The sequence below is a fragment of the Aotus nancymaae genome, unplaced genomic scaffold (genome assembly GCF_030222135.1).
Source record: "Aotus nancymaae isolate 86718 unplaced genomic scaffold, 86718_ANA_hifiasm-v0.15.2.pri h1tg000058l, whole genome shotgun sequence".
Taxonomy (NCBI): domain Eukaryota; kingdom Metazoa; phylum Chordata; class Mammalia; order Primates; family Aotidae; genus Aotus; species Aotus nancymaae.
Window position 1 is genome coordinate 24,208,511 of NW_026988472.1, and position 60,948 is coordinate 24,269,458.

The 60,948-nt window shown below is 36.5% G+C and overlaps 1 protein-coding gene across 1 annotated transcript; it reads left to right on the forward strand.

Annotated features, from left to right (window-relative positions):
• The first annotated feature begins 26,183 nt into the window (after positions 1-26,183).
• Positions 26,184-57,760, forward strand: TMEM47 (transmembrane protein 47). Its single transcript, XM_012438342.2, has 3 exons — positions 26,184-26,664; positions 45,820-45,960; positions 54,345-57,760. The coding sequence occupies exons 1-3, from the start codon at positions 26,439-26,441 to the stop codon at positions 54,521-54,523; spliced, it is 546 nt and encodes a 181-aa protein (XP_012293765.1). The 5' UTR covers positions 26,184-26,438; the 3' UTR covers positions 54,524-57,760.
• The last annotated feature ends 3,188 nt before the right edge of the window (positions 57,761-60,948 follow it).

Consider the following 60,948-nt stretch of genomic DNA (forward strand, 5'->3'; position numbering starts at 1 on the left):
ACCAACAGTAATATGCAAGTTCATTTTCCATACAGTTTCAGCTATCTTTAGAGAAGACATTTTTGAAGCATGACACATCTTTGTCTTTAAGAAAAAATTCTTTTAAATTTAAATCTATGTGAAATAACCTCTAGTAACCTCTAGTAAGGCTACTAGTCTCATTCATGGTTAAGTCTGCTTTTTACAATCTAACAAAAATAAGCACCTCCTGCATAGAGGGATGTTTATTCCTTGGTCAGAAAACCCTATCTATCTGCCAAATTGCTAGTAAACAAAATGCTATACTCCCTGCAAATGAGGTATTTAATATTTTTGCTCTTGGGCCACAAATAAATGTACCAGTTTCTTGGAAGAAATTAGTGCAGTTCGGGGTTCATTTCTTTTATTATAACTGTAGGGATAAAATAAACTTTAGAAGCTTTTTTGTTGTTGCTAGAATACATGCATTTTAGCAGCATTTTATGCAATCAAAAATTTTCTTTTAAAAAGATTGTTTATATATGTACCTTATCTTTTACCCATGGTAAAAGATAATGTTATGAAATCAATTCTTTTTGATCAGTCAGTGTTGTAACATTAAGGGTGTAGACTCTAACTACACATCCTGGGATGTGTCCAAGCTCATCCATCTCATTCAGTTCAGTTTGCTGAACTGATTTTCAGCAATGTACTTCAAATTACTGTGCGACATATTCCCAAAAATGGATATAAAAGTAATTGCTATTAATACAATTGTTATAGTGACTATTATGTAAGAAGCTAAAAATGGGTTTAGCACAAACATACTGCTAAATAATTTAGCTATTATCAATATTGTCTGTATTATCATTATTGTAGTTTCAAGTTCTGTGAGCTCATCACTGAAGCTCTACAACAGTCTTTGAGTTGGTCCACTCTGATTCCATCTCCAAATACCCTCTAGAGTGACCAATCTGGAGTGCAAATCTGACCACATCACTTCCACACTTGTAATCCATTCATAGTTTTCTGCCACTGACAAGACAAAAAACAAAATGTCCTGATATGGCAAACAAGTACCTCCATGACTGGATGGCATATTGTCTATTCAGCCCTATTTCATGCCATCCAGCCACTCACATTACATTTCAGCAGCAGTCAAGTATTTACGGTTCCCAGAATATGTCATGTATCATGCCTTTATATAAATGACACCATGCTGTGCCCACCTGCATTTCTCTGAATGTTTTCTCTAGCCAGTAAGGCCCATTCTTTCATCTACATGGTAAGCTAAATTGCTGGGGAATTAACACTTCCCGGGAGAAACTCTCAATCACCGACTAACAAGAGCTGGTGTATAAAACTCCAGCTCCCTCACCCCTAGCAATCACTTAAGAATAACTCAAAAGTGCATATTCTACATGATTCCGCAGAACTCCCTAGCAGGATCAAACTTAAGTTACCTATAATAAATGCTTGAAAACAAATTTTCCATTGGCTACTATCTGTTCATCATCTTGCTTCCTATCTGGTATGTCCTGCTGTCACTTCCCAAATAAACTACTTGTTTTTGAATCCTAGTGCTGGCATCTATTCCTGGGGGGTCCCAAACCTAAAACCTACTGCATGAATCTAAGTAATTTACAATACCCGCCAGTAAAGTCAGGGTTCAAAAATCTCATCACTAAACACAAAATTTGTTTCTCACTTTTATAAAGTCAAATAAAGACAGGTCAATCCTTCTCCATAGTAAACACCATCACATGCATGGTTTCCTAGGGCATGTCCGCAGGCAGAATGAGATGGAAGAGGCTGATGACATTTGGCTCTGTATCCCCACCCAAATCTCATCTCGAGTTGTAATCCCCACATGTCAAGGGAGGGATCAGGTGGGAGGTGATTGGATCTGGGGGCAGTTTCCTCCATGCCATCCTCAAGATAGTGAGGGAGTTCTCATGAGATCTGGTGTTTTAAAAGTGGAAATTCCCCTGCACTCTCTCTCTCCTGACACCTTGTGAAGAAGCTGTTTGCTTCTCCTTTGCCTTCCACCATGATTGTAAGTTTCCTGAGGCCTCCCCAGCCATGTGAAACTGAGTCAACTAAACCTCTTTTATTTATAAATTACCCAGTATCAGGTAGTATCTTTATAGCAGTGTGAAAATGGACTAATACAGAGGCATTCCCCATTCTTAACTGCCTTAGTTGAGAAGTGAATTATGCTACTCTCACACATTGTCTATTGGCCAGAACGAGTCACAGAGTCAAACCTAATTGCAAAGCAGGTTGTAAAATATAGATGGGATAACTGGAGAGCACCAACTGTTTCTCACCTATGTAACCTCCAGTTTTTCTGAAAAAGTCCATTGTGGCTCAACCCCTTTGTTTCATCATACTGGATCAAGTGTCTTCCTTATGTGATTCCATGATGCTTTTTATAAATCTATTCACTTTACCCATATAATTTATGTCTTTGTCAGTCAGGATAAACTACCACCCAGTGATCTCCTTGAATATAGAGATAATTTTTATTTTTATTTTTATTTTTATTTCAACTCTTTTAATTTTAATTTTTAATAAAAATTACATATATTTAAGGTATACAATGTGATATTTTGATGCAGATACTCATAGTGAACTGATTACTACAGTCAAGCTAATTATCCTAGTCATCTCCACACAGTTAGCATTTGTGTGTATGTTATTTGATATAGTCCCACTTGTTTATTTTTGCCTGTGCTTTTGGTGCTATATCCAAAAATCTTTGCCAAGGCCAATATCAGGGAGCTTGTCCTCTGTTTTCTTATAGGAGTTTTGTTCTTTCAATGTATTGTATTCTGAAAAATTGCTAAGATAACAGATATTGTTTTCACCACAAAAAAGTGAGGTAATACATATGCTAATTAGCTCAATTGAGCCTTTCTACAATACATATATATTTCAAAATATGCTGTAAACAAAAAATATATATAATTTTTATTTTTCAATTAAAATTTTCAATAAATACATAAATGCATAAAAATGCAAGCATTCAGTTTCATTTTTTTGCATGTGGATTTCTCATTTTCCCAAAACCATTTATTGAGGAAATTATTATTTCCTCATTGTGTCTTCTTTGTGGCTTTGCCAAAAACTGATTGACCATATATGCTTGGGTTTATTTCTGGGCTCTCTACTCTGGTCTCATTGGTCTCTACTCATTGGTCTATATTTCTATTTTGGTGCCAATACCATACATTTCTCACTATTATTGCTTTGTAATATAATTTGAAATCAGGAAGTGTGATGCCTTCAACTCTGTTTTTCTTTATCAAGTTTGTTTTGGCTACTCAGGGTCTTTTGTGTTTCCATACAAATTTTAGAAGAATTTTTTCTATTTCTGTTAAAAATGCCTTTGTAATTTTGATAGAAATTGTATGGGATCTGTGTATCATTTTAGATAATATGACATTTTAACAATATTAATAGATTTTTCCTATTGAGGAGCTTATTATTTTATAAAACATTATTAATTTTACTAAACTTTAGGCATATATCCCCTGGTTGTCAGAATGGAATCAGTAACTTGATAGAAATGAGAAAGAAGTTCAGGGATTGTATTTTATCCATCTCTCTTTCATGGCACCTGTCCAATTACCTAGCATTGCTGGTGAAAGTTAGAAGAAATATAACCTTAAAATAGAGATTCTAATGAGGGGTTTTTGCTTATAGCTTTCAGATTCCCAACTTGGAAAATGGTTGTCCACATTTTATACTAATAACTGTGGTTTACATTTGGCTGGTTTCTAGTAGACTTTGGTGATAATATAATTGAATATCTTTCTGTGACATACTAAAATCTTGTTTGTTTCCAATTTTACCAACAGTCATCAAATTATCAGGATTAATTCTTATCACAGTTATCTCTTTTCAAAGTAATCTTCTGGGAGAAGGCAAAGGTGAAACAATATATTTCATATTTACATGGGCCTTATATATAAAAGAGGAAAATAGTGTACATGAAGAGAAAGAGTTTGTAAAGTAGCTCTGTTTTAAGCCATGTGGCTGATTTCAAACCCTGAACATCCCTTCTAAGAAAAACAACAAAAAGTTGCGTAAAATATGAACATTTTTTAAAATGTCATCACTGATTTGGCAATAAATAAACAATGAAATCATGACAAAATATAAAATGAAAGCATAAATATCAGAATGTAATAGATAAATAAGAAATCCTTTGTCTACAGGGCATCTTGCAACCTTTGCAACCTTGAGCAGAACATTCTCTGCTGCTACAGAAGGCACAGAGACAAGAGAAGAGTCTAAGACTTGCTCAAGGCTGGAGTCTAATACAACTCTGAGGATAAGGCTAAGACTCAAGAGAGAAAGACCTTCCATGTAACAGTAATAAGAAAGAAACCTGACACACCAAGAAGACAGCAAGCACACTTACCTGTCTTGACACTCACCTTGTACGAAGGGAGGAAACAACCTCCCCTGAGAATTTTTATACACAAACCATTCTTATGCAAGGTTGCAGCCTAAATTCACATAACCAGAAACCTTGAGAGGTGTATTTAAGATAACTGTTGTGAACTCCCAAATGACTGAAATAATCAAACAAATCCTCTTTGGGGAAAACAATTGCAACCCAATTCTCAAATAATTTCCAGAGGTAATAATCTAAGGAACACGAGTTCACAGAAACAAAAATTCAAAAGCCACAAGAAGCCAGTTACTATAACTGAGAGGAAGAATATGATGTACAATGAATTCCAGTGTTCGAATCATCAAACCCATAATACAAAATAACTATGTTTATATACTTCAAAACATAAAATAGAAGTTTGAAAATTTAAACAAGGAATAAGAAATGATAGAAAATACAAAAGCATATTTGGAATAGAATCAACAGCATTTGTAGAAATGAAAACCATAATAATTAAAATAAAAAATTTTATAATGAATTAAACAGCAAATTGGTCAGTTAAGAAGAAAAGAGGTAAATAAAAGATAGATCTATAAAAGCTCTCAAGAATGCACCTTAGAAAGACAGAGTCGGAAAATGTGAAAGAGACTAAATAAATTATGCATATATAAAGAATGTGTACAAAGTAAACTGAAACTCAGTAGAATTTTAAAGAGTTTATTTCCACAAACAATTCATGAATTGGGCAGCTTCAAACCAGAAGCAGTTCAGGAGCTTCATGGAGGAAATACAAAAGGGAGGCTTTTATAGCACAGACACAGAAGTAAAGCAAAGAAAATATTTGATTGATTAGTTATATGGTTGCCTTATTTAATCTATTCCATTGGACAGTCCTCAGTTATAGAATTAGAAGTTTCTTGGCTGCTTCTAATTGGTTGAGCTTAAGTTCTGTTTTTCTTTAATATCAGCATTTATAAGAAATAGCTCAACTTAAATTTCACTTATGCTTGCAATTCATCAGGTTCAGGTCATCTATGAGACCTAACTGGTTTTGTCTACTCAGGGATTCTTCAGACATGGTCTCCATCTTAATTTATTTTAACAAGAGTTTTACAGGGTGAGAAAAACATTTAATCTGCAAGAAGATAATGATTCTTAATTCATATGTGCCTAATAATATAGCCTCAAACTGTATAGAGCACACATTGACAAAATTATATGAAAATTTTCAACACTAATATATTGAGACTTTAACATATATCTGTATTAACAGATGAATCAAATATATTTAAAAATTTAGCAAAATACAGAAGATTTGAACTCCACAATTAATTAAGTTTGATCTAATGAATGTATATGTAACATTGCATTCAGTGATTGAGGGATATATATTTTCTGCAAAAACTTGGAGAACATTGTAAATATTGACCGTGCTCTAGGCCACAAAGCAAATGGATATATTGTCTTTTTGCTTCCTTTTTTCCCCATATTGTTTATTCTCAACTCTACAACTATAGTGATCCTGTGAAAATCTTAGCTGGATGAGTTCTACCTCTCTTCATATTCCCTCGGTGGCTTCCAGTTTTGTCCCTCCTACCTCATAATGTCTCCTCCCCTGTCCCTTATTCAGTCTGCTTCAGGCACCCTGGCCTCTGTTGTTCCATTACCACATTAAACCTGATTCCACCTCAGAACTTTTCACTTGCTATTTCTTCCATCAGGATCCTTTCTAAAAATATCTGAACACTTGCTCCCTCGTATCCTTTACGTCTTTTTAAAAATATTATTATTACTTTTTTCTCCTGAGGCCTTAACCAAACAGCTTCTCGATAACTCAATCTCTTTCCCTCCTCCGTAGTTTATTTTTCTCCAAGTCATTTCACACCATATAAAATATTACGTATCTTATCATCTGTCTCCCCTCTCTAGAATGTAAACTCCCAAATCCTATAGTTTTCATTCTGGCATATTTACTATTATATCACTAGTAACTAGAATAGTTTCTGGTACTTTCTATGTATGTGACAAATGCTGGTTGAATAAATAATAAATGAATGAATTTTGCAATTTAATATAACCTTCGAGTTTGAAAAAAACATAAATGAAAAAATAATGAAATAAACTATTTCAAACTAAACAAAAATTATACACGTCAAAATTGTAGGATATAGTACTTAGAGAAATTTTTAAAGTCTTCAGTTTGTATATTAGAAAACAACAATCATTTAAAAATAACTAACCAGGTATCCAACCTAGGAATAAAAACAATAACATAGTAAACCTCACCCACATAATAGGGAATAAATAATAAAGATTATAAATAAAATAAAAACAAAAGAGGCCAAGAAAGCCCATCAAAAACAATTCTTTGAAAAGACTTATAAATCTTTAGTCATAATAATAATCAACCAAAATAGAGATGACAAAATAGACTATTAGAAGTGAAAGAGATAACTACAGATATTAAAGTGATTCAAAAGATAAAATAATGCTATAAATAATTTTGTCAATAAATTAAAAATATTAGATGAAATAGGGAAAATTTCCAGAAAAGTATAACCCATCTTAACTGGTTCAATGTAAAAAATTAAAAATCATTAAAATACAGGATCAATATTCTACCAAAAACACAGACACACACACACACACACACACACACACACACGATTCCATAAAAGCCTTAATAGCAAAAATTTTTAAAGAATAGTGTATTAAAAATGTATAGGACTGGACTCCCCTGAGAAATGGTTGATTCTAGGACTTTGGCTAGAAATGTACAAGATGAGCCTGGAGCATCTTGTAGTGCTAGAAAGTCAAGATGTGTTTCAAAAAGCAAAACAAAGTACAATGATTGTGACATGTAAAAGGATCACAGGAACCAACATTTGAGCAACAAAATAATGTAGCATTGGATCGTAACCCAAACTATAAAATAAATATCTATGAGTCCATAGATACATAAATAAATGATTGAATACATATTTGGAAGAAAATAAATAACTCTCTTGTGCAGAAGATTTACAGATAACTTATGTAAATACTCATCCTTCAAGGAGGTAGATCGTAACTCTCCACTCCTAAGTGTTAACCGTGTATTGTGACTTCCTCCCAAAGTTACAAGAACATTTCATGAATATAGATGTTTGCTCATAAACTAACAACAATATGAATATAGTCTTGTTTATTTAAAATAATCATCATCAAATTGGTATCCCAGGAATTATTTAAATAGTACTAAAGTATTAGTGCAACTCACTACTTTAAGAGACTATAAGAGCAAAAAATCCAGATGAGCATATCAAGAAATTAATAAAACACATTTGATATAATTCAACATCCTTTCCTGATATGAATTTTTTTAAAAGCAGAAATGAAAGGGAATCATTAACCACTATTATTAACTATGGAAGGCAGATCAGCCATTGTCAGAAGGTTATTGACTGCAAGGGAAAATGTGGAAACTTATAGGGTTAATGAAAATATTTTATATCATGATGAGGGTGGAGGTCACATGACTGTGTTAGTAAAAGCTCATTGAATTGTACTCTTAAAGTTAATTTTACTCATGCATATTTCAATAAAGCTAATAAAAATCAAAAGAGAATCTGGATATTAGCGCTTTGTCAGATGGGTAGATTGCAAAAATTTTATCCCATTCTGTTGGTTGCCGGTTTGCTCTATTGATTGTTTCCTTTGCTGTGCAGAAGCTCTTTAGTTTAATTAGATCCCATTTGTCTACTTTGGCTTTTGTTGCCAATGCTTTTGGTGTTTTAGTCATGAAGTCCTTGCCTATGCCTATGTCCTGAATGGTTTTGCCTAGGTTTTCTTCTAGGGTTTTTATGGTGTTAGGTCTTATGTTTAAGTCTTTAATCCATGTGGAGTTAATTTTAGTGTAAGGTGTCAGGAAGGGGTCCAGTTTCTGCTTTCCACACATGGCTAGCCACTTTTTTCAACACCATTTATTAAACAGGGAATCCTTTCCCCATTAATTGTTTTTATCAGGTTTGTCAAAGATCAGATGGTTGTAGATGTGTGGCATTGCCTCCAAGGCCTCTGTTCTGTTCCATTGGCCATTCAAAAGTGGGCAAAGGATATAAACAGACACTTTTCAAAAGAAGACATATATGAGGCCAACAAACATGAAAAAATGCTCATCATCACTGCTTATTAGAGAAATGCAAATAAAAACCACATTGAGATACCATCTCACTCCAGTTAGAACAGCGATCATTAAAAAGTCTGGAGACAACAGATGCTGGAGAGGTTGTGGAGAAATAGGAACACTTTTACACTGTTGGTGGGAGTGTAAATTAGTTCAACCATTGAGGAAGACAGTGTGGCAATTCCTCAAGGACCTAGAAATAGAAATTCCATTTGACCCAGCAATCCCATTACTGGGTATATATCCAAAGTATTATAAATCATTCTGTTATAAAGACACATGCGCACACATGTTCATTGTGGTACTGTTTGCAACAGCAAAGACCTGGAACCAACCCAAATGCCCATCAATGATAGACTGGACAAGGAAAATGTGGCACATATACACCATGGAATACTATTCAGCCTTAAAAAAAAAAGATGAGTTTCATATCCTTTGTAGGGACATGGATGAATCTGGAAACCATCATTCTCAGCAAACTGACTTAAGAACAGAAAATCAAACACCACATGTTCTCACTCATAGGTGCATGTTGAACAGTGAGATTTACATGGACACAGGGAGGGGAGCATCACACACTGGGGTTGTTGGGGGGGCTAGGGGAGGGACAGCAGGGGGTGGGGAGGTTGAGAAGGGATAACATGGGGAGAAATGCCAGGTATAGGTGAAGGGGGCAGCAAACCACCTTGCCATGTGTATACCTATGCAACAATCCTGCATGATCTGCACGTGTACCCCAGAACCTAAAGTACAATTTTAAAAAATCAAAAGAGAACTAATAACCTAATAAAGGATGCTTACAAACAAATGCAACACAAGAAATATAAAAAAAATTTATACACTCTTATATATCAACTCTTATTTCATCCCCTGCTTTACCAACTTCTTCCATACTATCTTTAATGAGTTTTAAAGAGCTGTCTGTCTTCACCAGCAGGGTAAAAGAGCCCATGGAACAATCACTACTTCCTTCCTTCCTCCCCCAAGTGGAAAATTCTGAGATGTTTCTGCAAAAGCTTCTCAGATAACTCAATGTTCATGAAAACATAGATCAACATAAACTTTATTTCATGCAGTGCTGGTAGAAGTATAAATTGGAAAACAGTTCACTATTGCCCAATAAAAGTAAATAAGATCATACTTAATAACCTATAATTCCACTCTTGAGTACATAATACCTGCCATATACCCTAAGCAATGCTTACAAGAATATTCTTAGCAGCATTGTTCTTAAAAGCAATAAATGGAACTAGCTCAAATGGCCTTTCCCAGAAGAGTGGACACATATTTACTCATTGTATGAATATACACTGGAATATTATACAACAGAAGAAATGAATGGATAGAAACTGCTTGTATCATTATGGAAGAAGCTCAGAAAAGGGTCACAGAAAAATACATGCTGTAGAATTACATTCGTATAGCACTAAATGAAGTAAAGCTAAATAGCACATTGTTCTTGCAGGAAAGATACAAAGTAGAAGCAAGAGAAAATTAATATAAAATGTTGTAGTGTGGAACCTCTAAGCTGAATAGAGAGGGGAAGATGAAGAAGAACATGTAGGGTCTTTCAGTTGCTGATAATAATTCTATTCCAAATGTGGGTTGGGCACATGAATGTTCAGTTAATTGTTGTTGCTTATATTTATATACCCTTTGTTATAACTATGCTGTATTTCATATTAAGAATTAATTGGGAAGCAAAATGGTTTTAGAGTTAGCAATTTGCTCAGAGGCAGAAGCTGCCCGATGTGAACTTGCCTTTCTGTGTGGAGGAACTCATTTGCCATCTATACGGTGATTTGGTATAACAACCTCTGAGGACCTACCCACACCAGGTTGCAATACCCATCCCAACCCCATCCCATGCCCACTGGTATTTCCATAAAGTTAGAATACTATGCATGAACCCAGTGGAAACTGAAAAAAATTGTCTTCAGCTGAGAAATTACCTACCACTGTCTAAGCCATGTGAGAGCTGGTGACAGCTCCCTCCCGAACAAGTGTGAGACCTTGTACATCTTGTAAAAATCCATGGCAGCTCCTGCTGCTTCTCAGAGGTTTTTCAGCATTCTACCTCTCCACTTTTCCTTGTGAACCCTCTAGATACCATCTCATTCCCTCAGTGCCATCCAGCTGCCGTAGGCCTGGATTTTACTTCCTGGTCTGCACCTTGGGGTTGAAAATCTGTTGATGTGGTTTGTCAAGTTTCTCCCCAGGTTGCAATCCCTTACATTTCTTCAATTAGCTGCATTCACTGCACTGCCCATGAAGAAGTAATGCACTGGCCCAGTGCCAGAGCTCTCTCAGCCTTCCTTTCCTCCTTTTTCATGAGGGAGAAAGGGGTATAAGCACCTGCTTTAGCTTAGGTCTTTTATCTACATATTTAAATGATATTTATAATACAAAAAACAAATAACCTGGATGGAACTAAGTACAAACATTGGCTCACTGCAGTAGCCAAAACAAGAAAGTCTATATTTTAACTGTAAAGAATATTTCTAGGGTATGTATCTATAAGTGGAATTATTGGATAAACCAAAAGCAAGAAAATAATGTTAAATGCAAGACATGCCACAGGTTGAATATCCTTTATCCGAAATGCTTGGGACTAAAAATGTTTCAGATTTCAGATTGGCGGGGGCAGTTAGAATAGTTGCATTTTACTTTAGTGATTACCCCAAATCCAAAAATACAAAATCTGAAATGTTCCAGTGAGCATTTTCTTTGAGCACCTTCTTGGGGCTGTTTAAAAGTTGTGGATTTTGATGCATTGCAGATTACAGATTTTCAGATTTGAGATGCTCAGTCTGTAATTTTTTTTTATAAAATCATTGTTTCTCTAAATCTGTAGCTTTTTCCATTTGCAAATAAAGTGATACTAAATACTCTTTTGTAAAGATTACTAGATGATTTATATTTGACCTAATAATATGTCCTAAAATTGGGTTTAATGTGTATGACCTTTTTCAGTAGGTTGAGATGTAAATACGATCACATCTCTTGTTATTTTTCTAACGTTCTGCGTAAAACCTCATGCATCTTTATTAGCAGAACATCCAGTTTCTCCTTTTTAAGCTCTTTACCTTAATTAAGCAAAAAGATAATTTACTTGATCCAAAGAAATCAGTTTTTCTCACAAAAGTTATCCACATAGAGGGCTAGGAAGTCCTGTTCTAAAGCCATTGTGTTGTTACCATAGGGATTCTAGTTTAACTCTGGTTCTCTAAAGTATGATGGTTGCCTGACCCAGGCCTTTGGTGGTTTGGACCCTTCATGGGACACAGGGGTACCCAGTCAAGGGTTCCAACTTTATCATTGGTGTGCGTATGTGTATGTGTGTGTGTTTAATGTCACATTCAAACATTCTCAACCCTTGTTCTTCAACATAAAATGAGACTTTCTCAGACTATGAGCATCAATTGACCAATCATGTGATACAGGCTCGAGAGACTTCCTTTGAATAAAGTCCACAAATAGAAGTTCCCTAATACCTTTCATGAATAAATTATTATCCTCTTTGTTCATTTGCTTGATTTTTAAGAAGAAAGAAAAACTTAGATCATTTGGAGTTATTCTGGATTTGGACTACATCTAGAATTTTCTCCAATTATTTTCCAAGTTCTACCATTTCTTCTTCCACAGTTAATTTAACAATTACTAGAACATGTGCAAATATTACAACAAGGGGTCACAACAAACACAAACCCTTATTGAGAAATATCTCCATATATGAGTGGGCCAACAATAATATGGCCTACTAGCTGTGAGTCTTGCATTAGTATGTCCTGGCTTGCTTTATAGACACAGTGCAGAATGTTAAGTTGGTGAGTTGGATAAGTAGAAATATATTCCTTACATGAGAACATAATACATCAAAATGATATATAAAGTATTAAAGTACAAAAGAAATCTGAACTAGGAAACATGAGTGTACTGAGATCTGTTATCTCTCACTTGAGACTCATCCATTCATCTCTGGATAATATACAGATTAAGCATCCTTAATCTGAAAATCTTAAATTGAAAATAATTGAAATCTGAGTCTTTTTGAGCAGCAATATGTCACCAGAAGTAGAAAATTCTACTCCTGATATCATGTGACAGGTGACAGTCAAAATGTAGTCAAAACTTTGTTTCATGCACAAAATTATTTAAAAATAATGTACAAAATTACCTTCAGGCTGCACACACACACACACACACACACACACACACACATATATATAAAATGAATGAATTTCATGTTTAGACTTGGGTCTCATCCTCAAGATATCTTATTATGTATATATGAATATTCCAAAACCTAAAATATAATCCTAAATCCCAAACACTTCTGGTCCTAAGTATTTTGGATAAGGGATATTAAAACTGTAGTAGTTTTACAAGTTTTTTCTTTGTATTTGTATTCAGATCCTGCTTTACATAAATTAACTTGGTGTGTGTCTTTTGTAAATACTGCTTAGTTTAAAAGACTGTCTCAAGGTGGAGAGAAAGGCAATTAGCAATACCAAGGGGGAAAGGGGGAGTGAATTGGAATCAGTCCTGAGCTGCTTTACTGTAGTTTTAGGAATAAAACAAAAGGCAATTAGCAGTGCTTGTCAATTTTTGTTCCCTCTGCATAACATAGCTTTTATGTTTTATCAATCTCAGATGACATAAGATTAAAATTTCAGCTTTACTACTTAATTACGTAGCCTTAGGGAAGTAACTGAAACTTTGTGTTTCCTAACCTGAAAAGATGAGCTAGTATCTAGTGTATTTGTGTTCATTTAACAAATATAAAAGCATGTGTAGAACACCTAGAGAATGATGGCACATAGTAGGCATTCAATAAGTTATGAAAAAAGATATTAGTAAAATAATGTGTAGTGAAATCTTATTAGGAGCTATTTAGATCTCACACGATGTTATTAATACACAACTGTAATAAGATTTAAGTCTCTGACAGTTCTTGATCAGCCATCTAAGTGATGTTCACATTTATCCCCTCTCTTTTTCAACCTCCCGGCCAAGCTTGGAAGCAAATTGAAACTGAGTGACATAATGGAACTACTCTTTCCTCAAATTTAAGTGAGGTGCCAAAGAGAACAGATATCAAGACACCAGAGTGTCTTGATAAGGTGAAACAGACCCCCTTTTCCAACTGCTGAATTTACAATGAAAACAACGTGGGACCAATTTCATATTTATTGAACCCCTCAGCCTGATCAAAGACATAAAAATATCCCTAGAAGAAAGCATCCCTTAAAGAAAGACTTGAATAAAGTCTTTCTTTTAAGCAGCATCCCTTAAAGAAAGACTCACCTGGATCTGACTGACCTGGATCAGGCCTGAGCTACAAAGATTTAATGCTAAATCAAGTTTGAAGTTTTAATTAATATATTGCAGCTGGCCATTCTAATCACTGAATTGAGATTGTATTTGCAAACTAAAGTAATCCTGGGACTCTATTACCTGAAAGTGAGCAGATCCCATGAGCTCTGTAAAAGATTTCAACTAAGAGTAAAGGAAGATTAGCCCATACTAAAAATGTTTAAAATTACCTTGAGAGAGAGCAAAAAATAAAGTTGCCTTTTGAATCATGTTTTTTTTTTCAAACAGACTTATTACCTACAAATTGTGGAGTCGTTTTCAAGTCTTCACTCTTTAGCATTCACATATCTTGATTGTTTCCAAACAGGCTTTGCATTTTTTCCTATCCAATGCTTTTCCTAGTGTCTCATTCTTATAAAATCACTATCATATCAATTATTCAGTGTTCAGTGAACTCTGCTCCATTTAGACTAACTTTTCTACTTCTGACCTCTTTGCATTTACAGCATCATTCATGATCAACACCAAAAGTATCCTCTTTTATGCACATATTCTGCGTCTGTCTTAAATTATCCTTATTCTTCCCAGAAGGGATGATGATAAGACAAAAACACCTTACAGGACTAAATAGTGCAGCATTAATGCATTTGATGAGGAACTTGGGCATGGTCAGAAAAACATTTGGAAGTGTGAAGGAAAAATGGAGTGAGGACAAAGCCATTAAAATGCTTGGCTTCAACGGTAAAAAAGTTTGAGAGCAGAGATCAAGGACAGAGTGGACATTTTGCACTACAGATTTAGCAGTCCTACTTTGCAAATTTGGCAAGACATGCCTGATTTTTAATATTTTGTCTAGTTGCTCCTTCGTAACCCCTTGTCTGGTTTGTCACACTTTGTGTCCCAAATTTGCCTTTTATAAACATACTGGTTGGCATGGATCTGTCTTGCTAATGGCAAAACAAGCACCATATTCAGTAAAATGGCAGTAGAAACAGTACCCCCAAATATGCAGATAGTTTCTAGTTTGGTGAAATGTGACTATACTTCAGAAAAAGATGGTTCTACATCATTCCTGGGGCAACACAAGAATATTCACAAGGGTGGGATGTCATAAAATAATACAGTATGGTCTGTGTGTATTTTGTGTGTGTATATGTGTGTGTGCATGTGAATGTGTGTGTGTGTTTTCACACAATTTGATTTATTCCTTTCTTATTCCAAAAAAAATGTGGATCATGTGAGAGACTAAATAAAATAAGAGCAGAAAAAGAAACAAAAGGTAGTAAGGTTTTTTAAATGGGAAAAATGTAAATTGTGTATACTTTAGGAATGACTTTTGATTGTTTTTCTCTCTGTCTCTGTTTCTCTCATTGTTGACTTGGAAAATGGTAGTAAACATTGAAACCTATCAGGAAAATACCATAAATGTAAAATGATATCATCAATGAATATAGAATTAAGCATGGAATAACTAAACGATTTTGCAGCAAGTCTATAATTATGACCATTTCCTTTAAAATAATTACCACTTTGGTTTTGCTGAATGTAAAGCAAAACTTTAATGTGTTATTTTATTTTACATTATTTGATCCTCCATTCAGAAACCTGAGCACATAATGAAAACCAGCTTGTTTTTTTCTCTTAAGAGAAAGCCTGTTTCTAAGACAGAAACATATTCCAGGAAAGGCATGAGCAACAGCAATGCACATCAGTTCAGTCAACGAGAAAATAATATTTTAAAAAACAAGAAGACTGAAGGCATGCATGCACACACACACAATATGTGCTCCCCTTCCTGGGCACACTCAAAGTACTAAAATGTATGAATGAAAGAATACCCAGACACTGAAATGAAAGTGACAGTGAATTGACAAAAAGATTCAAACCCTTATGAGAAAAATTGGACTTGGCATTGAATAGATTATATTGGAAAAATGTGTTTCTCTGAATATATTTAGGAACCTGCTTTATCCATCTAGCTTTATCAAAATTGGTAATATCTTGTCAAGAAATAATAAATAGTTATCAGATATCACAGTTTTACTTAGCTCACTGTAGGGCAGTGGTGTCAAAGCACAGAATGATGGTGTCAATCTTCCTGGTCCAATGTCAGCCATGAAAAATTGGTCCCTACAAAGGTAACTTGCCTGTCCTTTAGTCTTAATTGTCAATTCTAGTCATCAATGTTTTATTTCTCCTCTATTTTTTCTCCTAACCTATCAACCATTCATATATAATTGAACTTTTCTAATTCTATTTAAAGTAAATTTTACTTGTCTTCTACTTTAATTTTCTTTCCATCATTCTAAAAACCCTATGTCCACTATCTCTGTACATCATGTCACCTGGATCCACTTTTCCAAATGACATCTCTAACTTCCTTTGGCTTCCATAAGCAGCTTCTATTCTCAGCACTGTTCATTGGCACACCATTTTTTGTTTGTCAATTAAGAAGACTAGTCCAAAATCTTGACAACTGGGTTGGCTAAAGATAAGAGATTTAAAAGGAGCTCAGAGAGCAAATGTCAAAGTGGCCACAGTTTGAAACCACAATGCAGCTTTAACTAGAGATATCATTTCCAAGTTTGTGAGTCTCCCTATTTGATAGTTTTTATCAGTGGGGATTAGCAGCTTTTTTGTACTTTGTTCCATGATGTTCTTTCAGATGACTTGGATAAATGAACTTTTGCTTTTTACTTTCTAAATCTTTAGTAGTTTATTTATGCATTGTGAAGCTGTATGAATGTCACAAACTGAATTCACAAGAAGCCATATATCATTCTTTTTATTCCTCTGTCTTAAAAGTTGGTGTTTAAGGTGTACCTAGAGAGACAACCTCATTTATCTTTATCAGCCAATTAATACATTGTCAGAATCATGGGCTGCACTGAGAATCACAGCCCCCAGAAGTGGGAGCATAACAAAACAAGGTGGTTTAGAACAAGTGAGTGAAGAATACCCTGTCAGCTAAAACAGAGCTGACTCAACATTGTCAATGGGACCAAAATCAGTGACAAATAGAGCCTGCTGAGAAGTGGCCATGAAAGAAACGCCATTCACCTGGTCACCACATGATCTGTTGAAGGGTAGGGTATAAAACAGTGAATTATATTATCTTAGCAGATGATTTGATACGGCTACTGGGGTAGACACTGAGCTCTAAGAGGCCTGAGAACATGATGGGGATTAGCACTTTTCAATCTTTAACCTATACAAGAGTCACTAGGAATTCTGTTTAAACTACAGATTTTGATTCAGTAGGTCCGAATTTCTAGTGGGGCCAGAAATTCAAACCTCCAGGTGATGCCAGTCATGTAGCAAGAGTTCAGGGCACTAGGGATGGAAACTACTAAATGAGCACTGGGGAGAGAAAGGAGGGAGAAGGCTGACAGAGAGAGAAGAGGGTGCAGGTGTGGGTTCTGATGAGACAAGCAAGATGTGGAAATCTTTCCTCTTCATAGTGTAGCACCCCTCCCTCATGACTCCTCAAGCAGTCAGAAAGGTCTTGGATGAATTCAAAACTAAATAGTGTGTCATTTGATTTGTTTTTTCCAGAAATTGGTAAAGGGGCTGGCATTTGCACCTAGGTTTTCAAGGGGAAGAATTCAGCATAAGATACAGAACCAAATACAGAGAAGAACAGAAGAAGCAAGAATTTTGGAAAGGACTTTGTACTCTGAAGGATCATGAAATTAGAGATTTGAGCCAAGTTTACCTAAATCTCCCGGGGATCAGGAGGCCCTCGCTGACATCTGGATTATAATAATGTAATAATCACGGTTAGTGCATACCATATGCCAGACATTACACCTTATGTAAATTACCCCATTAATCCTCACAACAACCCAGTGACGCATCATACCATTTTATAAAGGAAGGAACTGAGGTTCATGGTGTGCTCAAAGCCATACAGTCAGCAGGTTCCAAAGTGTGTGTTTTAACCTTGGTCTTGATGAATTTAAAGAGGTTCCTACTCTTATTTACCAAAGATAAGAAAGCTTGAAAGGAGAGGGGAAAAATGTGAAACACGTAGAATGGAGAAAAGTTCAAAAGAAAATGATTCAGAAATGACATAAGCACAGATCTTCATATTGTTCTAATATTTTTCCACCTATGTTTGTTTGGACATGAATCAACTGACATTTTGAATTTTGACAGACTGTAGACAAAACATGCAGTAAAACTCACTTTACAGACTAAATTTAAAAGGTGAAATCTAGAGGTGAGAGCTACCATGAAATAAAATTCCTAAGAGGTTCTTTATTCCACTATCCTCAGTTCCCTGGCACTGCTGACATTTAAGAACATCTTTTGGAAACTCAAGACAAATAGCTTAGCTGCATTCGTCTAAGTTGGAATGTGAGTTAAACTGTTGTAGGTATTCTTTCTACGTAACGCTTTTTAATTTCAGCTTTTTCTTTAGTTAACATTGAGTCATCACTATACTTTAGATGTATGATTTGGGGTCAGTTTTGTCCCCGTTGCACATGTGAGTCCATCAGACCACAAAAGAGAGGCGGTACCCATACTTCCTTATGAAGGAGAATTTTCTGGCACTACAGATACAATGCCCATCAGGAGCATACTAGGGAAGGACTCCCAGCTACAACAGTTTTGAGATTTTCTATATTACAACAAACTAAGCACACAGCAGAGAATAAAACATTGCTAGTCATCATTGTCAATCAACATCTATTGCTAATGTGGGAAACTGACAAAATAGCTCCGAATTCGGGAAGAGGGTATCTAAGCTGGCAATTCTCTTTTTTCCGTCTGTCTGCAAGCATCTTCATTCAAAGGCTCAAGGGCAAAACGTCTCTATAAAGACTGTCTATGAAAATTCACCAAGAAGTACATAAAGATGGATTTGACTAAAATTTAAAATCACAGATAAAGCTTAGCTAGCCAGCTCCAAAAAGAGCAGTGGGGAAGGGCAAATAACTTCCTGATGCTTTCCTTCTCTACTCTGACCTCTTAATCTGTGTCTCAGTCAACACCTAAGTCATGATTCTACACTTAGCCCTCCAAGCTTCAGCAAGAATAAGCTAAGCCTGCCAATCCTACCAATGTTTCGGCTTTTCAGGGTAACTATTTCTGAGGCTATGGTGTTCCGTTTTCAATTTAGTTCCCAAGCAAAGGACACTCCAAACCAGATACAGAAATGATGTATCATGATGATAATGTCCAAGGATAACCAAAATTCCACCATGATGAGAGTAAGTTGGTAGGCATGCACTTGCTTCAGGGTTACCAGAAGTTTCAACTTGTAGTTCTAAAAGCAAAGAGACTGAAAGAGTAGAACCGCAGTAGTAATGTGCTTGGTATACATACACCTGGTCATTTCTTCATATAGATTTAAAGAGTACAAATACAATATAACTGTGGAGGAACAGTTGTGCCTATATGTAACCATTGTTAAGGAAATGAATGCTTGACAAGAAAATAGAAAAGGCATTTAAAACTGATCCCAATGAGAATAGTCTAATATTCTCATATTCCTACCTTTTCTTTATTTCTCATATTCCTCCTATTCTTTCCCATATTCCTACCTCCTGGTCATCTGACACACACATCTTTCATTACAATGAACATATATATTTTAAAACTAATCATCCTTTCCCTCTCATGTCCTTTAGTGTTTCCAATTCCATGATTTATTTTCTTTTTTCTTTGTGGACAACTATATTATTATGGTCATAGATCCTGCTATAAAATATCAATTAACTTGAAATCAAAACAACATCTAATGTAAATACTAAATTATGTGATACTATCGACTGAAATCTAACCGATTCAACATTATAGTACATTTTAAAAATAGAAAAGACATTAGAAAAAATGATAAAATTTAGATTTTTAGATGCAGGATTAGTAATTTTTATAAATGTGCTTTTTTGTATAAAAGTAGAAACAGCAATTACCTATCACAGCCATTTATGATAATTTTAAGCCAAAAAAATGGCAACAATGCAACAAGAAATCCCAGAAATTAAACAGAATGCACCAGAATCTGGAACTCTCTTGACATCATTAATTACCATAAATATCAGGTAGGCTTCATTATATTATGTATGGTTTCACTCAAATTACAGTCTTTCTGGAGTGGACTTCAAGAATAAATGTACAGTAAAGAGAATAAACCTCTCAAGTGCTCTTTTCCGTTTTCTTATTCCTAAAGTATCTTGTTGACATTATTACTGGTTCCACTGGACAAACACTGGGTACAATGGTGTTACACTATTCACAGTCTTGCTTTCCTCAGTTTCAGTTACCCAAGGACAACCAGGATCTGAAAATAGGTTAGTATAGTACAGTAAGATATTTTGAGAGAGACTATATTCATATAACTTTTATTATAGTATATTGTTATAATTGTTCTATTTTATTAGTTGTTATTAATCTCTTATTGTGCCTAATTTATAAATAAAACTCTATCCAAGGTATGTATATATAGAAAAACACTATATATATGGTTAGGTACTATCTGTGATTTCAGACATCCACTGGCGTTCTTGAAACATATTTCTGAAGATAATGGGAGGACTACTGTATTTCTAATTTTTCAATGAATATTTGTTTTTTTCTCCCAAGGAATCTGTCCCTCCATTCAATTTTTTTTTCTCTCTTCCATCATTAATTACCATAAATACTGGTAATTATACCTCATTGCTGAAAACAAAGAGGTCTAAGGAGTGCATGTGTGGATGTGATCCCAGGGCTGAAATCTACAGTGTAGGAACAACTTTCCAGGATTTGGGAGGAGAAGCACAAATAAAAGAGCCCAGCTAGGTGGCCCTGCACCCAATGGACAGATCCTAGTCTATATGGATGGAAGTCAGAAGAACTGGAGGATACCTTCCCACTGCCCACCTAAAAAAAGGGCTTAATATTGACAGTGGCCGGTGGCTGCTCTGACAGTGACAAATTGGGGACTTGGACAATATATGAGATTTATTGGGCTTATCCCTGAAAACAATAAATAATTTTTTCCTTCCAAATTGGTTAAGTCCTTAATGGTTTATCCCACATGACTGAATCTTATTAGTTACATATTTCAACTGTTAGAAAAACACAGAGATGGTACCCTTGCTGATAGGCTGATACAGCATGAAAATAAGTTCTCTTTACTCTCATGAGACCAGTTCAACATTGGGAATGTGCTCCCCCCATCTCTTCTATACCTTCTACCTCCAGCTATGACACCTTCCAATTCCCTGATGAACTTTCCAATCTTTTCCATTTGACCTTGATCTCTCATATAACTGACCTGTTTCTGTGTCCTCAATGCTTCAAGCTTAGAGATGATCTCATCCTTTATTTCAGGGTTTAGCGAGAGACTCCTTCCTGTGTTTCCCTGGCTACACAACTCATACACCCAATTTTCATGGAGCTCCTGTACTGTGGAACTCTAGTTGCTAGCCTTTGCCCATGAGGTCCCAGGACAGGGGTAATTATCGTGATATGGTGCCTCAGCCTCAGCTAAAGGAGGTGGCTTCTGGCCTTTGTGTGATGTGACAGTGCAGGGCCAGCAAAGCCATCGCTTTTAAGGGATCTTAAATCTCCTTGGCTAGGGACTTGAATTTTCTTCACATTTCAATCTCATTTCTCAAATCTGGGTCTATTTTATTTTTTATTTCTGCGCCACACACACACACACACACACATTCACATATATGATACATATATAAGACACACACATAAATCTTAACTGTCACCTCCCACCCCAGCTACCACCCACTTGTATTCAGGTACTATTTGGGGGGTAGGTTTTCATTCAATGTTTGCTACTTTTGGAATTTCTCATTCTACTTTTCCCATCTTTTGGGTAAACACAAGTCTATTATCTTTTTTTTTTTTTTTTTTTTTTTTTGAGACAGTGTCTCTTTGTGTTGCCCAGGCCGGAGTGCAATGGCACGATCTCAGCTCTCTGCCACCTCTTCCTCCTGGGTTCAAGCGATTCTCCTGCCTCAGCCTCCTGAGTAGCTGGGATTACAGGCATGCACAACCACACCCAGCTAATTTTTGTATTTTCATTAGAGACAGGGTTTCACCACATTGGCTAGGCTGGTCTCCAACTCCTGACCTCATGTGATCCACCCGTCTCGGCCTCCCCAAGTGCTGGGATTACAGGCATGAGCCACTGTGCCCAGCCAATTCTATCATCTTTTATATGAAACTTCTGGAGCCAGGTATGTTGAGCAATTCATGATTTTTCAGATATTTGAAGGATACTATGGTGCATACACTGTAAATTTTACAACAGCCAAAAGGATCTGTGCCTGCATATTTCTTCACGCTAAATGGGATAAATTGAAACCATGGTTGGCTCACATCAGTTTGAAATATGTTTTTCCACTGGTGGAGATCATAAAGCTCTAATCTGATAAATAGATGCCCCTATATTAGCTAATATGAATCCTAAGGTTAAGGAAACAAAATTACTTACAGGTCTAGGGTTCATGGCCTGGCTAGCATGACTAATTTCCAAATTCCTACTGCTCTGAACTTCCAAACAATAAGAGCTATCAGATTCCTACTAACTCTGATTTATAACCCAGACCACTGAACTCTGATTGAACATAGTATGGGCCTTATAAACATTCTTTTCTGATAAGCAATTACAGACCTTAAGCAAGTTTCAGCCAACTTATAAGAGGCTGCATAGAAACTGTCTTTGTGTCGTATAGTTCACCTTTTGATGTTAAGTGCCTATAGTCCCAGCTGCTCAGAAGGCTGAGGGAGGAGAATCGCTTGAACCCAGGAGGCAGAGGTTGCAGTGAGCCGAGATCAAGCCACTGCACTCAAGCCTCAAGCCTGGGCAGCAGAGTGAGACTCCATCTCCAAAAAAAAGCCAAATTCCACCTCATTTTAATGCTAAGATCCTGCCCCAAAGTGAACATGGGCGGTTACATATATGTTTACCCATTGTGCATGCATTCTTCTCCTTTGATAAATATGTATAGTATAGCTTTTCTTCCAAACTTGCTGAATATATATGATTATATTGTGTAACATGGAGCCTGTGAAGTATAAGACCCAACCTGTCCTTCCCCTGTTCAAAAAGGGAGCACCTTCGGCTCATGCCAGAGACTTTCTCTTCCTAGTTTGCAAACTAATGTCGCCAATAAAGCTCTTCTTTCTACTATTTAGCCATCCTGGTGGTCTTTTGGATGATAAAACGATACCCCAAAATACGATGTTTTGACGTGCTGATCTCAAGAATCAGCCTGAAGGTTTCTCTCTGACTTTTCCCTGCCTCTCTGGCTCTCTTTGTCTTCTGAAGCACCAGGAGGAATTCCCTCTGGAATTTCCAAATTTAAGAAAACTCCTTTCCAAAAAAAAAAATGCAATTATATTAAGACCCCTTCCCTTGGAATCTCATCAAATAACCAGGAAAGATTAACCGCCCAGAAGAGACTGGGAGTTCTCACCATGTCCCAACTGACTTCTCATCTATTCTTTCCAGAGAGGTTCAGAAATTACTTGGGAGGCTCAATCTGCATTACAAGACAACCTTTGTTCACAGTGACATTCTGCCCCTCACCTAAAAGCCACCTTCCCTAGAACTCAGAATTACTTTGTTCCAGGCCATAGTTCTTTGGGCCTGGTTTCCCCTGGCAATCATTTACTCCTATACCCCCATCTCTCTTTCTTTTTTTTTTTTTTTGAGTCGGAGTTTTGCTCTTGTTACCCAGGCTGGAGTGCAATGGCGCGATCTCAGCTCACCGCAACCTCCACCTCCTGGGTTTAAGCAATTCTCCTGCCTCAGCCTCTCGAGTAGCTGGGACTACAGGCGCACGCCACCATGCCCAGCTAATTTTTGTATTTTTAGTAGAGACAGGGTTTCACCATGTTGACCAGGATGGTCTCGATCTCTTGACCTCGTGATCCACCCGCCTTGGCCTCCCAAAGTGCTGGGATTACAGGCGTGAGCCACCGCGCCCGGCCCCCCATCTCTCTTTCTATGAAGAAGGGTATATAAGCAACTGGACCTCATTGGGTTATTGGGTAATTGCACTCCTGTGATTTTTTTTCCCCTGTGCACATAAGTTTTATGCATTTTTTCCCACTTAATCTGCCTTTTCTCAGTTTATTTTCAGTGAACTTTCAGCAGGTGGAGAGGAAGCATCCCTTTGCCCCCAAGTTTGCTACAAACGTATGAAAAGAAAAAAAAAATACGTTTGAGAGCTTGTTGTATTTTGAAATTGAGGATTAAGGATGGTTGACAGGCCTTCTGTTGTGCAAAATTCTATAAATTATTAATAGAGGAATAGAGTTTTTAGGAAAATGTGGCTTTTTGTTAAAAACTGTTTACTTTTCTAATTTTGGAGACAGCATAGAGACAATTTTGTAGGTAGTATAAAGAAGGATGGGGTAACTCAAGTAAGCAGTTGAGAAGAAGCCAGAAAAAATTAAGCAAAAATGTGTGTGTAGGTAGGGGTTAGGGTAGGGGTAGAAGGGAAAGAAAGCCTGCATTTAACAGAATTTTAAAAAGAATTTTAAAAAACTATTGGTTAATTGGAAAAGAAACTTATTAAAGAGAAGATGATAGAAGTTGGAGGAAAAATAAAGATTTCTTTATATCTTTGAGAGCATAGTCAAGAAATTTTCTTATTACTTTTGAATAACATTATAAATCTACAAACATAAATCTAGATAAAAGAACAGTCACACAATCCTGATCGCTTATTAATTGTCCCGGTTTGTAAATTTTTCAGTGTTCCCTAAGTTTTTAAGGAGAAGATGCACTTACGTTTCTTTCTAGTTGAGAAGCCAAGAAGCCCTTTGGAATTTGGAGGTTAGTCAGCTCTGGATGCTCTAGGCATTCTTTGTTAAGGGTCCTGCAGTAATTAGCATCGTAATGATTGAGAGGTGGGAGAAAAGTTCCCGGAATTGTAAATATAAGAAAAGCCCAGGCGTTAATTTTACATTAGGTTGGTTCTCATTTGACACTAACTCTATTGTTTCTTACACCCAAAATGTTGCTTCAGTCAACATGTGTTTAACCTATGGAAAGATGTGGTTGGGGGAAAATAATTTTTATAAACCAAAAGTAGGAAATCTTGCAATATTGAGGATTGGGTTTCATAAATGAGAGAATGTGTTTCTTGCATTCTTCAGCTCTTAACCAGTTTTGGGAGTCTCACCAAGTTTTTGGTATGACTAAAGATCTGGAAACATAGCCCCTTTCCAATGATGTATTCAATAAATTCTTTCTTTTATAGAAAAGATGGAGATGTGTTAAAGAGCTACAAGAGACAAATAACCCACCAATCATATGCTGAACTAGGCAATTACAGAATTTCAATTACAATTTCAAGAGGTGTTTAGTCCTCACATATAAGAGGAAATATGGTGCATCTACTTAAGAACAGGATGATGTCCTATTGTGCTGAATCCTTAGCCCTTAGATGCTCAACATATATTTCTAGATTGCTTAGTTTCCCATTTAGGAAATATACACATCACTTTTCCTATAGCAGGCCCTGGGCTAGATATTGCTAAGGACAAGGACATCTTAATACCCAGGAGGAGAATTAGATCCAGGTTGGCATAATGCAAAGTGGAATTAATAAAGGTTTTAGCCAACACCCATAGGGCAGAGCAGTGGAGGTGCAAATAAGATTTACTTCACATTTTGCAGGAGCTCTCATTTCCTTTTTAGCGCCTGCCTTTCCAGAGCAAATGCCCTTCATAGGGGGCGCAAAAGCAGGCAAACCCAGAGAACAGAAACGGCAGCAGGCTAGTCAGAGAAGTGAGGAAATGGGAAAACCGGGGCGGGGGTGGGGGGGCTCCTGGGTCCATCTTGGGTTTGAAAAGAGGACAAAAGGCGTTTAGTTACTTTTCTCCTCCTTCCTACAAATCTCTCAGGATGTGAAATTGGCCGGGGAGGGTAATGTTACATCACTGAGAGAGAGGACCTGTCCTTGCTCCCAGGCTCCTAGGAATCCACCTCTGGCGCCTTCTAGAAAACGGCTCACTCCTGCTCCCTAAGAAAAGGAAAGCCACGTGACTGGGCCAAGAGGGAGACCCGGCGACCTGAAGCCAGCGAGGCTGGTGGCCGGCGAGGGCCGGGCGAGGAGCCGGGCTGCTTCAAGATACTGCCGCGCGCTGCGAGTCGGGGGCGCGGGCGGGCACTGGGTTCCGCCCGCGGGCCAGGGGCGGGGTAGGGGCGGGGTAGGGGCGGGACCGGCGCGAGCCTCCAGCACTGAGAGCTGGAACCGAAGCCTCCGGGTGAGGGCCCTCCGCCCATCCCCGTTCGGCACCGCCTCCCTCAGCCCGGGGCGGGGCAGGGGCGGAGCAAGCCCGGCCGAGCGGGGCGGAGCGGGCGCGGGCGCTGGCAGAGTGCTGTGCGGGGCCGGCGGCGAAGGTCCGGGGTGGACTCGACGTCGCTACGGCTGCCGACGACCCCCACCAGGCCGGCCGCCTCTGCAGACCCACCTTGGCCTCGCGGCAGGGGGCGCGGAGAAACCCGAGGGAGCGAGTCGTCGCGCGTGGCGGCTCAGCAGCTTCCCCCTCTGGAGGTCGGGCTCCCGGCTCCCCGGACCCGCCTGGCGTCCTCGCCTGCGGCGGGGCGGGCGGCAGCGGCGCCCAGGAATGGCTTCGGCGGGCAGCGGCATGGAGGAGGTGCGCGTGTCGGTGCTGACCCCGTTGAAGCTGGTTGGGCTGGTGTGCATCTTCCTGGCGCTGTGTCTGGACCTGGGGGCGGTGCTGAGCCCGGCCTGGGTCACCGCCGACCACCAGTACTACCTGTCCCTCTGGGAGTCCTGCCGGAAACCCGCCAGCTTGGACAGCTGGCACTGCGAGTCCACGCTCAGCAGCGGTGAGGACCCGGCGCGCCGCGACCCCTACCTCCTGCCCCGGACTGCCCCGAGCCCCACTGCCAGGACAGCCACCGCCAGTCCCCACCTCTCCGCGTCCCCTGCCCTCGCCCGTCCGACCCCGTCCAGGCCCTTCTCGGATCCTGGGGCTCCAGCCACCTCCCTGGCGTCCACCCCCTTCCATCCCCATCCCTGGTCGCCAAACCTAAAGCGACAGCCCACGCCCTCTCCCTCCCCCGTGGCCATTCCTCCTGTTCTGGAGTAACACGTACGCTATTTTGGGTATTTGTTATCATTTGAGGCGAGAGCCATGTGGCTGTGTAAAAAATGCGACGCTTTCCACACCCCCGTTAAAAAAGAAGCAGGCAAAAACTCCCCAACTCCACCGAGATGCTGCGGGGGTTCTCCGTTCGGTCTTCCCCACTCCTTTTTCCCTCCTTTCTCGAAGAATTTGCCTAGGTTTACCTCTTGCTGTTCACATTTCTGCCGGTTCCATTCCACCTTATCTGCGTTTTCACCAACGTATTTCGGTTTGCATTTTATTTCCTTACATTTTTGATGGATTTGAAGAGTTGGGAGAGAGACAGGCGGCTTATTTTCCTTTCCTTTTTTGGTGATGCCGCCGTTGATTGTGAGTTGCCTTTTTTTTTCTCTGCCACTCTAAGTAACTCTTCTCTCCTCCAGACCTTTCTGTTCTCCATGAGCTACTCATAGATACCTAGAAAGTTGTGCTTTATTCCGCCAGCGCTGAAAGCTGCCGGTGGATAAGAAGGGGGTGGGGAGTGGAGAATAAGGTAGCTAACTGAGTCTACCAGTCCCAGGGGTCTTTACTGCTTTACTCCCTCCCTGACCCTCCAGTTGCCCTCCCCAGCGCCCCAGTTATGCCCTTAGCGGAAATCTGTCAACCTATGATTTCTTGCTACAAACCCTTTCCTTTCTAAATTTGATTCTTCAGCTGCTGGTATCAGCGCAGAGAAAGGGGAATAAAGGGAGAAGACCTGCGGGCGATTTCTCTCTCTCTCTCACTCACTCATTCACATAGACACCTGAGAAACATTAAATTCCTTCCAGTTTCTTGTCTTTTCTGGGACTATTTATAAAGGCTTCCTGGAAACGTTTCAAGTTCTAACAAAGTTGAAATAGCACAAAAGCCACAAAAATCTGATTTTCCTTTGTCTTTGGTTTCCTGTTATGACACAGATTAATTCATTTGGTTAAGTTTCTTCTGTAAATTTAATTTTGTGTTAAAAAAAAAAGGCTTTTTCTTTGATATTACCTCAACATTCCCATTGAAGGGTTTCCTCTTTGTTGGTTAATTCACTGTGGAGGGAACTGGTTGGCAGCAGGAGGTCAACATTTAGGTCCTTTAATTCTTTCAGGGTTGGCTGTTTACAACTAAAGATAAAATAAATATGCAGAATTTCTTTCTTCCGTAACCAGGGGATCCAAATAAACTTTGGCGAAAATATCTCCTTTCCCCTCTTCAATAATAAAATTTATGTAGAAATGACAGCTTCTGCACGTCTCCTTAGCAACGTGAATGTTTTGCCCCTTTTTCTCTGTCTCCTGAAATAATAGCCCCCCTGATTGCATAAAGACTTTTCAGCTAGGTTAGAGAAACCAGTTTCAACTCACATTTGCTTTTCAGGCCAGTATCCTTTTTTCTTGGCCAGGAATGTAGGGAATGGGGAGAAGCCAGCTCCAGTTTGTAGAACAGCATACAGTGTTTGCTAATCTTTTCTTAATTGCCTCCATACCCATTTATCTCAGCTTTTTTTCCTCGCTAGTCAAGGAAATATGGAGACACAAGCTTAATGCAAATATAGCGGTAGTAGCACTCTGCAAAGTAAAAATCAAAGGCAGGCCCAGTTTGGGATTTTTCCCCATTTATTCTACCCCCTTGCTGAAACTGATAGCCCAGTGTGTATTTCTATTTGGGTTTCTGGAAATCAGCTTTCATCTTATCTTGCCTAAAAAAAAAAAAATAGTTTTCAGTCCAGATAAAGTAGAATTCATAAGCAAGTGAGTAAAAAGTAGAGATGGTTTTGTAAGAGGTTTTCTGGAACAAGTTCTTGACTTTCTGTATATAATTGCATTTCATTTTTGCTCCCTACGGTGATGGTGGGGTGCAGGGTGGGGGTGGAGGAAAGGAAGCAAAATATGGAAAATTGCTCTGTGTCCCCACTTGGCAGAATCTGCTTTCTTATGTTATGTGAACTTGAAACTTCTCTCCACCAGTGTTTTTTGAAAGAAAGGGGAATGACTGAATCAAAACCAGCATTGCTTGTGTGTTCCAAAGGGCAAGCAGCTTTTTTCAGTCTGTGTGCTGTGTGGAGTAGCAGAAAACAGGGAGGGAAATGTCTTCTCTGAAGATTTTCAGAGATCCACTTCGTCTCTCAAAATAAATTACCTTGGGAGGAACCACCAAGGACAATTTTACTGAAGGCCCTTCACCAGGATCTTTAAGGCTTAATTAAAAACGTTTGTCTTAATTAGAATTAAAACTGCTGTGAAGAGGCAGGCCTGTATTTACTGAAGGAACATTTCAGGAATGTTTCTACTCACAATAGTATGCCCTACTTAGACCCAGTTTCTACTGAAACTTTCCCCTAAGCCATTATTTTTAAACTTGCATTTTAATTTTGGTACCAGATGTGCATCGTTTGCTGTTTATGACCTGTTTTATGATTTTAAGCAAAAGTAGAACCATGCCTCTTGTGTCCTGGTGTATTGAAGGTTACGTCAGCTCTTCTAGTAGGAACCAGTAATCGGTTGTCAGCCGTAATGCTTTTCTCTAGTGTCCCAATTCAATGTATGGAGGACAGTTTAGGCACTCATCTTAAGTTCTAAGTGTTCCGAAAAGACATATGAAAAAGCAGCTAATTGACTGTCATTAATGGTGGAAAGAGAAAAAAAAATAAAGTATGCTTATTAGGAAGTTTAGAATATGTAGTACTCACATGGCTGCCGGCCACAGAATTCCTTTCTAAAGATAGTTTTCCCCAGAACTGTTTTGGGGAAACTTCTAATAAACCTTAATTATTACACAACTTATAGTAATATTTTAGACTTCTGCTTAGTCACATTTAGTTTGCTAACTTTATTTCTAGGATATAGTTACTAGGGTTTCACAGCCATAGCAATTACAAGAATCTTTAGTGTAAATAGGTTTGGCAGAAGTGTATACAGAATGCTGATGCCCTAAATTCCACATTAGATGTGCTGTATAACCTCTGAGGAGACTTTACATTTCTTCTTTAAAATGTGTAAATATATAACTATTTCATATAAAGCAGATTGCTTTTTGATGTCTGTGTAATTTGTTGACTGAGCAAAAAGCAAGGACATACAGATGGCCAAATGAACACTTTCACTAACAGTTATTCAGGGATATAACAAATACATTTTTCCGTTTTCTTCATCCACAAAATACTTGATCAAATAGTATCTTTTTCAAGGGATATTGTTAACATCATTCACATACTATCCTAAAAATAACTGCATTTGTAACATGAGTCACTGGTAGTTTTGAAATGGCAGTATACCGTATGCTAATAACAGGTGGATATTGTTATTTCGAATTGACAAGAAATTCTTTTTAGAGTCCATTATATGTAGGTCTTTTGTAAAATTTAATATAAAAACCTACTTTAAAAGGAATTTATAAGAAAGCCTGTCTTAGGTGTTAAAGATAAATGGAAACTGCCTAACCACCTGCAAATCTTAGCAAATCTGAGATATAGTGATTCTGAGTTCAAACATGTTTCATCTGTTCACATTTTGCATTTATTCCTTAATTCGAAAACAGTTTCTTTAGGAAACCTTACAACGTGATTTGCTCCAGGGAACGTTCAGCTTGTTGCTTGAAATGTGTTGATATTGATGCATTTTTACAAATAGCTCAGCAAGCCTGGAAGTCACTACTGTTAATACCATCTTCTGGCTTCCTTGAAAAGAACGTAAGAAGAAAAGTTTTGTTTAACCTACATAGTATAGACGAGTGGACAGTTAAGGGTATCAGATAGCACCAAAACTTTCTCAACTGTGATAAGCCAGAGAAAACCAACTCTAACTTATTTCAAGATCTTCCTGATGACTTTCTTTTAATGTCTTTTAGATTTTCAAGTTCCTTAGATTTGCTTTTACAAAGGACATTTTAATTTGTGAACAGATATAATTTCTCTTTTGCTCACATTCATAGAAGAATTGTAATCCCCAGGGAGCCACTTAGATCAGTCTTGGCAGCTAAGGGATTTGATGGGTGTGGGAAAAGCCTGGCCTTTAATAAAACATTTCAAAACAAAACAAAAACAAAAGCATATCTCAAGAAATAGATTTTACCTGCTGTCAGGAATACAGTTCAAGAAATTTCCTGCAAGTTTCTGTTTAATAGTAAGACTACTTACAGAGACCATAGATATAGTCAGTGCTACTAGATATGTTAGTGAAAGGAATATAGATGCTTCAAAATAAGTCTCTGGAATACCTAACCTAAATATCATAGCAGGGAGCTCTCTGAACCTCTTCTGGTTCCAAGGGCTACCCCCAAATAACTAACTGAATAAATAGACAAATACTACAACAGACTTCCGTGTGAACTATGCTAAATTATAATTCTGTGTCAGACCAGAGTAGTATTTTGGAAAATACATGAGACATTGGATTCGAACTGACTTGAACTTGGCCACTTACCAATCATGTGACCTCATACAACTTAATATCCTCAAATGGTTTATCATAAAGATTAAATATATGAAAGTACCTGTTTGTTACTGTTATGTTTCTTCTTGGTTATATATTCAGAAAAACCCAGTGATATTTTTTCAATAATTGAAAAATTTCCCCCTTAAGTAGTAAAATCTCTGCATTGCATAATGCATTGCATAATGAAGTACTTTGCTAATTTCAAATTTAAATTTTGACATGCATTACCTAGCATTTAACAATGCTCTTGGTAAATCATGATCACAAAACTATTATCCTTTTATTCAGTACTATTACAGGCCAGACACCTCAGTTATTCCCAATGTCACAATAAACTTGCAAGGTAGCTAAAGTTATCCCTATATATTATTGAGGAAACTTTGGATTTTTGTAAGATTACCAAGGTCTCAATTAATGGGTGGTAAAGAGATTCTTACCAAGAGTGTTGCAGTTGCTAATGCTGGGAAACTAACCACAACAAAAGTTAGTTGTGTAAAATAACCACTTTATTATACTTATGAATTCTGTGGGTCAGGAATTCAGATAGGACACAATGAGGATGGATGGCTGGAACCCTTGCTGAAGATAACTTGAATGGCTAGGAATGAGAACATCTGGAACTGTAAGATCAGTTTCCAAATGATTTCACTCATGGGTTTGGCACCTTGATGGGGAAAGCTGTGAGATAACTGGGCAAAGCTGTGAAGTTCCCTGAAATGCCTACAGGTGGCCTTTCTAGCATTATGGTCTCAGGACAGTTGTAATTCTTACAAATTGAGTGGTTCCCGCAGGGCAAGAGTGCTAAGAGAGCCACACTCTCTTTCAGCTAGGCTGAGAAATCACACATCTTTTCTACCACATTCAGTTGGTTACAGAGGAGCCATATGGCCAGCTTGGATTTGAGGGAAGGAGAATTGAATGCTACTTTTTGATGTAGCAGTGGCAAGGTCACATTGTAGAAAAGTACGTGGGATAGGAGTTGCTGTTGGGCCATGTTTGGAGCATACGGTCTGACACCAAGTCTAACTGCAAATCTGCACTCTATTACCTTTGAAGAACAACAACAATAACAAATAGCGAACAACTTTGTCTTTGCTTTGTAGTTTCCATACGTAAGAACTTTGAATCGATTTTATTAATAAAGTCTGACTGGGACAAAAACTTCCCTTAGCCAGCATGTGGCTTTAATGACTGGTTACTTGTACTTAGATATGAGATGAAATGAACTCAAGAACCTAACTTTTCCACAAATAGAGAGAGATATATAAAACCTTCCATTATCTTTGGTTTCATCTCAGACAACCAAGGCTCAAACTGATTATGAATCTGGACTGTAATATGCTACTTCATGTTGTGTGATAAAATTTTACTCTTTCTTTAGAAAGTCGTGAATGCATCTGATGCAAGTTTTACAGTGCTGGAGGAGTGTTGGAGTTTGAGTTACTTTTTGTTTGTTTCCTTTTCCTGTGTTTTAATAACATACGTCTTCTCTTGACTACTGCCTATGTATTGAATCGCAGAGTTGCAACGTGTTTAAAATAGACAAGGTTTTTAACATAATCCAGTCTAATCACATTTATTACATGAATAAGAAAAATGAGGAAGGATGCAATGTTAAAGACTCAATAGAGAGGGTACATTTAACCATAGTATTTTTGAAGGGTTGGTTTCTAAAATGTTCTGTAATTGGAGATAACTGTCACTAGGTGTTTGAAGGATTGTTGAATGCTGTCATGTATGGAAGTTTGGATGAAGAGGTGAAGGACCATGTGAAATAGCTGCCCACTTTTTGTAAGATTATTATGTATGATTTGATTTCACGTGGAATTAAAGTCTGAAAACAAAATTATATATGTTGATAAGTACATTTTAGATGTTCATTACCATCAAATCTACATTTTTACCATGACTTGTCCTTAAAAATAAACACTTGTATTTTAAGTTTCTCCATGATGGGGTACTTTAAAACAATGGCTTAATTTTATTTATTTTTCTTTAACTTTTATTTTAGATTCAGGGTACTTGTGCAGGTTTTTTATATAGGTAAACTCACGTCACCGGGGTTTCTTGTACAGTTTATTTCATCACACAGGTATTAAGCCTAGTACCCAATAATTATTATTTTTCCTCCTCTCCCTCCTCCCACCCTCAACCCTCAAGTAGACCCCAGTGTCTGTTATTCCCTTCTTTGTGTTCATGAGTTCTCATCATTTAGCTCCCACTTACAAATGAGCATGCTGTATTAGGTTTTCTGTTCCTGCGTTAGTGTGCTAAGGATAATACGCTCCAACTCCTTCCATGTTCCTACAATATGCACAGCCTCATTTTTTTTTCTGGCTGCATAGTATTCCATGGTCTATATGTACCACATTTTCTTCATCCCATCTGTCATTGATGGGAATTTAAATTGATTCCAAGTCTGCTATTGTGAGTAGTGCTGCAAAGAATATTCTCCTCCATGTGTCTTTATGGTAGAACAATTTCTATTCATTTGGATATATATCCAGTAATGGGATTACTGGGTTGAATGGTGGTTCTTTTTTAGGTCTTTGAGGAATCACCACACTGCTTTCTATAATGGATAAACTAATGTACACTCCCACTAACTGTGTATAAGTGTCCCCTTTTCTCCAAAACCTTACCAGCATCTGTTATTTATTGACTTTTTATTAGTAGCCATTCTGACTGGTGTGAGATGGTATCTCATTGTGGTTTTGATTTGCATTTCTCTAATGCTATGATATTGACCTTTTTATTCATATGCTTGTTGGACACATATATGTCTTCTTTTGAAAAGTGTCTGTTCATGTTCTTTGCCCATTCTTAATGGGATTGTTTATTTTTCTCTTGTAAATTTGTTTAAGTTCCTTATAGATGCTGGCTATTAGACCTTTTGTCAGATGCATAGCTTGCAAATATTTTATCTCATTCTGTAGGTTGTGTACTCTGTTGATGGTTTCTTCTACTGTGCAGCAGCTCTTAACTTTAACTCATCCAATTTTTCAATTCTTGGTTTTGTTGCAATTGCTTTTGGTGTCTTTTTTATGAAATTTTTGCCCATTCCTATGTCCAGGATGATATTGCCTACCTTGTCCTCTGGGGTTGACAACGTAATTAATAGTTTGCAGTTTTGAGTTTTACATTTAAATTGGTAATCTACTTTCAGTTGATTTTGTATATGGTGTGAAAAAGGGGTCCAGTTTCAATCTTCTGTCTATGCCTAGCGATTATCCCAGCATCATTTGTTGAATAGGGAGACTTTTCTCCGTTGCTTGTGTTTGTCAACTTTGTCGAACATCACATGTTTCTAGGTGTACAGCCTTATTTCTGGGCTCTCTATTCTGTTCCATTGGTCCATATGCTTGTTTTGTAGTACTAGTACCATGCTGTTTTAGTTACTATAGCCCTGTTGTATAGTTTGAAGTCAGGTAATGTGATGCCACCAGGTTTGTTCTTTTTGTTTAGGATTGCCTTGTCTAGTCTGGCTTTTTTTGTTGTTGTTCCATATGAATTTTAAAATAGGTTTTCTAGTTCTGTGAGGAATGCCATTGGTAGTTTGATAGGAATAGCATTGAATCTGTAAATTCCTTTGGGCAGTATGGCCATGTTAATGCTATTGATTCTTCCTGTTCACGAGCATGGAATGTTTTTCCATTTGTTTGTGTCTTCTGTGCTTTCTTTGAGCAGTTTTATAATTATCCCTGTAGATCTTTCACCACCCTGGTTATCTGCATTCCTAGATATTTTATTCTTTTTGTGGCAATTGCAAATGGGAGTGCCTTCCTTATTTGGCTCTCAGCTTGGCTACCAACGGCTTAATTTTAAGTTGAAAAATAATTCCAAAAGTATGTGGAAGTCAGCCATGTAAGTTTCTTAAATTGATTAAATGAATATTAATTTTCATTCAACAATTTAATTGCATTCTGGCTTTATTAAAAATATGTATTATGAATTTATAAAAAAAGATTGAATGCTCTTTCAGCAGAATTTCAACTTCACACATTAAAGGCACTGACAGTTAAATTTTACTAATCTTTTCAAGCTATTGGTTCATCTCCGTTGAAAATTAGACAAGGACACCTTTTCTTAATATTTTTACTCCTAGCTTTATGTGTGATTTGGGGACACTCGTAGATAATCAATTTTCTATTCTAATCATGGATACCAAAGACTCATTTAAAAAATGTGCAACAAAACATTCATGGTCTTCCAAAGAACAAGGAAAAAATATCTGTATCACCTTTGTCTCTATCAGCTTATTGACTGCTGTGAGGTTTAAAATGATATTTTAATAAGCCATTTTTCAAGATATTACAAATATTTATACTTTCTGTTCAAAATGTATGCTTATTAGGCAAAAAGATGTTAAAAGATAGAAGTTGAGACCCCTGAATTACTTATTCTCTGTACATAAAAGGGGACAGCTGCAAAGGAACTCAAATTTTCATCAAAAATTTTATTGCTGTCACGTTTAAAGTCCCTAAACCAAATATTCACCAAAATTCTGGTCATAATGCTCTGTGAATGAAGCCTGGAATCTATTCTTAGCTCCTCTGGGTAACTTAAAGGGAGGAACATTTGAATGCTTCCCTCCATTTTCCCATCTTCTCACATGTACCCAATGAGTTAGCTTCATTGAAACATATTAATTGATTTTCTACCAGGGTCAGCCAGTCAGTCTGTGTTCAACGCATTGTGGAAGGTAGTGAGAATAACACAATAAGTGAAACAAATGGTGTCTTTTAAACAAATTATTAATGATTAAATAAATGTATGAAGTGCTGTGAAGGAGGAAACAAAAGTTCTACTTCTGCAGCGGGGCATAAGAAGAAGCTGGTGGGAATACTAGCTTTGCCAATTTTATTCCTCCATATTTACTAAAGGGGTTTTAATACTGATTGTGGGTGGCTGTCTGGCTTTCTTCATTCTACTCTTTGATTATTCTTAGCTCTCCTAAACCCATCATAGTAATTTTAGTTACTTAAAGGAAGTTCACCCACTCCTAATCCTGGAGTAGTAGATTTTCTTTCTGCTTTTCAAAATAATGAAGTTTTCCACGTGGTAACTTATTTAGGTTTTTTTCAAAGAGAGACAATGTTCAAAATACCAAAGTAATCACAACTTTATAGAAATACCATGATTAGAAATTATTATTGAAAAATACCAGTACCTGTTCGGGAACACTAGTTACCATCAAATGCTAATGAAAGCTTTCGAAGATGGTGCATGGTAAGAAAGAGCAGTAACTAGAAGTGATAGCGTCTTTCTTTTTGTCCAATTACTGGAACTTGCTTTAACAGCAAGGCTCTTTGCTAAATACTATATTCAAATGGTTTTATTTGAGGAAAAAACACCATATATTATTGTGTTTATATTATTAATTACATTTCCACTGAATTGTCTAAGATAGAATTCTGTGAAGCAGTTAAAATGTTCCTTTATTTGTTAAAAAAAAAAAAGTATGCGTATTTTTTTTAACATCAACATAAACCAACTGCAAGATCTTGAATGAAATTGTCGTATGTTAAAAACTAGTAACCCGTCTGGCATTTTGTACACTGGGACTTTCCAAAATTTGGCAAAATCAACATGCATTTTGGTCATTAGGGTTATCGCATCATCTATTTGGATGTTTACCTGGGGTCATTTACCTCTGTAGTTTAAAATCAGGTTAGCACCATACTTTGGAGGCAATCTTTATCTGTGAATGGGCCTAAAGGGTACTACTGGAAATCGAATTGTTGCCAACCTGATTACTACTATGGATATCTAACATAGTTGCTTTTACAGACATCTAGTTTGCTTTGTGCATCACTGCCCACATACTGTTTATGTTGTTTTTCATTTTATAAAATACAAATAGTTACTTGCCTTAAGTATTTCTTTGCAAATGAATAATGATAGTTTCGATATCAGTTGTTTTACTAAAAGAAGTGGTCATTTTAATTATTGAAATTAGAATCAGAATTCATTTGGCTGCCTTTCTCTGTGTCTGCATCACAGAGTGGTAGAAAAATTAATGCAGTATCGACGGATTTAGGTCAGAATGCAACTTAGCCAATAAACCAAGATTTAAACTGCCTCAATAACGGTTTCAGTTTTCCACTTCATTAGCCACATGCAGACTAACTTTTAAAAGTTAAGTAGATCATTTGATACCTTTAGAAGTAGTTAGGCTAAGTTTATGGTTCTATACAAAATAGAATTCCGTTCTTTGTATATGAAGATACAGCCTTTGTATCCAAACTCAGAAATATGTAGCATTAATATTAAGATAAATTCTTTAGTTACATTTAGTGAATATAATTAAATGCCGTAATTTCAGACAAAGTGAGCTAGTTGGGGAAAAGTTATAGTCATTGGTGAATAGATGGATAATTTAGGTAATGTGAGTTTGAAATATTCTTCTGTATCTGAGCTTTGTTTTTTTCCTTTAATACTAAACCATCCCACTATTTCCAGTTCCTGATGATAGATAGAATGGGACTGGTGATACTAAGTTAACTAAGTTCTCGACAATATAATTTAAATGTTTTGTTGTAAATATGTCCTACAAATGAATGCAAGTATTTAGAAAAGCTGAATGTTTGCTGGGAATAAGTGAAAATAATCTAGTTTGTTTGGGTGAATTAGGGAGAATTTGTATATTACTTATAAGTCAAGATGAGAGGTAAAAATCACTGTTCTGTCTAGTGAATTATTTTATTGCAGTTATAGATATCATTTTGGTTAATGTAATTTCCTTTTGGAGAAGTTCAAAGATAAAAATACAAGTACCAGTCTGACAAATGTGAACATGATTATAAAAGTTGTTAAAAATCAGTGTTTTAATTTGTGATGAGAATTATAGAAAAGTGAGAATCATCCATAAAAACAACAGAATACATTGAGGGAAATATCCACCTAAACTATAGGACTTCTGTTTACAAGGTTAATAACTTGTTTTTTCATTTATTTTTAATTATATTTAATTTTCTAAAGGAAATAGCCATTATGTGCTCAGGGATTTACATAGAGTAGAATGAATCTCAGCATATAAACAATAGCTACAGAGGTAAATTAGCTGGTGTTTGACAAGTTATAGGTTTCTAAATGAGGTAGGTTGAGGCAGAAAGCTTTTGGAACTGGTTTTGTGATTGCCCTTGGCTCAAAAATATGGAAAACGTATCCTTGTTAAGATTTTGCCTTTTCTGAAAATTGGAAGTGACTTTTCATCATGGATTCCCTAAGGAAATGATAGTTCTCCGATTGGACAGTTAGAATGTGGTCCGTAGAATTTTCATAATGCAGTGGTGATTTCAGACCAGTCTTATATGTTACACTGCTAAAGTAAGTCAGCACAATTCTGCAGAATACTAAAGCATTTATAGACATTGGAAACTCTGATGCCAGCTAATAAAAATACCTTGAAAGAGGACTTGAAATCAGTTCCTGAGTTGCATCTTAATGTTGAACTTGATGTTGTACTATAGTGACTGCCTAATTTTTATCCTGTAACTGCAAAGGGAATATAACATTATGTGTATATATTTTCATGGAGGGTTTTTTTTTTTCTGTTATAGAAAATACTAATAGAGAAGCATACACTTATCTTGAGCCTCCACTTCTTCAGGTGCAGTTTGAATGCCCCCAGTGTGTCACTGTGTCAATTTTGCCAAAATTCTCTTGAGAAAACCTGACACGTAACATGGCAGCCTGATTTCAGATTTGGTTTTCAGATTCAAAACACGCCTCCCAGCCCATTCGACCCCTCACCAATTTATCAACCAAGGATATATGTCATTTCCTCAAAACGGATGATCACCTGTTCTCTGTGGTCTTAGAAACCACACTCAGATTTCCAATCAGCTGGCCTGACATTGAACAATAGCCAGTTTTAATTGTGCAGAGCACTGCAATTTGTAAAACAGGGCCATGGTCATTGATGTTCTGCAGGACTGGTTTATGTTTACTGTTCCACTATAGTATTAGTATATTATTTCTAGAAAGGTAGAAAACTAATGCAGAGTAATAAATCTTTACAGACTCTTAACACCTCATCTGACTAAATACTGTGAGGGCTATAATTGGAGAACTAAGATTGATATAGAAATTTACTGATTGTGAAAACTTAAAATGCATGATGTTTTTAAAGAAATGGTGCTGGAAACAGAGAACTTTATGAAATTTTAATTTGTTTTGCCAACACTGTAGGTTAGCATGTACTTGTGGCATACAAATCTTTTAGTGGACAAATCAGGGTAGAACAAGTTTTCTGGTCACTTGTAATATTACTATAAAATTGTCCAAGTCTTATAATATGTATACTTGCCAAATCTAGTTTTGGACTTCGGATGCTAAGTAATTATCTAACTGTGTCAATATAAAGCCCTGCTTATTATTTTAATGGTCATTAGCAGGTGTCTGTAAAATATTTTTCACTGTTTTTTACTCCCCATATCCTAGTCTTGTTCAGTAAGAGAGAGGGAAATGGTAACTGGCTGATCTACATGGTCTCTGATTTTAGTTCACCTCTTAGGCTGGCGCTATTATTTGGACAATGGATTCTAGTTTTTTTTGTGTGTGTTTTATTTATTTATTTATTTATTTATTTATTTATTTTTTGAAAGAAAGAAAAAGAATAAAGAAGAGGAGGAAAAAGGAAGAGAAAGAGAGAGAGAGAGTGGGAGTATTGCTTTCTTGCCCAGGCTAGAATGCAGTTTAGTAATGGGTATTGAAAACCTCTTTCATACCAATAATTATACTTGATGTAAACAGGAAGGAATAAGGGAAGAAAATAACAAACGAGCAGCCAACCAATATTTCATTTAAACCTATGAAATGCTATGCGATTACTGAGGAGTGATTTACTTCTAATTATGTAGTCACTTATGGAATAGGTGTGAGGTGGTAATGTATGTTTTATGTATTTGAAGTGGAGAGTTCTATAAATGTTTATTAAGTTTACTTGTTCCGGGTCTGAGTTCAAGTCCTGGATGTCCTTGTTAATTTTCTGTCTCGTTGATCTATAAAATCGTTAGCTCTTCTTGTTACATTGATCCTTTTGCCATTATGTAATGTCCTTCTTTGCCTCTTTTGCTCTTTGTTAAAGTCTACTTTATCAGAGGTGAGAATTGCATCTCCTGCTTTTTATTTGTTTATTTTTACTCTCTGATTGGTTGATAAATCTTCCTCCTTCTCTTTGTTTTGAGTCTTTGTGTATCGTTGCATGTGAGATGGGTCTGGATGCAGCATAGCAATGGGTTTTGGCTTTTTATCCAATTAGAATATATATAACTTTAATACTGGCATTTGATGCTAGCTGGCTGTTTTGCCCTTTAGTTAGTGTAAATTTTTCGTTGTGTTAATGTTCTTTTCTTTTTGATATATTTTTGGAAAGGCTGATATTGGTTGTTCCTTTATATGTATAGTGCTTCTTTCAGAAGCTCTTGTAAAGCAGGCCTGGTGGTGGTGAAGTCTCTAAGTACTTGTTTGTTCGCAAAGGATTTAATTTTTCTTTCGATTATAAAGCTTAGTTTGGCTGGATAGGAAATTCTGGGTTGAAAGTTCTTTTCTTTAAGGATGTTAAATATTGGTCCCCACTCTTTTCTGGCTTGTAGGGTTTCTGCTGAGAGATCTGCTGTAAGTCTGATAGGTTTCCCTTTATAGGTAACCTGACCTTTCTCTCTGGCTGCCCTTAGTATTTTCTCCTTCATTTCAACCCTAATAAATCTGGCAATTATGTGCCTTGGGGTTGGTCTTCTTGAAGAATATCTTTGTGGTGTTCTCTGTATTACCTGGAGTTGAATATTATCCTGCCTTGCCAGGTTCGGAAAATTTTCCTGAATGATATCCTGAAGAGTATTTTCCAACTTGGATTCATTCTCTTCATCACATTCAGGTACACCTATCAAACGTAAATTAGGTCTTTTCACATAGTCCCATATTTCCTGGAGACTTTGCTCATTCCTTTTCATCCTTTTTTCTCCAATCTTGTCTTCTCGTTTCATTTCACTGAGCTGGTTCTCGACTTCTGATGTCCTTTCTTCTACTTGATCAATTCGACTGTTTAAACTTGTGCATGCTTCGCAAAGTTCTCGTGTTGTGTTTTTCAGCTCCATCAATTCACTTATATTCCTCTCTAAATTGTCCATTCTCGTTAACATTTCATCAAACCTTTTTTCAAGGTTCTTAGTTTCTTTGCATTGGGTTAGAACAAGTTCTTTTAATTCACAGAAGTTTCTTATCACCCACGTTTTGAAGCCTGCTTCTGTTATTGGAACACACTCATAATCTATTAAGCCTTGTTCCATTACTGATGAGGAATTGTGATCCCCTGTAGAGGGAGAGGCATTCTGATTTTGAGTATTCTCTGCCTTTTTACGCTGATTTCTTCCCTTCATTATATATTTATCCATCTGTTGTCTTTGTAATTACCGACTTTCTAACTAGGTCTCTGAGCAGACGTCCAACTTGTTGATTCCCAGCGCCGAAATCTGAGCAATCCACTGCGCCAGCCAAAACCGCGGTGTTAAGATTGATGGTGCTTTTCTGCCCGGGAATCTCCGGACTCTGCACCAAGAACTGGCGCGCTAAGGCACCAGCAAAACCGCTGCACCAGCCACAAGAGTCGCCCTGGCGACACATGGGGCTCCTCTGCTGGGAATCTCCTGGTCCGTGAGCAACAAATATTCGTCTGAAAGTGTGGCGTCCTCTCGTTCTCTGTGCTTTCACTGGGAGCTAGGAGCCCGAGCTGCTAGTGATCAGCCATCTTGGATCTCTCTCTCGGATTCTAGTTGTTTACTGAAAGAGATATGATGCCACAGACCCTGTTTGCAGCTCCAGAATACCCCACACTGAACCTTGAAATGCACCTCGGACCTCCTTAACTAATGATAGCCATATTGAACCACTTTTTCAGCTTCCTGATTGAGGTTAAACTGATCAGCAATTTAAAGTTTTGGTTCTGGGCAACTGGCCTGAGTGAATCATTCCAAATGGATATAATGACAACAATTCTAAAACTTGGCACCATTCACCAGGGATATAGTCTCAATAATCCAGTCTAAGCCCCAGGTTTTGGCCAGAACAGTGGCAGTCATGGCCCATTTCTAGTTTCTTTTGGAGAATAAAATGTCTTTTCTGTTTAAGCAGACCTATCTCTGGTTGTGGACCAAAGGAAAGGTATCAGTATCACAGCAGTGGTAATGCTGATGATTCTCCCTGTGGACTTTACATCTAGGGTAACTTTATCATTAGCCACAACTTCAGTGCTGAAAATAAATGTAGAACGTTTAGAAGAAAATCCAGAACTGATGATGTTTATTTACTTTTTGGAAGTAGATAAACTGTAAGAGGTTCTTTTTCTGATTAGGTTCTAGTCCCTTTTACTAATTTTTATTCTGCTGGTGCTTTCTACTATAGCATTTTACTGGTTTTCCAAATGAAATGAAGAATTGCTATATTGAGGAAATGTAACAATATGCAATTTAGGATTTTTTTGGAATTTTCCGTTGCTATATTGGATAAGCATCACTTTGTACTCCTGTATTATTCATTTATTAAATTGACTTCATTCTGTGTTTTGTAGTTTAAGAGGTCTTTACCTAGAAAAAAGTTCAACATTTGAAATGCTGTATAAAGTATAGAGGTTAGCAAACGGCAGCTCAGCCATAGGGTCCAAACCAACCCACCACCTGTATTGCTAGATTAAGTTTTATTGGAGCCAGGTGTGGTGGCTCATGTCTGTAATCCCAGCACTTTGGAAGGCCAAGGAGGGTAGATCACTTGAAGTCAAGACTTTGAGACCAGCCTGACCAACATGGTGAAATCCGGTCTCTATTAAAAATACAAAAATTAGCTGGGCATGGTGGCACATGCCTGTAATCCCTGCTACTCAGGAGGCTGAGGCATGAGAATCACTTGAATCCAGAAGATGGAGGTTGCAGTGAGCCAAGATTACGCCACTGCACTCTCTCCTGGGTGACAGAGTGAGACTCTGTCTCAAAAATAATAAGTTTTATTGGGGTACAGCCAGCTTGTTTACATATTATCTATGGCTCCTTTCATACTACTGGGCAGAGTCAAGTGGGTACAAAAGAGACCATAACTTATAAATCCAAAAGTATTTATCTTCTGGCCATTTGTAGGGAAAGTTTGCTTAACATTTTCTACCTTAGTCTATTTTTACAAAATGTAAAACAATGTGTATTTTAGCTATTTTTTTAGGATATTTAAAATCAAGAAAAGTGATCAAATTAATTCCTGTTTGACTTGTGGCTGAAAGTGAAGAGTCAAATGTGTGGCATTTTTTCACGTTGAGCTGTGTGAAAGAGCTTATCAGGAAAAAGCAATCTGTTGCACTTTCATTTTAAGATATTTTATATGGGTAGATATTTAGTAACATTTTGATTTAAGTGAAGTCAATACTTTAAAGTCTTTACTTATATAAAATAATTTAAGGGCGGTTGCTAACAGTGATGATCATTCTATAAAAGTAATAGACCAATTAGAACATATTCAGCATAGGCTTTTAAATCAAACTCTCCAGGAATTGGATGGATGGATGGTTGGTTGGATGGATTTTATTCTTTTCATTGTACACTTTTATATAATTATACTTTAATTTTTTTTAATTCAGAAATTTCAATTTACACACCTGTTTTCAGAAGGAATTCCATCATGCCAAAGTGCAGTAAAATTGTGCACTTGTATCAACTTTTCCCAAGAAATTTAGAGACTTCAAATGTAAGGACTATTTTTTTCTGGCTTTTTAATTCAAAGCTACTTGCTGTTATGGAATAAACAAGCCTAGTATGGCTATCCTTTTAACTTCTAGTTAAAAGCTAGCTATACTTTTGTTTGAAGTTGTATGACTTTCTTACAAATAGCTGGCATTAGAAAGATGCTCTCCACTTTGTTGTGATTCATCTTTATATTTAAAGAAATGTGGATTTGTTCTATTTTCCCCTTGTTTGTTTGTTTCCTGATTGCAGCACAAGTTCTAGTTGAGAGCTTGAGAAGCATCCACAGTTGCGTAGGAGGAGAGGATGTGGAAGAGGATGCTTGGGGCTGGAATATACAAATATAAATAAAGGAAAATTTTAGGGTATTGTCAGTTCTTCTGCTCATCCTTGATCCCACCATAGCAAAGAGTGCATTTTGGATACTTTGTGGAGGGATAATTTCAGCGGGAAGCATCAAAACATCATGACTTCTGGACTTAGGATAAAATCCATTGCAATTTAACTATAGATCAAAATCTATTTGCATTTTCTGCACATACATTAAACTCAGGGCCAGAAGAAGCAGTTTGGCGCTTTTAAACAACTGCTGCTCTCCACAGTATCATTTTACATGATGCTTCCCAACCTGTATAGTACTTTCATAGATTTGCTTTGTCTCTTCTGAGAGAATATTTTACCATTCTTATGAATGTAAAATGGGCCAGTTTTTCATCATACTATGTCTACATTTTTGTTTTATAAGAAATGACAAGTATATTTCGATAAGTTTTACGTGTTGCTGAGAGTGTGAGAAACTCTCTGGAAGTGTCTTTGAACAGAACCCTGCACATAGTAGGTTGTATGCTTACTGTTTCTGTGTGTGAATGAAGGGACTGAGCAGCCATTCAGAGTCCATTCTAGCTCCCTGGGCATACTTAATTTCAGAAACCATACCTGTGATGGTAAATACAGCAGTGAAATTAGAATCAAATAAAAAAGAAGAGGAAAAAACAAACAATATCCCTGATGCTAATTTGATGGGGAGCTGTTTTAGAGGGAGTGGAGGAGAGGCAAATAAAAACTTCAGAGATGTTTATATGGTTAAGGAAGGCTTTCCAAGAAATAGCAATAAAAAAAGAATATAGTACTGTCGTATGCAACAACATGGATGAATATGAGAAACTTAAAATCCAGACACAAAATAGTTTATACCATTTGTATAAAGTTTAAGAATAGGGAAAACTCAAATCTGTGGTGACAGATGTCCTCAGTAACCCAGATAGGTGGGTGATCCTTGACTAGGAAGGGGTGCAAGAAAAGTCTGGGTGATAGAAATGTCCTGTATTTTAGTCTGAATGGTGTATAAATATCTATAAAAATTCATCAACTTCTCTGCTTTCTATGCTTAAGATTTGTGAACTTTATACCTCAATAAAAATTTAAATCATAATAATATTGAAAATGGGTCATGGAGGGGACACTGATTTAACATGAATGCGTAACAGTCCTTGGAAGAAACTCCTGGCAAACCCCTGGTCTAAAAACTCTGCTGAGCTTAGCATAGGAGACTTTTCTGAATAAGGACATTTCCTATTAATTTTTGTTGTACAACATTTCAAACTCCAAAGGATGCTTAGCATGCAGTAAAATCACATCTGTTGAGCCATTGCAAGGTGAAGGCTGCTGAACATAGTTCTGTTGATTCTTTAAGGACTTACTACTCAAAAACAATTTCTTTTTTCTTTCCAGATTGGCAGATTGCTACACTGGCTTTACTCCTGGGCGGCGCTGCCATCATTCTCATTGCATTCCTGGTGGGTTTGATTTCTATCTGCGTGGGATCTCGAAGGCGTTTCTATAGACCTGTTGCGGTCATGCTTTTTGCAGCAGGTAAATGGATGAATTACTTTCAAATGAGTATTAACGTTTCATGAACCTTTCTACCATCCTCCTTTCTTATGCAGAAGTGGTATGTGTTGGCTGTATTACATAAAAATTGAGAGGTACTTACTATATTTTTAAGGTAACTTGACGAAAGGTTTATCAGATTATCAGTTTTCAGTGTGTTAGGCATTTCACAGAGCACAATGGAAACTTCTAAACCTCTAACTAAAGCATGAATAAACAATACTGCCTGACAGGGCTATTACCTTAGGAATTGCAGCAGGTGTATTTACTAACAATCTTTTTTTACACCCATTTTTTTCCCCTTTTTTACTGCTCCCCTGGTGATCTTAAGGCAGCATTATGTTTTTCTGATAAGGAACTGAAAAAAAATTCAAAATTTGTACCCTTAAAGATAAATATCTCTTTGAAAAAACACAGTTATCCTGAAAATGTGTTATGTATAACTCCACCCATCAGACAAGTCAATTATATGAAGTCAATTGTATGTTAATTAATTTATCGACTGTCATTTTATGAAGCACAGCTTGAATTAAAATATATGAAAAGACAGAGGACTATTTAGAAAAGGGGCTTGCTGACTAAAAGCCCAATGCATGATTCAATACATGATTTGCTATGAGTTTTAATTTTCATTTATAAAAATACCTTTGAATATATTGTTCTTTTTGAGTCAAACCGCAATATTCTGTGGTGCCTTCAATTTACCCTGTCAGTCATATCTGATTTGAAGACTGCAAAGTAAGCCTCTGTGACTGTCAATAATGAAGACACTGACAAAACCATCTAGGCTGTTGGATTTCTAAAAGCTGTTTCAAGATTGGAATAGATTAAATTTCTCAGGATTTAAAGGGTAGTTTGAGCTAAAAATACAAAACAGGAGTGTTCTGCTGCCCCCTACTGTTCGTGTTTATTTTCTTGTACGCATGAAGGCTGGTAAGAATTGGGGGTATCATAAAAACGAAGGTCCAAAGGGCTGAAGGAATCCAGAAGTACATCTAATTCAAATCTTCAGGTGACTTGCTCAAGATCACATAGTAGCTACTGGCAGACCTGGGCCTGGGAGGCTTCTGGATCTTAAACCAGTGGTTCATTAACCACTGGACTCCCTTACTTATTCATGCAACTATTTCTTGGGTGCCTATTACAGGCTAAACATAGTATTAGACACCTATAAAACTGGGCACAGTTTCCCCACAGATACTCACTAATAGAGTAGAAAGCACAATTTCAAAAAATGTTTTGAAATCTTAGTCCCAGTTACTTGGGATGTTGAGGTGGGAGAATCGCTTGAGTCTGGGAGCTTGAGGATACAGTGAGCCAATGGCACCCCATTGCATTCCAGCCTGGGCAACAGAGTAAGACTCTGTCTCAAGAAAGAAAAAGAACAAATACTTTTTTTTCTGCTGAGACATGTGCAGTACATAAAATCAAAACAGACATATTACTACCACTTGGAAACATCTCTACCCAAGACTTCACACTTACTTGATTTAGTACCTTGTGCTATGCCTGGTACTCATACACACTCAATAAATGGTTTTTGAATGAATAATGTGAAAGTGACTAAGGCTTGTAGCTTCTAATCTGGTGGGGTAAAACAGGCATGTAAACAAATAAGTAACTGTAATTCAGGTTTTTTTTTTAACGCCATTTCTCTTTTGGGGTCTTAGGAAGCAGCTGGCTTCAGATGACTACAAAGCTAAGACTAAAAGAGCTCAAAAAAGTAATAAATATCAAAATGATGTTTATTTCATGTATTTATGTTTGTACTTATTTAATAAATACATTGGGCCTCTACACTGTACAAGTATACAGTCTTGGTGTTAGAAAATATACTCTAAGGGTTTTTACTGAAAATTGATAATTAAGTCTCATAAAGATAGCCAAACAGATTTTCAAGATTTGGTCTTCTTCTTTTTTTTCTGAGGTCTTTTATTTAGGGTGGACTTATTACCTTCTTGAATAGTTGCTAGATGAGCTAAGAGCTAGCCGTTGCTGTAGCCCATCTAAAACATTGTCCTTTTTTTTACAACTCTCTTTCTCACCAGTCCTAGAAGTCTAGACTTCAGAATTCGATGTTTCTATAATAATAATGCTGATAAGAATGATTAATTAAGCACCTATCATGTGCCACAGTGCTAGACAGTTAACATATACTTTCTCTGATATAACAATCTTAAAGTTAGATATTTATTTTCCCCATATTATCAATGAAGAAACAGGTTTGGAAAAGTTAAATAATTTCCCATGGTTATTTTAACTAGTAGGTTGTACCACCAGGGTTTATATTCAGGATACCTATATGACTTGAAAGCCTGAATGAGGATTTCCCAGTTTATCTTTATTTCAATACATATCACATATTGGAAAAAACAGTGCAGAATCAGCCTTGATTTTGAATTCAGTTGCCAGCTGTGCACTGCAGTTGGCGTCCATCCTGTAACTCCAGTTACTCCATTTCTCGGGAGTAACACTTGAAGGAATTCAGTACCTTGAGATGTCATAAAGACCACAAACTGATTGGTGCAGCATGACTGAACCACAGCACATCATGAAAGCTATGCGCATTTCCAGTGCAGTTGACTACACCATATTTCTTTTTGTGTAACTGACAGTGGTAGGTAAAATACGACTTGATTCTGATAACTGGCATCCAGTTCTCACTAAAGACTTGGTGAAATTAGAGGGACTGCCTCTTTCCTGGTTCTCTTCTTTTATTGTCTGGTTTTCAACTATCCACAGGTCATTTGTATGTCCCATAAGAATGTAGGATGAGTGTTTCTTTTCTTCCCAAGGTCTTTAATACAAATTGCAGAAAATTCTTTTTTATAATTCGATTTTAAATACAGAATTCCCATTTATTATGTTATAGAGGAAACTTCCTTTCTGTTATATCTGCAGAAAGCCTCCTATAAATATTATTTATATAGAATGATTTTTTTTTTCAGGGTCCTACAGCTGATTTCCGTCTCAGAGCTATCTCTGATTAAAGGCTATGTTTTACAGCCTTCATCACCATCCTATAAGTCACAGTGAGATAGCTGGAGCCTTTTCAAGTCTAGATTTTGGTAGAAAAATCAGTGTCCACTTTAGATTGCAGGCTAAAAGGGAGTTCTTCTATTCACAATATTTAGATTCCATGTTAATTTCTTGCACTGTTATCAAATTATACTTTGACTAGAACAATTTATAGTATCAGTACCCAATAATTAATTTCATACTGCTACCATTAGTAGTTACAAATTACATTTTAAAAAGAAAAGAAATTGATATCTTCATATTAACCTTTCACTGGCAAATGCTTTTTATTGTCCAAATTATTGTTTCTTTTATGTATATTTTATATTTAGGGACTGACCTGCCTGGTAGGGCCTATCAACCTTTACCTTTAAATTATCTCCTAATTTTATACCTTCTTCTCCTACACCAACATTATTGCCTTAGTCCAGGCCACAACTTTTCCTTAAATGGAACGTCTCAGTCCCCAAATTTGGTCTTCTCCTACTTTGTTTTGTTTTTCTATGGCAATATCTGACTGTTTTAAGATGTTTATGTGACTTCCTTTTCCTTTCTTGAGAATCTAGTTTTTCATTTCTTTCTTTTAGTCTTTCTTTACATTCCCTGACTTTTCTTTCCCACTGATGACATCTTAGTCATCACTGCCCACAGATCCCCACACACTGAATGACCTTCTAGGGGCCTGTCCTTCTCTAGTCTCTTCCGCTTGTAGTCTTGGATATAACACATGAGGTCTCCTTGTGAAATAAACTTATGGTCTTGTCACTTGCCCCTTTGATTTCCTCAGAAGCAAACCCCGAGGCCAGAAATCAAGTGCATATGCTTTATTTGCAGGTAAAAGAAGAGATATGGCAAGGGGTGTGGAAAATGAGACAGGGCTGGGAAAGCAGCCATTAACAGGTTACATTATCAAGCCAGTTGACACTCAAAGCAGCTGGAGGTTAATCTTCTTGGGGAAACTTTGAAAACCGGTGTAGAACACGCACCTCGAGAATTAGCTCATTCAGAAGGCTATGGAGCGGGGGTATTAACGCACCAATTTGGAGAGTCATTGATTAAGGAATATTGGTTATGATCAAGGGAGAACAGTGTCAATTTTCTGGACCTGGCCTGCCCCATAGGCAACCGAAGTAGCTTTAGTGACCAGAGGAAACGCAGGCAAAGAAATGCAGGTGTTAGCAATTGGAAGTCAGACTAGCATGTACTGAAGTGGTGAGGAAAAAAAATACATGGATAGGACACCAGCCACATCTACAATTAGAATAATCTTTCAGATATCTCCCTAGAGAAACAAAAGTTTATTATTTTATGAAACACTGTGCTACTATAGTATGAACTAAACAACCCTGTGCATGCACCCTTCATTTTCCCCCTGTGAATTGCTTCTAGCTATACTCTCTTATACCTGTAGGCGCTATATGATCTGCTTCGTCTTCCTAGAGGTCTTTTCTTTCCTCTGCCTCTTCTGACCAACTTTCATCCATCTTTTAAGAACCAGTTCAAATGATGTCCCTCTGAAGCCCTCCTTTCTTTCTCTAAGCTGAATTGGTACTTGGCATAGTGTTCGAGCTCAGTAAATGTGTGTTGAACGTGTTATAAATAAACATGCCTCTACTATTGCTGTTGAACATGTTGATTTGTAATTACTTGTGTGCCTGTCTCTACTATCAGAGTATGAATCATCAAAGGGCGAGGGCCATGTCTTACCTATCTTATCCCCTTCACCTAGAACACAGTAGACACCCAATAAATGTTTGTCAAAATACTGAAATATACTCCTTAGAAGAAAAGTTTGAATATTTCAATATCAAGTGTTTTGAATATTTTAATATTGAAAACACTAAAAAATATCCCCTTAAAACTAGAATAAAACACAAGAATTAGTAGGTCTACATTCCCATCATGCCTCTGGTTCACATAATTTCATCGTTAGCAGTTTCATTGCCTGTTTATTTTCAAAAGAGTACAGGGGGCATAAAATGAACCCCAAATCCCTTCAGATTCTAAAATGTTCCATAACTGTGCCTATGTTATCTTTAAGGTACAGCATAGAGAATACCATATCCAATGCCTGTTTTGTTTCATTGATTGGTAGTAAAATAGAAATATAGTATGATGGCATTTTCTTGACTTCTGAACTCTTTTTGTTTTTTTTTCCTCCCTATACAGCATCAATGAAAGGCAAGGAGGCATTTTTACCTACACCTGTGAATTTTATTACATGGATAAAACTATTTACAAGTGCAGAATTATAATTTTCTCAGTTTTGCTACTACATGCATTTTTCTCTGTGATTCCAAAGGGAGTCAAATAATTCAGAGGCACGAAGCATTTTACAGTAATTTTTATTGGGCTCCAACACAATAAAAGTCTAAGAAAGCTGTTAGGAGAGTATGCCAGTTGAGCCTAATGGAGTTGTATTTCCATTTTTCCACTAGAGGGAAATTATGTCATTATATTATACCATGGAGGCCAAATATTTGCTAAATAAAACACGTTGAAATGAATATTAAAAGCAGCCTAGGTAAACACCTCGCTCCAGGGACTAGTCAGTTCACAAAAAAGGCAGTGTAGTCATTTTAAAGTAATTCAGATTAGTTTTTACTCCTCTGCTTAAACTCTTCTACCAGCTGCCTATCACACTTAGAATAAAATCTAGACCCCAACTATGGTTCACAGGCTGTCCTTGAACCCTGAAGGGCCCCTGCTGTCTCTTCCATCGTATCTCATGCTTCTCCCTCCCTGCTGTCTGTACTGCAATCACAGCCTTCTGACTGCTGTTCCAATGTACCAGATGTGCTCCTGTGTTGTGAGTTTTGCAGTGCCTGTGCCTTTCGCTTGGGAATGCTCAGTCCCCACTATGTTGTTCTGTACCCCTAATTCATTCAGATGTGTGCTCAGTATCTCCTCAGAGCAGCCTTCTCTCACAATTGATCTAAAACAGCAGCCCTCATCCCTGTGTCCTGTGACATTATATTCTGTATTTGTTTACTAATGGACTGCCTACCCATGAGAGTAGCAGCTTTGTCTCTTTTGATACCAGCGATGCCTTAAACTGTATCACTTTAGAAACATTCAGGTATTTATTGAATGAATGCATTTACTGAATGAGTAAATGAATGACCATACCTAATTCACATTCATGTTTCAATCATATCCTGGTAGGATCAGTCCGGATTTGACTAGTGACCAGAGTATAGAAACCTAAGGAGAACTGCTTTTTTTTTTTTTTTTTTTTAATGTACTTGGCAAATTTGGAACTTTTTTCTCTGTAGATATGGTTGATAGTAATTGACTTCATGTTGGTTTTAAGATATTTAAAACGTGAAAGCTCCCTTTTCCTCACAAAGGCACAGAGCTAAGTGGTTTTTTTCTTAAATTCATGCTCATTGTAGAACTTACTAGCTGGAAATAGATGAAGTGCGGGTCATATAATATGCCGTCAGCTGAGTCCTAACAACAACCTAAAACTTTTTCTGAGACTTTTAAACTATAAACAAGGTCTGATTTCTGTTTTGGATATCAGTAGATTTTCCTTTTATAGGAACTTACTTACCTATCTACTCTCAGTAGTAATGGTAGGCAAGGTGCTGACCCAGAGCAGTGTTGGGCTACATGGCAGAAATGTTGGGTATTCTTACATCTGGTTCCAGGTAGATCTTTTGACACGTAGCCAGAGCCTTACAGAAAAAAATTCTGAGGAATCATGGCCTCTTGAATTTGCTGTATTTCATCAGTTTTATGGGAGAGAAAGATGACTATTATGTAGACTTTCTAGGAATCTTCATCATACTGGTAATAATCTTTTACATGTACTAAAAATAGATGAGAGTACATTTTGAAGCATAAAAATCCATTTTAATTCACACTATCCATCCTAGTATTTTTTTAAAAAAATATAAGCTATATCAAAACTATATATACTATGTCAGTTTCTCTCCTTTTCTTTAAGTATTCACATTTTTGTTCTTTGAAGATGAATTAAAAATTATTTTACCCCCTAAAATTATTTCATATATCAGGGGTTAGCAAACGTCTTTTGTTAAGGGCCAGAAAGTAAATACTTTTGGTTTTGTGAGCTGTGTGGTTTCTTTTGTAGAAAGAAACTGCCATTGTCGCATAGAAAATACATAAATGAATGAGTGTGGCTGTGTTCCAATAAAACTTTTTCAAAAACAAAAAGCAGACCAGATTCGGTAGTTTGCCAACCCCTGCTAAATATAACAGTACCCTATATTTTTTAGGGAGAAGTTTGTCTGTTTCTTGAGGGTGGAAGCTGTCATATGGTAGAGAATGAAGCAGATCTATCCCATATATTGTAGTTAAATTAATTAAAATTACATAATTGATCTCATAGGAAGTTATGAATTTTAAGTGGAAGACATCTCGTGTGTATTCACAAGATTAATTTTATTTTAGATAGTAAAAACAACTCAAAACAAAAACAAAATAAGCTTCCCCTTCCTGATTAGTTTGGTTTATTTTATTCGGTATGACTAATAACATTTCCCCTTTATCCCAGACAGAACTCAGGTCTAACCAGGAAGTAAGAGCTAAGTTTTGACCTCTGTCATAGTAGCTATAATTAGCCTAGATTTTCCCATACCATTATCTATCTTGCCTTTATAGACTTAATTCTTTTTTGAAAGTAGGTAGAAAATAGATATGAAAATATCATCTGTTAATGACTTTTAAGCCAGTTTTTAAAGATGAGAGGCAAAGACTGGATGAGAAGAAAATAACGAAAGTAGCTTTGGATCAGAGTAATGTAAGCAAAGACATCAGGGTAGGACTTTCTGGCATATAGGGCTGAGTTAGTATTGCAAAACAGCAACAAAATGAAAAGCACATTTTTAATCACAGGTTGACCGGTTTCATAACAGAAATTAATTTGAATTTCCTAATTCCTTAATAGCATGTATAAATAACAAGAGTTTTAGTTGGCATTGGTGTCACTATTCTTAATGAACTACTTACACGTTTTGGTAGTGGCACAGTTTAGTTTAACTAGTACTACTTGCCATAATAATGATAATTATATTTGTAAGGTGAAAATCACTATTTTGTATGCTCATATAAATTATTATATTGCACTAATTATTTCACCAATACTAATAACGATTTACTACTTATTAATAGGGTAATTCTTGTATATTGGGAAAAAGTGTTTAAACAAAAAAATTGTTAGTATTTTTAAGTATACTGTCTAGAACAAGCAATGCTTTAAAATTTCTGGCTTTTATGTATATTCAATTAAAAAGTTACTCTCATACATATACAGTTATATATTTATATTATTTTATTTGCTGTAAATAACATTTTCTAATTTTGATTTGCTTTTCTTTCAGTTGTTTTACAGGTTTGCAGCCTGGTCCTTTACCCAATCAAGTTCATTGAAACTGTAAGCTTGAAAATTTACCATGAGTTCAATTGGGGTTATGGCCTGGCCTGGGGTGCAACTATATTTTCATTTGGGGGTGCCATCCTTTATTGCCTGAACCCTAAGAACTATGAAGACTACTACTAGAACCAATAGTCACAAATTACAAACAACCACCACCATCCAACAAAAGGAATACGTCTGCATCTTTTCTAACTTACTATTTTCTAAAACACTTGTGGAGCATCAAGCAGTTTGCTCATTTGATTTAATATTCTTTGCCTTTTGGCTGTCAACATCATAACCAGCTTTTACATCCATTTTAGAGACCTGCCGAATTAAGAGAGCTGATTAGACATAGGCAAATGCTGCAAACTTCCAATATGTTCATATCATTTTTCTTGACAAATGAAGGGTCTATATGACAGCAACAATTGTGAGAAACTAGTTGGAATGAGATTTGCCTGAATCTGCTATTGCCTGCAGGGAAGCAGTTAGCTTAAGCAACATTTAGAAGTTCCTTTGCGTTGACAGGGATTCCACTGTTAGAGCCCTTACCACCTGCTTATCCCACCCAATGACTACATTGGTTGTTGGTGGTTTGCTTGAGTGAACCCTTGAAAACTGAACTGCCCTTCAGCATCTAATGGGAGTTGTGAATGTAACTGGTTAATGGTACACATTCCACCTTCAAGAATACTCTTTTTAATGGGAGGTTATGCTTTGGCAATCAGCATCTCCCTGGGAAGAGAGTCAAGACTTGGAGACATGTGCTTCTCATTATGTGGTTAGAATTTGGTGCCTCAGCCCTATCTAGACTGGGGAAAAATTGAGGATCTATGTTTTTCCTGGGGCAAACAGAAAGAAATATGCATGAGTTGCTTTTGTACCCTTTACATCATTTGCCAAACATTGCAGCAAACAATTGTGCGTATGTAACAAGCTTAAATGTTTTTATAGAAGGTGAACCATTAGTATAAATGGTAATTAGTTGTTCCCTAACCCTCCACATACATTTGCCTATTACACATAAAATTAATATTTGCTCTAGTGAAGTGGTTTGAACACTAACCTTGTACACATTGTTAAGAGGCTTAGATTGGTATTCATACTTATTTACCATACAAAAGTATGGTACCTTAAAGCTTTTGCTCTATGTTCTTTACTGTTTCACTGGAAAGTGTTAATAGAATTGCCTAAGAATAAAAATTGAAGTGGTGTTAATCTGAAAATTAATGATTCTCTGTAAGCACTGTAGTTCAAAAGAGAGTAGCAATTAGGATGATCATTTTATGTAAAATTCATTAAAATAGAAGGCTGCTATTTTTTGCAAGTATTTTAAATGTCTTCGTTTTTTTAAAAAAGGAATAGCGATAGATTTATATAAATACTAAATGTCTCAGTAGAGGAGTAGAATTCATCTGGTTATCACTGGTCCTCTGAAGTTAACTGATGGGCTAACTGATTTGTGCACACACTTAAGATGGATTTATGTTAAGGGAATTACTGACTGTTCAACGGAAGGAAGTAATAATACGGAATAAGTTTGCAACTAATCTCATGCTGCAAACTTGTTTTAATTCTGTTTAATGTACAAATTTGGATAGCTTAATTATAAACATATTTTTATATCAAATATACAGTTCTAATATAAAAGTTATGAATAATTATTTTTGTTAACAAAGACTAAAACGGTATGTTCTGGTTTTAGCCCTCTTGCAGAAAGAAGTGTTAGAAAAATTACTTAAAAAGTAGCTATGTGTTACTGTATTACAAAATCCGTTAAGAACAGGACCACATCGATAGTATTTAATAATTTGTTTTATATCCCAAAGCACAGTTCTACTTTCAGCTTGTCTTAAGAATGGTTGCCAAAAACAACAGCCAAAAAAAAAAACCCTATTTTATTATCCAAATGCTAAATAAAAAACACACTTATGAATTTTCTATAAAATCACAAATATGAAGTACCAGGCTTAGTCTTACTTTAGCAATGATAGACAAAAGCAAATAAATACATCATAGACAGAAACTTTTATAAAAATATGTGATTCTATATAGAATCATTAGAAATTGTGAGTGGAAATTTTCCAGAAAGATAGTATTATAGAATCTTTTGAAGCAATTTCATGAGAAATAGTAAAATCTGGGACAGACTGTCTTGCAGTTGATTGCATATTGTCAGAGCAGCATGAGAAATACGATATTTGGGTAGGGATTTCAGCAACTAAACATGCTTTGTTCTGAGATCTCTTTATTCATAAATAATGAAAGAATAGTACTTTGGTGCTGACACCAATGAGGCACTTCTTTTGGTCCTAGTAGAGGATTCAGTGTGCTGTTAAACCAATATCATATCTCGAGTCTTATCAAGTTTTCATTCTCTGTTAATATGACAAGCTCAAAGTGACAGAATATGTTATAGGTTGAGGCACACATATTTGCAGTTTACTGAAGAGTAGATTTCTTATGTGACTTTTTTCCCTTCTCAGCAGAGCCCTATGCTGTATTTCTACCATCAGTAATATGTGAAAGTGTTTCATTACTAACAGTCTCAGTACAACAGGAAAATTGTTGCTTCTCATCTGAAATATAATCTCGTCTATCGGAATAAACACAAGTGAAATTTTTACCTACATTAACATTATGTCTTTGCAGCTTTAGGTTTGATTGACGTCTTCTTAAGCAGAATTGTTAGCCACAAACCCATTGTTTATCGTAGATAGATATAGATCTATGAATATAGATCTATATCTATAGATATAGGGATATACACACATATATACTCACATACATATAGCATAAAATACTCAGCAGGGCTAGTTATTCCGATTTCTTGCACAATTATTTAGCTTTTTGTAAGTTCAATATGTAAATTTTAAAGACATAAATATAGAGAGACCTGTGTGTTTGAATATAAATGATATATATGGATTAGCATGTACCTGTATATTATTAAACATGCAATGAACTGACTGGTAAGTGACGTCTAATAGTATGGCTAGCAATGTAATTTATTCAGACTGTATTTTTGTACAGAGCAGTGCACTCTAACCTATGCCTCTGTGTCCTCTTTAATGCCTAAAACTGTGCCTAGAAATTTCATCTGTCTTAAAAAATAAAATATACTTCATGCTGTTTATGCTTTTAGTTTCTGTACTGCTATTCTATATTTATTATTTTTAAATATATGACATGTTTACTACTTAAACATGAATTCATGGTATCCTGGTTATTTTTTTAAGTCATCTGGGGGAAAACCTGTTTACCACTCCAGTGATTTTGAGTTTGCAGTTTCACAATCAGTTCTTCATTTCATGATTTTTGTAGTTGACATGAAGTTACCTATGTGGAAAAAAATAAAAATAAAAGTGATTTCACGGACGTGGTTTGACTTTGTGTTTTCTCTGTTGTGTAAACTCTTTAGACAAGGCTTCTGAATTACATATATTCATTACATTTTCTGCTTCAAAATATATATTATTTAGAAGACATCTTAATATGGCATGCTGATTTTACTTAAATATATTTTTGAATTTTTTATTGCAAATTATCTCCCAAGAGGCTTCTGTTCTCCATAACCATTAAATAAACAATCACTGATAAAGGAATACTATTAAATATCTTTTTTAACCTTCTGTTTTAAAACGTACACAAAGGAGATACAGTGTAGGCTTCCTTTATTCCAACTCTAATCACATAATTGGAAATGAGTAGCCAAAGGATTTGATATGGTATTTTGTTCTTTGTGTAGTTTTCAGTGTTTGCAGAGTATTAAAGCAGGCTTATCTGTATCATCTCTTTCTTAGAAAGACTAAAAATTCAGTGCATATGTGTGCATGAGCCTGTGTGTGCGCAACATGCATGTGTGAAGAAATGGATAAAGTCAAAATTATCACCCTTTGATGTATATAAATGGTGAGTGTATGTGGAAAGCAATTTTAATTACACACACATGCAATAAAATTCTCTTGCACGTATGCCTTTTTTTTTTTTTTTTTTTTTTTTTGAGAAAGGGCCTCGCTCTGTCACCCAGGTTGGAGTGCAGTGGTGCAATCTCAGCTCACTGCAACCTTTGCCTCCCAGGTTCAAGGTATTCGCCCACCTCAGCCTTCCAAGTAACCAGGACCACAGGTGCCTGCTACCCTGCCCAGCTAATTTTTTGTATTTATAACGATGGGGTTTTGCCATGTTGCCCAGGCTGGTCTCCAACTTTTGCACTCGAGCTATCCGCTGCCTTGGCTTCCCAAAGTGCTAAAATTACAGGCATGCATCACTGCACCTGGCCCAAATTTTTTTTCTTGAAGACATAAATAAGATGATAGTTGAGCAAACTTTCTTGTGTTGATAAAATCAGTTCGAATATAAAATATGTATTTGTCATCAAGACGTTTTTTCATGTCTCATATGAACCATCACATTTTGCAAGGATCACAGGATATTTGCTTTGCTAAGAAAATGTTATAAATCACTTGTAAGCCTGTTATCTTTAACTTAAGACAATTTCAAAAGTTTACATACTTAAGTTATAACTTCTAACCGTTTCACAGTTTTTCTGTCTTAGAAATTTTCCTTTTCAGTGGCCTTATTCTAATTTGACGGAATAGCAGCATTCATTTGATGTATTATATTTTCAGTATAAGTACTTTCATTTTTATACAGCATACTCTTGAGTAAATCACCTTTACAAACATGGCTTGCCTAGTAATTATCCATGACCTAGTCTCTCTGAATTTGGAAGATATGGAGACATGGTTTCACTAGAATTTGACCAGAAAAAATCCTTTGCCTTCAGAGGTTTCACTGTGAACATACAGCAGAAAAGCAATTTCAATTTACTTTTCCATAATGGCCATATGGCCTGCTGCAGTTTGATTTATGAAATCAGGCACATGCTATGTCAACATTGTTCAATTTTGATAGTTTTAAGTCATTTTGGATAGAAAGTAAATTGATAGTGAAATTATTTTGTATTCTGTAGACTAAACCACTAAATACCTAAATTACCAACTTTTCATGTTACTATTTTCTGTTCATAGCCTTTCAGAAGTGTGATGTTAACTAAGATTAAAAGAACACAAATTAGAATTAAGTGCTTAAGAGTATTTTCACAGGAAGCACTAATTTATTTGACTTCTTAACTTCTATATCAAGTATTGGGTCATGATGTCATAGCACTTTAATCCCAATAAGTTAAAATCACACTAGATAACAAAACTCCATGTAATAAAATGCCAACAGTTTCAACAGTTTGACTTATATAAGGCAGGTTTGGGGACTGTAAGAAGTCCTCACATTTCTAAGAACTATCGAATTTTGTCCTGGGCACAGTGTCTATATACATATATATATATATATATATAATACATGTACACATATGTAGAAAATATGTTTTCAAAGAGTCATCAACTTGGTGACTCACATTTGTATTCTAGAAGTAACTCTAATGGTTCCAAAGTATAACTAAGAGAACAGGAACTGAACTGTTCAGTTGGGAAGGAAAATATGTGGTGTTTCTAAGCCAAGATTAACAGCACACAAAGAATGGTGTTCTTTGTAAAACTAAAGCTGTGTTGAGTGGTTCACCAGAGAAACTCAGTTTTGGCAAGCAATTATTTCCAACTTGAATGACTTCATAGAAATAATGATTATAAAAGAAGCTTGGAACAAGTACTGGAAAATCATGCCATTGAGTCACCAGAAATCTTGAATACTTCAGTCTTTGCATGTGACAAGGATTAATGAAGAAAATTGCATCTAAAAAATAATTCTATATATCCTAAATTTGCATGGATGAAGCTATGTCTGTGTTGGCCTGAAGGTACTTTTGTACTAGATGAGAGCAGTCAGGCATGGAGTTTAGCCTAAAATACTACACATAAAATGATGGTACCATAGGCTACCCCTCAGTTTGCTTTGAATTTGTCATAATAAAGGTAAAATAAATGAAAATCAATCACCCCTATATTCTGTTTAATTTTTTAATAAAAATATAGTTGACAAAGACATCAAAGGAATTGTTTTAAACCTGAGCAGGAAACATTTAAGATTCTTATGAATGGAGAGTTATATTGTTAAGGGTTAAATGGAGAAGAAAGACTACTTTGCTGGTCTTTGACACGGTATGTTAACAAAAAGGCAGATAATACTATCGTGCTTGGTAACCTTTCCAGGCAAACTTCTGCTGTATCAAAGCATGTTTGGAGAGTAGGTCCCTCTTTGTCCATATCAGTGCTCAGAGATAATGTGACAACTTCTGACATCAAGCACAAGTTTTCCTATTTTTAACTTTTAGGTGATTCCTCTTCTTAAACACCATCTAGCTATTATGGTTGTGTTAATTCTTTGAGGCAAATGGTTTGTGTGAAGGCAGCAAATTAAGTTGTAACAAAACATTTAACACGTATAATCATGAAAAGTATGTTTCTCATTTGACCACAAGGTACAAATACTGTTTCCCATTAGAACACACTGGCATAAATTTGACAATATAGAAATCCTTATAGGGATTTGTTTCCTTATATATGTTTCATAAAATTTCCAGTTATATTATTTGAAGACATTAGCACGTT

Bases quoted from the DNA above. Each gene is read 5' to 3' on its own strand.
- TMEM47 (XM_012438342.2), top strand. From the start codon at position 26,439: ATGGCTTCGGCGGGCAGCGGCATGGAGGAGGTGCGCGTGTCGGTGCTG. The intron at 26,665-45,819 runs GTGAGGACCCGG...TTTTCTTTCCAG, and splicing joins CGAGTCCACGCTCAGCAGCG to ATTGGCAGATTGCTACACTG. The intron at 45,961-54,344 runs GTAAATGGATGA...CTTTTCTTTCAG, and splicing joins GGTCATGCTTTTTGCAGCAG to TTGTTTTACAGGTTTGCAGC.